At 45.1% G+C, this 72,089-nt stretch overlaps 1 protein-coding gene across 1 annotated transcript; it reads right to left on the reverse strand.

The window, feature by feature from the left end:
• Positions 1 to 42,544: 42,544 nt before the first annotated feature.
• PRR16 (proline rich 16) lies at positions 42,545 to 43,458 on the reverse strand. The gene has a single exon (XM_029586121.1). The coding sequence runs from the start codon at positions 43,409 to 43,411 to the stop codon at positions 42,707 to 42,709; it is 705 nt and encodes a 234-aa protein (XP_029441981.1). The 5' UTR covers positions 43,412 to 43,458; the 3' UTR covers positions 42,545 to 42,706.
• Positions 43,459 to 72,089: the final 28,631 nt, after the last annotated feature.

Genomic DNA, 72,089 nt, shown 5'->3' on the forward strand with positions numbered 1-72,089 from the left:
ACAGGGGCTACCGGTGCCATTGGTCAGCCCCTGTCACATGGTAGGAGCACAACATGGCGCTGATGGCCATGTGACAGGGGCTGACCAATGGCACCGGTAGCCCCTGTGACCTACTATGTCACAGGCTATCGGTGCCATAATGAAACTAGCGTCGAGGGTGTGAGAGTGCAGAGGATGGCTCCCAGACCTCCCGCTGGACCACCAGGGAGTTTTGGTAAGTCTTGGGGGGGGGGGGGGTCAGGAGGGTGCGGGGTTTATTTAAATTGATTTATTTAGGCGGCCGAATAATTCGGCAAAGATCCATGTATTCGTGGGGAATCGCGATACATTTCACTTCCCCACGAATACAATGAATATGGCAACATCCGTTGTGGATTGCCAATACGTGGGGACCGAATGCACACCCCTATTATCCATTATGATGCCTACATCTCTTTCTTGGGTAGTAGCACCTAATATGGAACCTAACATTGTGTAACTATAGCATGGGTTATTTTTCCCTACAAGCATCACCTTGCACTTGTCCACATTAAAATTCATCTGCCATTTTGATGCCCAATTTTCCAGCCTCACAAGGTCTTCCTACAATTTATCACAATCTGCTTGTGATTTAACTACTCAGAACAATTTTGTATGATCTGCAAATTTGATTACCTCACTTGTCGTATTTATTTCCAGATCATTTATAAATATATTGAAAAGTAAAGGTCCCAATACAGATCCCTGGGGCACTCCACTGCCCACACCCTTCCACTGAGAAAATTGTCCATTTAATCCTACTCTGTTTCCTGTCTTTTAGCCAGTTTGTAATCCACGAAAGGACATCGCCACCTATCCCATGACTTTTTATTTTTCCTAGATGCCTCTCATGAGGAACTTTGTCAAATGCCTTCTGAAAATCCAAGTACACTACATCTACAGGTTCACCTTTATCCACATGATTATTAACTCCTTCAAAAAAGTGAAGCAGATTTGTGAGGCAAGACTTGCCTTGGTGAAAGCCATGCTGACTTTGTTCCATTAAACCATGTCTTTCTATATGTTCTGTGATTTTGATGTTTAGAATACTTTCCACTATTTTTCCTGTCACTGAAGTTAGGCTAACTGGTCTGTAGTTTCCCAGATTGCCCCTGGAGCCCTTTTTAAATATGGGAGTTACATTAGCTATCCTCCAGTCTTCAGATACAATGGATGATTTTAATGATAAGTTACAAATTTTTACAAATAGGTCTGAAATTTCATTTTTTAGTTCCTTCAGAACTCTGGGATGTATTCCATCCAGTCCAGGTGATTTACAACTCTTCAGTTTGTCAAACAGGTCTACCACATCTTCTAGGTTCACTGTGATTTGGTTCAGTCCATCTGAATCATTACCCATGAAAACCTTCTCCAGTACAGGTACCTCCCCAACATCCTCTTCAGTAAATACCGAAGAAAAGAAATCATTTAATCTTTCCATGATGGCCTTATCTTTTCTAAATGCCCCTTTAACCCCTCGATTGCTCCATAAAGCTATCATTTATTCCATCCAGGAACTTTATCTCTCTAGCGTGTCCCGATGATATATTTACCCAGTCACTATTGGGGTAATTGAAGTCTCCATTATTTCCGCACTACCAATTTGGTTAGCTTCCCTAATTTCTCTTAACATTTCACTGTCAGTCACACCATCTTGACCAGGTGGACGGTAGTATACTCCTATCACTATAGTCTTCCCCAACACACAAGTGATTTCTACCCATAAAGATTCAATTGTGCATTTAGTCTCATGCAGGATGTTTATCCTGTTGGACTCTATGCCATCCCGGACATAGAGCGCCACACTGCCTCCCAGGTGCTCCTCTCTGTCATTGCGATATAATTTGTAACCCGGTATAGCACTGTCCCATAGGTTGTCCTCCTTCCACCATGTCTCTGAGATGCGAATTAAGTCTATGTCATCATTCACTGCTATACATTCTAATTCTCCCATTCTACTTCTTAGACTTCTGGCATTAGCATACAAACATTTCAAAAAGTGTTTTTTGTTTGTATTTTCATTCTGCTTTTTAATTGATAGGGATAAGTTAGAATGTTTTAGCTCAGGTGAGTTTTTAGTTACAGGCACTTGGACTACTTTTCTTATTATTGGAACCTCACTGTCGGGATGCCCTAATTCTAATGCATCATTAGTATCCTTTGAAGATCCCTCTCTCCGAACAGTGCACTGCTGAGTAACTGTCTGATTTCCCCTTTGTTGTAGTTTAAAAGCTGCTCTATCTCCTTTTTAAAGGTTAGCGCCAGCAGTCTAGTTCCATCCTGGTTAAAGTGAAGCCCATCCCTTCGGAAGAGGCTCCCCCTTCCCCAAAAGGTTCCCCAGTTCCTAGCAAAACTGAATCCCTCTTCCTTGCTCCATTGTCTCATCCGCACATTGAGATTCCGGAGCTCTGCCTGCCTCTGGTGACCTGCACGTGGAACAGGGAGCATTTCAGAGAATGCTACCCTGGAGGTTCTGGATTTAAATTTTCTACCTAAGAGCCTAAATTTGGCTTCCAGAACCTCCCTCCCACATTTTCCTATGTCGTTGGTGCCCACATGTCTAAACGCAGACTCTATGTCCGCCTTAGCTAACAATGTCCCTTTCCCAGCTGTTTTAACTAGTTCTAAAGCATAATCAAATGACGTATACCATACTGAACACTCATTCCTGGGAATGAAATCATTGACAGATGTGCCTTTCGGGTAAGACAAATTTAGAATAAGTCTGAATTTTCCCGGAACCTTTTCAGGTATAAACGCTAATGTGGATAAATGCATCTTGTTAAAAGGCGGCTCGTTATATGGTCCTACTACATGCCCAAGCTCTATCTCCTCCTGCAATTTTTTGTCCGCTCCCTCCCTCTACTTCGCTACCAACCTAGCATTTCTCGCTCTACCCCCTTCCCCAGGTTCCCCATATGGTATTTGAAACCCCTCTGTAAAACCTTTAACTAATAAAGTCGCTGCCTTTTTGTCTGGATATGCTCTTAACCCCCGCAGCAATTCCCCTATCACTACTGGTGACTCTGTTTTATCCAACCTCCTCTCAATGCTTACCCCCTCTGCGCGGGGTAACGCTCTGACTGGAGGGGTATTTGGTTGCTGGGTATGCTCCGTTACAAGCTGCACAGGCATGCCTGAACTGCAATCCAAGAACAAACAGGTAGCTTTATTAAATCACCAGCACACATCTGTTCCGCTCCCCGCTGGCTTACCTGCTGCCCCTCCTTTTGCCAAGCTCCCCATATTCCGAAAGGAGCTCGCTCGTCTACCCATACTACTCACCCCGCCTCTGCTACCTATGCTTTTTGGGCACCCATGCTCTTGTTAGTCATCTGGGTCAGCCACAAATTAATGTCTTGTGTGGCCCACGACATGTGCCTATTGCCTTCCATCTTATTGTGGAACCTCTCGTCGTAGTTGAGCTAAGCCCAACCATCGTAATCTCTAAAGGCTCCCAAAATACTGTCGGCGTAAGCCAACAATAGCCCATACTGATGAGGTTCAAAATGACCGACTACGCTGGACAAACATTGAAACCCTCTAACCCAATTTAAAATATTTTTGGCAACCTTGTGTCCTGACCCCCTATCCTTATATTTTTTCTTGCTCTTCTTCTTGTCCTTCCTCCTTCTAGTATTTAAAAATATTGACGTATTTTACGTTTCCTAATCCACCAGCAATTTAAAAATATTGGCGTATTTTACGTTTCCTAATCCGCCAGCACATTCTTCTAGGCACTTCCTCCCACAGTTCCGTTAAGGATGCTGGTGCTGGATGACCCATATTCTGCCTAGGGCCTGTGGTGTGACCTGGCCTCCTTTCCGATTCTGACTCGCTAGAAGACGAGGATGATTAATCTGTAGAACTACTGTCTGTCTCTGTACTAGATTTCTTGGCCTTCTTCTTTCTCTTTCCTTTGTCCTTCCTAAACTGCACACATGTTTATTCCAACTCACCCAATTCCGCACCATGATACAGAACTTCCAGCCCTGCCAATTCCTTGTTTCTCTGTGGCCAACTTCCCCTCTCTCGCCTCGCATCTGGGCATGAAAAGGCTTTGTTTCTCCATGCTTCGTTCTGCAAAGTGCCCGGGTACTCACCAATATCTGCTTCTGTGGGAACAGCAGAAAAGCCAGCAGAACCCATGCACCTGAACCCCATGTGACCTGACCTACCTTTTCCCCAGTAATTGGGTAATGTGATCCTCCCCAATGTCTCCCTTGCCCTGTCGCCTTTCCCCCACCCCAAATTTAACATAGCACCAGGTCAAACTTGATACTCCTCCTTCTCTTCTTCCATCCTGTCTTCCGCCCGCTCACCCCTCTGCCGCTCAAACTACACATTTCCTCCTACTGACCGCTGGTGTTAAACCTTGACTGCTCCTCACCTATCTCTCTCTCTGAGATTGAACATGCAGTGCGTCCACTCACTCGCCTACCTACTGCTACCTTTTGCTGCACACTTGCTATGATAACTTTATTCGACCCGCAGCTACTAAATGCAGCCTCCTTAGTAGACACCTGCCTCTTCTTACCCTTCTGAAGGGCCTTGCTGAGGCCTGTGCCTAATTGTGCCCCACGTCCAGTAAAAGGGAACTCTTCCTGCACCTGGAAGCTGACCCTCCTGCCTCAATCCTGAGCTCCAATGCCTTGTGCTGCCCAACTTCGAGCAGGGGCCTTTCTTAAACTCCTGCCCCTCAATGAAGGGGACCCTAGACTGCTGGCTCCCACCTCCCCGATCACCCTGTGCTTATCCCTTCCTGCTGGAGTCTCAGGGGCTGGCACAAGGGTTGGAAAATTTAGCATGTCCTCTGAAACATTCAATGAAATTTCTGGGACATCAATGCCCTCAGAACTATAATCTGGGAAGGGGAAGGGGTGGGGGTCTGCCTCCGGCCCACTCTCTCCCGATGCAGAAAAGGGGGAGAGTGGGGGGAGACTGGAGGAGAAGGGGGACCAACGGACTTGCCTGCGGGTTTTCTTCCATGGCGTCAGGGGGCCTCCCTAGCACCAATTTTCTACTCCCCGCACTCTGCTGACCGGCGCCTCCGGACTGGGTACACCTCTCCTTTCCTTTCTGGTTCATCACGAGGCACGGCGGTAGGCTTCGCGGATTCGAAGAAGGACTTGAAAAATGATATTATATATATATATATATATATATATATATATATATATATATATATATATATATATATATATATAGTTTTTGTTTTTGATGACACAAACCTGGGCGCAGCTCCTGAGGAGCAAAGGAAAAAATGCACTGCGGATAATAATTCTCACAGAAAATCTATTATTATTATATATATATATGTTGGGTTTTTTTAAAGAAGAACAACAAGGGAGCCGACTCAAGCAAAACCCCCGTGCAGCCCGCTCCTTTTTGCGACCTGGTCCGTCTGGCAGGCAAGCCCAACGACGTCAGCCGTTGCCTGTCTGCCCCACCAGCGGCGCAGCGATTCAAATCGCTGGCATTGTGCTACTGGCCCAGCTTTATCTCCTGTCTCTCCCCTCTCCCCTTCCACCCCCCCTGCGAACCTCACCACCACACGCCTTTCCCTCCGTTATTGCGTGCGGAGTGGGACGGGACAGTGCCACTGCTTATTTATATTGGTTACCTATACAGAAAAAGATACAATTTAAAGTTTTAACAATCACACACAATTAAAAATATTCAGATTCCTATTACTTTTCAGATAGCCTATAATGGCATGTTCCCATGCACTGTTTACGTTTTTCTGCTCAAAGTCCACTTGTTGTACCTTCAGATAGTCATATATGGCTATAAACTACTTTTAAACACAGTTTTTCTTTGTTTGTCCCAAATCTGTGAAACTCTATTTCCCAATACATAAGACAAGAATCAAATTATTTAAAACTTAGGAAACAACTGAAATCTTTTCTGTTTTGTCATGTTATGTAGATTGAATTTTTTTTGTTGTTGTTGTTTTTTTTATAATGTTTGTTTTGACATTTTGTATGTTTTATGATGTAATCCATGCTAGAAATTGTGTAATGCTAGAAATTATGATGTAATTCTGCTAGAAATTGTGGAACAAAATTGTAATTAATAAAATAAATAAAATAAATGCTGTTAATGCTTATTACAGCCATATCACAGTTTAGTAAATCTAGGCCTTAGATTGTAAGACCTTTGAGGATAGGGAAACACCTGCAGTACTTGATTGCAATCCACTTTGAAGTAGGTCATACCCATTACAGGCTAAGCAGTATCATGGGCAATCTCTACTTACCTCCCACCTGAAGTTCCAGTCTGTTGCAGGGGAAGGGAAGGGCCCTTCAGTCCTTCCATGAGGCAGCCAGCTGGCTCCACCTTTGAGCCACACACTGCTGGCCTTATGAGCTTACTTCTCTTAACTCTGCTGTAGCAGCAGCAGAGACATGGGGCACTGGAACCCCACCTTACTGCAAAGCATATTGCCACTGCTGTCCTGGGGTCCATCTCTTCCAAGGACCCTAAAGATAACATACCTTGCTCAATTTGCTTTAACATGCATGACATCTGCATAACTGAAACTGCATAATAACTTAGCACCAACACAGTTGGATTCAATAGAAAACGACATTTCACCATGTTCAACCTTTTCAGCTGTCTCTGGAAAGCTTCACAGTGTTCATCCAAGGGATGGTTAAAAGAAGATCTGTTTGTTATCTAGTGGAAAAATTGCTGCCATTATATGTTCCTTGATCAGCGCCTAAAATCTAATCAGATCCTCAAATCCACAGAAATTCGTCCAAGCCATCTTAAATAATTTGAAAGCTTTAGCTATAACTCACTTTTGGCTGGCCAACAGTTTATGAAGGTACTTGAATGTGAGTTGCTAAGTAAGATTTCTAGCAGGAAGCAGACTTGAATAATCTGATATTGTCATCCTTGTAGTGCTGTTCCTGTTTGCTGAGGTGAAAGTAGCAATACTCATTTTATGTTATCCAACTGTGTTTCCTGTTGACGTGGAGAGATCTGATTCCTGAAGAATTTATTGTAGAGTAATAAGTCCCCAGTTTTCTGTGGCAGCATAAGGGTAGAATTTTCAGAAAGATGAGAGGGTTGTGGAAGGCATAAGTGCACACTAGGGTGAGACAGATAGAAAGTCACCTGGATTCCCATGATTCCATGGCAACAGCCAGTTTTAGGGATGCACATTTGTTTTGAATTAATGTGCAAAACATAGGGGCAGATTTTCAAAGGGGTACGCGCGTACCCCTCGAAAACCTGCCCCAAGCTCCCCCTGCGCATGCGGGGCGGGCCACGGGCGTGGTTCTGGCCCAGGGGCATGGCCGAGGCCTCCAAAACTGCTCCCGGGCCGGGGAATTCTGCGCCGACTGGCTGGCCGGCACACGTGAGTTACGCCTGCCTCAGGCAGGCGTAACTTTTCGAACAAAGGTGAGGGGGTGGAAAGTTCCCTCCGAGGCTGCTCCGATTTCAGAGCGGCCTCGGAGTGAATATAGGAAGGCTGTGCAGCTCGGCGCGCGCAGGCTGCAATTTTGCGCAGCCTTGCGCACGCCGACCCCGGATTTTAAAAGATACTCGCGTAGCGCATATCTATTAAAATATGGCATACTTTTGTTTGCGCCGGTCGCGTGAACAAAAGTACGTGCGGGCGTAGTTTTTTAAAATCTACCCCATAATGAATAACACATTTTCAGTTCTTATGAATGATATCAACCAAAAATAGGCCTTGTATGGAAATACATGAATATTTTTTGTTATATTTGCATTCTATTCACTAAAACAACAAATGGGCCTCAGACAAGATTAGGCCTGATTTTGGGATATGGTCACTAAGGCCAAAGCTGAGGCTATGTCAGATGCCAGGGTCCTGCCAAGGCCAAATCCTATTGCTGAAGCCCAGACCTGGCCAAGGCTGGGACCTGTCACCACATCCATGACTAGGCCCAGACCCAGGCCTAATACCAGTGCTTGGCTGAGGCTGGGTCCCATGGCTGTTGCCTGGATATTCTGGCATCTTCATTCTTGATTCAATGACTAAACATGATGGCCTCATCCCAGAGGACATGATGCAGTAACATTTCAGCAGTGCCTTTCTCCATGATTTGTTGTATGGTCATACGAATGTATCAACTTACCAATAGATAATCATATAACAAAATGGTGTTGTCTGCTCTGGAGGAAGGCATTGCAGTAATGTATGTCATTGTAGCATATCCTCCAAGTGTAAGATTTCATTTTTAGTTACAAGATCAAGAAAAAAGATGGTCCTTGAACTTTGGGCCTAAGCCTTGGGCCTGGGCCTAGCCTGGGCTGAGGCCCAGATGATAGGACCCAGTCTTGGCCAGGTCCCCGTGTTGGGCCCAAGCCTTAGGGCCAAGGTCTGGGTCTTAGTGACTGATCCCAACCTTAGTGCCCACAAAACAAACCATTGAATCTAAATACAGTGGTCCCTTGACTTACGAACTCAATTGGTTCCAGAGGGCTGGTTGTAACTCAAGTTGGTTGTAAGTCAAGACTATTTTTTCCTTAGGAAATAATGGGAAAACCCATAATGTGTTCTGAACCTCCGAAAAGCACCCCTTACCTAACCATTTCTATAATAAAAAATGGTTGTATAAGGTCATTAATTACCAGAAGCACCAATACTTCCCTAGTATACTCACCAAAAAGTTATAAAATGTGCTTAGCCTACCAGAAACAACAATTCAAGTTTATTTTTCTATTTATTTATTTATATATTTATTTAAAAGTTAACATCTTTGGTTTGCAGGAAGGGAGGACTGAGGAGGATGAAATGGATGGTGGTTATTGTTTGGAAGGAGAGTCCCATTCCATTAGAACATCTGGAATATGGCTCTCTGGTGGTGGTGTTGGTGGGGGTGGGGGGGGGGGGGTCTATAGCCCACTAGGACCTGCTTCTGGCTCACTTGGTCTCAACCTTTTCACAACTAAAAACTGGTCTAAGGTTGTCTGTTTCTGTCTTTTCTTCAACACTGTTCTGTAGTATGACATGACATTATCATTAAACAAGTGAATGCAATGATTGGCTTTTCCTCTGTCTGAGTGGGTCTTCTCTACAACTGTTTGTAGCTCTGTCCATTTTTTCAGGATTTCCTTAATTCCAGAAGAGGAAATTTGCTGCATTATATGTTGCTCCTCCTCCTCCTCTTCAGAAAGCTCCTCAGCTGCCATTCTCTGTTGCTCAGCCAGAAGATGCTGAAGTTCCTCTGTAGACAATTCCTCTGAGTGTTCCTCTACCAGTTCCTCAACATCAGCACTGTCTACCTGCAAACCTATGGACTTTGCTATAGTGACAATGTCATTGACCACAGGGTCAGTTGCAGGCTCAGGCTCCTCTCCTTCGAAGTCTCACTCTTCTATAAATTTAGGCCACACTTTATTCCAGGCTGATCTCAATGTCCTTTGAGAGACATTGGCCCAGGATTTCTCTATTAACCCCACACATGAAAGTATGCTATAATGTTTCTTCCAGAATTATTTAAGGGTTAAATCCGTATCTTAAACCATCTGGAAGCACTTCTGGAACCGTTCCTTGGTGTATAGCTTCTTAAAGTTAGCTATGACCTGCTGGTCCATAGGCTGCAGTAGAGGAGTTATATTGGGTGGGAGGAACTCTACTATGAGCCATGGGAATTCTTCAGCCAACTCATCTTCCAAGTCTCGTGGGTAAGCAGGAGCATTGTCCATGATGAGGAGAGCCTTGAGTGGTAAGCTTTTGTCCTCCAGATATTTCTGTACAGTAGGACAGAAAACCTCCCTTATCCACTCAAGAAAAAGGACTCTTGTCACTCAGGCTTTTCTATTAGATCTCCACATGACCCCTAACCTATTCTTCATGACATTCTGTTTTCTGAACACTCTAGGGGTCTCAGAATGATAAATCAAGAGAGGCTTTATCTTGAGGTCACAACTCGCATTGGCACATAGCAATAAGGTTAGACTATCCTTCATTGGCTTGTGGCCTGGCACTTTCTTTTCTTCCTGGGTAATGTATGTTCTCTTGGGCATTTTCTTCCAGAATAGTCCAGTTTCATCACAGTTGAAAACTTGCTGACAGGAAAAATCATGTCTCTGTGTCATTGCTTTGAAGTGGGGTATGTAGTTTTCAGCAGCCTTTTTATCTGAACTGGCAGCTTCACCAAGCCTAGCTATGCTATGAACCCCAGTTCTTGCCTTAAAATTGTGAAACCAAACCACCCCTTACTGGCATGAAATATTTCACCATATTCACTTGGTAATGGCTTATCCTTTACGATATCTGCATTTATAGCCCTAGATTTTTCACAGATTAGACACTCAGATAGGCAATCACCTGCCATCTGCCTTTCATTTATCCACAATAGCAATAGGCTTTCTATCTCATCTATCACTGTTGATCATGACTTACTAATTTGAGTGACCTCTAGCCACACTAACTTCCTTGTACAAATCTTTTCTTTGTAAGATTGTCAAAATAGTGGATTTGTTGCATGCCCGACCCACGGAGGTCCGCAGGCCGGCCCCCCACCTACCTCTGCTTATCTGGCAGCAGCGGCAGAGTGCCTGAGACCTGGTTGGGCCTGCAGCCTCCGGCACGGCGTCCCCTCTGCAGGGGGGACGCCGCCAATGTCTGTTCAAACCCCGCCCCATAGGCGTACGTGCACACAAGTCCCGGACATTTAAAGGGCCCAGCGCAGGAAAGGAAGCCTCCACCTCTCAGGATGACGTCAGATGCTGCAGCTATATAACCCGGCTGGACGCCCTTCTCTCTTGCCTTGCAACAAGTTCACTCTCTGGTTAGAGCTATTAGTTGCTGTTTCGTCTACTGGCTTCCGACCCCGACTTCCGACTACTGGCGTCAGACTCTGGCTTACTTCCAGGAGGCCCCTCCTAAGTCCAAGCGGCTCGGGTCCTCATGGGCTCCTCCTGGGGGGACCTCGGGCTTCCAGTGGTGAAGATCCCTCTGGTCTCCTGTTCAGTGCTGCTTCCTGGCTTCGACATCCACTGTGGGCCTTCCCACGGTGAGTTTTCATCTGTCCCTGCCAGCTCAAGGGTCCACGAATCCAACAGTTTGCAAGGCCATGGATCCTGCGGACACGGCCAGCTTGAAATCCATCCCCGGAATTGCCCAGTGTTTGCAGCAACAGAAAATCTGTCCAGATTCCGTGATGAAGACCGTAGAGAGACTGGCCAATTGGATTGATCATACACCTGAATTGGTACCTCTTATGCCAGTTGCCATGGCCAATTCCGGACTGGCAACACCCATCCAGCTCCTGGCACCACCACAGTACTCGGGGGAAGTGAAGTACTGCCGCGGATTACTTAATCAGTGTCTCATCTGATTCAAACTCCTGCCTTCACAGTTTGACGGACCAGATTAAGACCAGTTATATCATTTCTTTGTTGGACGGGAAGCCTCTGGTCTGGGCTTCTCTGCTATGGGATCATAAAGATCCCCTCCTAGGGAATCTGGAACAGTTTGTCTCTGCCTTTCGACATATCTTTGAGCCCTCTCGCAGGCCCACTGCTGCCTCTGAATTACTTCAGCTATGCCAGGGCAACTGGCCCCTGGCCGAGTATGCGGTGGAATTCTAGACTCTAGCAGCTGAGCTGAACTGGAGGGATGACAGTCTCCATGGCATATTCCTGGAGGGTCTCTCCTCAAAACTCCAAGATGAGCTGGTGGCGAGGAACCTCCCGGATGACCTGAACAGCCTCATCGATTTGGCTGGTCGGGTGGACTGCCATATCCAACGCCAGTTCCGGGAAAGGAGGTCCGGTTGTAAACCCAGAAACTCTGGAACTACATTTTCTCGAACAGTTCCCTCCTCTTCTGCCTCTTCGGGGAATCAAGACAGAGCCTATGCAGTTGGGCCGGGGCCCAATCTCAGAGGAAGTGAGAAGAAGACATTGTGCTCAAGGTCTGTGCCTATATTGCGGTGGCAAGGGGCACTTCCTAGCCCGATGTGGTGAGCGGCTGGGAAATGCCAGTACCTAGGGTTCAATGGGGAGCTGACCCTAGGTAATACATGTTCTGCCTCCTCATGTACTGTACCGGTTACCCTCGTTTGCCCTGGGGGATACGTTTGATATGCTGGCTTTGGTCGACTCCAGAGCCGGAGGGAATTTCATTCTCACAGACATTGTTCAGCAGTTGCACATTGGGGTCCAACCCCGAATTCCTCCGATCCGGGTATTCTCGATTCATGGTACTCTCCTGCCAGGAGAGTACCATGAATCGAGAATGGAGCACCAAGCCCTTGGTCCTCCATACTGGTCTCCTGCATGTGGAAGAGATCTCCTTCTTTATCCTGGAGAATTCCATGCATCCTATCATCTTGGGTTTACCCTGGCTACAGAAAAATTCCCCAGTCATACAATGGGATACCCTTCAGATCACAGCTTGGGGTCTGTCTTGTTTTGGCTCCTGTCTGATGAGTATTCCTCATCCCAGTGTACCGCTCTTGACCACGCCCATGGCTCTCCCGCCACAGTACCAAGACTTTGAAGATGTATTCTCTAAGGAAAAGGCTGAACTTCTTCCGGAACACCGGCCCTTTGACTGTGCCATTAACCTGGTCCCAGGCATGATGCCTCCCAGGGGGTGGGTTTACCACTTGTCGCTTCCGGAAACTCTGGCCATGTCTTCATATATTCAAGAGAATTTGGACAGAGGTTTAATTCGGCCCTCTAACTCCCCTACCGGGGACGGGTTCTTCTTTGTGGCCAAGAAGGATGGGTCATTGCGTCCTTGCATCGATTACCGCGGTCTCAACACCATCACACGACGGGACAGGTACCCTTTGCCTTTGATTCCAGAGTTACTAGACCGGCTACAAGGAACGAAGGTCTTTACCAAGTTGGACCTCCTGGGTGCCTACAATTTGGTATGAATACGACCCGGCAACGAATGGAAGACTGCCTTCAATATGAGAGATGGGCATTACGAATATTTAGTCATGCCCTTTGGCATGTGCAACGTCCCTTTGGTCTTTCAAAACCTCATGTTTTCAGAGATATGTTGCATACCTCGGTTATAGTGTACCTCCATGACGTGTTGATATACTCTAAGGGTTTGCCCATGCACCGAGTACAAGTGAGGCAAGTACTACAGAAACTTCGGGACAATCATCTCTTTGCTAAGCTAGAGAAGTGCCAGTTTGAGCAGGAGTCCTTGCCATTCCTCGGATATATAGTTTTGTCCACAGGCTTCCATATGGACCCTGATAAATTGGCGGCCATTCGAGATTGGCCACAGCCGGTAGGGGTCAAAGCCCTACAATGCTTCCTGAGCTTTGCCAATTTCTATCGCCAGTTCATACCCCATTACTCCCAGATGGTAGCACCACTTACGGCCCTTACCAGGAAGGGTGCTGATGCAAAGAATTGGTTCCAGGTGGCAATAGATGCTTTCCAGAAGCTGAAGGAAGTCTCTCTCCTCAATGTCTGTCTCCACCATCCAAATCCGCAGCATCAGTTCATCATGGAAGTAGACGCCTCTGATGTGGCGGTAGGGGCAGTTCTGAGCCAATCAACGAAAGGCAAATCCCTACCATGTTCCTATTATTCCCGAAAATTCTCTCCGGTGGAGATAAATTATAGTATCGGCGATAAGGAGCTCCTGTCCATTAAACTCACGCTGGAGGAGTGGCGACAATGGCTGGAGGGGGCCCAATACCCCGTAATCGTCTTTACGGACCTCAAGAATCTGGAATCCTTGCGCTGAGCCCAACGCCTCAACTCTCGGCAAGCCCGATGGTCGCTCTTCTTTAGCCAGTTCAATTTCCTCCTCCGGTACAGGCCAGCCTCCAAGAACATTAGGGCAGATGCCCTCTCTCGCACAGCTGAAACAGAGGATAACCCGGATCCACCTCATTATATCCTCGATCCAGCCAAGGTCCTTCTTGCAGCTTCAGAGGTGGTTCCTATGGGTAAAACGGTCAAACCTGTGCACCTGCGCAAGGTGTTGTCTTGGGCTCATGACTCCTTGACCGCAGGGCATTTGGGGGTCACATGAACTTTGGATCTGCTGACCGAACATTACTGGTGGCCTCAGGTAAAGAGAGATGTTTGCTTCTATGTCAGCTCCTGCCTTACCTGTGCTCGACAAAAGACACTGACTGGTCGCCCATGGGTGCTCCTTCAACTGTTAGCTATCCCCACCGAACCATGGACCCATTTGTCCACCGTCTTCATCATGGACTTACCCAGTTCAGAAGGAAAAACGGTAATATGAGTTACAATTGATAGATTCTCGAAGATGGCCCACTTCGTCCCCCTTGCCAAGTTGCCCACAGCACCTGAGCTCGTGAACCTCTTTACGCACCACATCTTTCACCTTCACGGACTCCCCCTTCATATTGCTTTTGACCGGGGATCACAATTCACGGCGAAGTATTGGAAGGCACTCTGCAGGAAATTCGGGGTTCAACTGGATTTCATGACCGCCTTTCACCCTCAAGGTAATGGCCAAGTGGAACGCACAAATTGAACCATGAAGACCTTCTTCCGAGTTTTCATGGGAGACCTACAGAATGATTGGGTGGTCTTACTTCCGTGGGCAGAATTCTCCTACAATCACCATAGACACTCTGCTACCAGCAGGTCTCCCTTCCATATAGTTTATGGGAAACGTCTATGACCACCCCTGCCTTTGCCTTTGACAGTACTGTCCCCAGCCATACAACTCACAGCCCAACAGCTATGCAGCCTCTGGTGTGCTACCCGGGAAAACCTCCACGCAGCTGTCATGGCAAAGAAGTATGCTGAACGCCTTCGATGTCCAGCCCCCTCATTTCTCCTTGGGGAAAAGGTATGGTGGAGTACTAAACATCTTTGCCTGTGGCTTTCTTTGATGTGGCTGGCTCCATGGTACATCGGCCCATTCGCAATTTTGGACCAGGTGGGTGCTGTCACCTACTGCCTCCGTCTTCCATCAACGCTTAGGATACACATGTTCCAAGTGTCTTTGCTCAAGCCCTTGGTCTTATCTGCCTTCCATAAAAAGATCCCAGAGCTGAACACGCCTGAGGTTCAGGAGGACACCATCTACCAAGTGAAAGAGGTTCTAGATGTGCGATTCCACCTCAGACAATGGGAGTACCTCCTCTCCTGGGAGGGTTATGGCCCTGAGGAAAATTCCTGGGAGCCTGCCTCCAACATTTTGGATAAAGCTCTTCTTCAAAGGTTCCATCTACATCATCCTGCCAAACCGAAGCCCCCAGGAAGGGGGCATAGAAGGGGGTGTACTGTTGCATGCCCGACCTGCTTAGGTCCGCGAGCCGGCCCCCCACCTACCTCTGAGTATCTGGTGGCAGCGCCAGCAGGGATAAGGCCTGGTTGGGCCTGCAGCCTCCGGCATGGCGTCCCCTCTGCAGGGGATGCCGCGACATCTGTTCAAACCCCGCCCCCTAGGCGCGCGCGCACAAACATTTAAAGGGACCAGTGAGGGAAAGGAAGCCTCCACCTCTCAGGTGGACGTCAGACGCTGCAGGTATATAACCCAGCTGGACGCCCTTCTCCCTTGCCTTGCGACAAGGTTCACTCTCTGGTGAGATCTACTAGTTGCTGTTTCGTCTACTGGCTTCCGACCCCGGCTTCTGACTACTGGCTTCTGACTACTGGCTTCTGACTACTGGCTTCTGACTCCAGCTTACTTCCAGGAGGCCCCTCCTAAGTCCAAGCAGCTCTTCCTGGGGGTCCTCGGGCTTCCAGTGGTGAAGATCCCTCTGGTCTTCATTTGAGTGCTGCCTCCCTGCTTCGACATCCACTGTGGGCCTTTCCACGGTGAGTCTTCAACTGTCCCTGCTGGCTCAAGGGTCCATGAATCCAACAGGATTTTGACATGCTGTATATGAGAGCGAGATCGGTCACTCAAACACCACTCTCAAATTTCTGCACAATTTCCTTTTCGATAGTGATTGCTTTCTTTATCTTTGGGGCCAATTTTAACACTTCTTTGGTGTTCTGCAGGGAGAAGAAATAAAACAAAATAAGAAATCTAAACAGGTGTACAACCAAAAACAACACCAACCCTAGACACTCTTTGCCCCCTTCCCACCACTTATGAGAACATCTATGGCCCTCCAGAAACTCTTCTGTACCTTGCCAGCTGAGTGCTGTCCCCGATGCTGTCCCAATGCTGTTCCCTCATGCTGTCCCCAATGCTGTTTGCATTTCTGTGCCGTGTCTGCCCATGTGCAACAGTAGCCAGCCAATCTCTGTTGAAGTCCCGCCTTCCAAGACCAAAAAAATGCGATAGACAGTAACAACGGGCCAATTACAACCAATCCGTGAAAAAAACAAAAAACTGCACGCACGTGGCACAGGTTGTAACTCGAAATTTGGTCGTAACTCAAAATTTGATCGTAACCTGAAACCTTAAATGTTGGTCATAACCCGAGTTGGTCATAACTAGAGCCGTTCGTAACCTCAGGGCCCTCTGCACATCACTACCATTTTTGGTATCAGTTTCTACATATATAGATTTTCAAGAAACCAAGGATCCTTCCTATAGGAACATCTTCTATAAATGAAGCCAACATAGGGTTGTTAACTCACTCCAGGTCAAGTGAACAAGTTGATCTACTCTTGGTTATGTTCCATTTCATGCATGGAGTTGTAATTTTGTCTAAGGGAAGTCAATGGGACAATCAGAACTGCAATTCCATGCATGCAATGGAACAAAATCTGGACTGTTTGATTGACCTGGGGTGAGCTGACTAAGGATGCGCAAAGCTCAAACCTTTTGGTTCAGGCTTCATTTTCGACCCACCATGGGAAATACCATATTTCCCACGGTTTGGACCTTTATTTATTTATTTTATTTAACAGCTTTTAATATACCGGTGTTCGTGCGAGCACATCGCGCCGGTTTACAATAAAACTTGAGAAAGGATGAAAGTTACAAAAAACAGGGTGCGGGGGCTGGAGCAGGAGCGAAAAAGGGGGGGGGGGGAGAGAGAGGGGGGAAGGAAAAGGAATAGAGGATAGCAGCTGAGAAAGGTAAAGGAACGTAAACATTACTCACAAGTGACTAATGTAGGATAGAACATTGAACTTATAACATATATATATATAGTGCACACTAACTCGAAAACAAATTTTTCCCAAAATTTTGGGAAATATTTGTTCGGGATTCAGGGTCCCAGAACCAGGTAGAATTAGGCAATTTCATTGAAGGAATGCACATTCCTAGAGCTAATACCATTAAGCCCATTTATTTAGCCATGAATTTGATAAATTCAAATTAGAATACATTTTCATGGAAAAGTTTAGGTCAGTTTTCAAAGTTTAAGACATTCAATGCCAATCCTGCTTGATAACTTAGCCTGATAAACTTGTCTGGCTAATTGTTGCTAAATATCTACCTCTAAGGATCTAATCACATACGTTTAAAAGTTATGTGGCTAGATGAAACCCTTTCAAAACTGAATGGGGTTGAGCATCTAAATTTCAAGGCACAGAAAGTGAGTGGCCCCATAGGTGTCCCTGGTGATGGGTGAGAGGAGATTTAGATACCTAACTACAGTGCAGGAAAGGTAGGCCTAATTGTAGGCAGCTGAATTTTGTCCATCTAGATTTTGGCTGGCTATGTTGGGTGCCCACCCAGCACTACAAAATCACCGCTAAATGACTGATTTTCCTTCTAAAATCTTTTAAGGGTTGCTTTTCAAAGGAACTTCTATGGGTAGAACAGTGTTTTGTGTGCAGAAGTAACCTTTAAAAAATTACCTCCCCGATATCTGGGCAAACTTGTGTATGTTTACCTGGCCTGAGAAGAGGCAATCCTGGAGACATAGTTGGGACAGGATTTGGACATTCTAAAATGTTATCATAGGCATGTATATTTTCAGGAAAATTTTGTGCACACCAAATAGCAGGTATAACTTGTGCAGAGTACATTTGGTGGGATAATTTTCAAAGTGAATTTATGCACATAAGCCTGCTTTGAAAATTGGTGTACCTTATGCATGTATTTGTGGCATTTTATGTGGGATGTTTGAAAATGATCTTTATTGACATAATAGAAACAATTTGATTATGTCTTAGAAAAGAAGCCTAATTATACTGACTTTTCTTGCAGAGCAACCCTTCCATCTTTTAAATCATTTGCTTATCTTGTGTAATGCTTATGAGCCCTTGTGCTATGGCATGGTTAGCACAGTCTAGTAGGCAAACCTACTAGGCCCATGCTCTACAGCTGGCAAACATCCCCTGATCTGGGACAAGCTGGAGCTTCAACTATACCAGCCCCATTCCCCACAGAGTGAGTCCTTGGATTCCAGGGGATAACAGGTCTTAGGAGGGTCCCAAGTGTGGTCAGAGAGAGTACCAAAGAAAGGGCATGCAGCAATCAGATAGATACTGAGTACTGGCCTAGGGTCGGGGTAGACAGCAAGCAAGGCGTAATCAGTGGCCATAGCAGAGATTGATACTGGGCAAGCAAGACAAGGACTGAAGACAAGGAAGAGGTCAATCAGAAAGGCTGAACAAGGCAAGGCTTCCTGGGCAGACAAGGAACAGAAAGCAACACACACTGTAGAACACAGGAGGACCTGTTGCTGAGGAAAGGAAAGCAGGGGCCGGCGCAAGGCAATCTGCTGCCTGAGGCAAGGAAAAAAAAATGCCCCTCCCCCCAAGGTGTGCTGCAGGTCAAATTACAGAGAGCATGGGGGAGGTTACCCCACTCAGAGTCTAGCCTGTTGGTGATTTGAAATGCTGGGGAAAGGGGGATGCGAGGGTCACAGCTCCCAAAGGAGTGGCAGATAAGAGTGCTAGAGATTAGAGATGTGAATCGTGTGATCGATCGTCTTAACAATCGATTTCGGCTGGGAGGGGGAGGGAATCGGATCGTCACCGTTTGGGTTTTTTAAATATCGTGAAAATCGTGTAAATTGAAAACCGGCACACTAAAACATCCCTAAAACCCACCCCGACCCTTTAAAATAAATCCCCCACCCTCCCGAACCCCCCCAAAATGCCTTAAATTACCTGGGGTCCAGTGGTGGGGTCCCGGTGTGATCTTCCACTCTCGGGCACACTAAAGCAACCCTAAAACCCACCCGACCCTTTAAAATAAATCCCCCACCCTCCCAAACCCCCCCAAAATGCCTTAAATTACCTGGGGTCCAGAGGAAGGGTCCCAGTCTGATCTTTTACTCTCGGACCTCCGGTGCATTGTAGAAATGGCGCCGGCGCTACGTTTGACCTGTCATATAACAGGGCAACAGTAGCGCCGGCGCCATTTTGTTTTTTTGTCCCCCGACGTCAGGAGCGTAGGAGATCGCTCCCGGACCCCCGCTGGACCCCAGGGACTTTTGGCCAGCTTGGGGGGGCCTCCTGACCCCCACAAGACTTGCCAAAAGTCCAGCGGGGGTCCGGGAACGACTTCCTGCATGCGAATCGTTTTTCCGTACGGAAAATGGCGCCGGCCATACGGTGTATGGCCGGCGCCATTTTGTACGGAATAGGGAGGTCATAAACTATAAATAGGAACATGCAGACAAAACTGAACTGAAAACTGCAACAAAGCCTGACAAACAGTACAACAATGAAAAAAGAAAAGCATTACCATTCCTTATAAAACATAGAACAATAAAAACACAAAATATAAATTATAATATACCATACTAATAAAAAGAATATTTCAAAAGAGGTGATGAATAGAGCATCCAACAATCAAAAATTGAAAAAGTTTTAAAAAATTCCTGATAGCTATAAAATATTTTAAAACAGCAGACATGAAATGAAATACCCTCCAATAATTAAAAAAAACCCCAAAACATTAAAAACAATTATCCTGTTCTTCTTCATACCTAGGAACTATTGGTTCCAGTCACCCTGACATTGTTGTGAATTAGTCAGAAGTGCTGACCTGCACAAACTTTTTTACTCTTTCATATACAGACACTCTATAACATATATGTCCATTCTTATACACACTCTCTCATATGCTCACTCAGAAATGATCCCTGACACTCACACATGCTGACTCACTGACTTGTTCACACACATACAGTCGCTGCTCACACACGTTTCACACCCATACACATACATGCTCACCGACTTTCATATATGCTCTTTCTCATACTCACATACTGACTCATGCTCTCTCTCATCCTCACATACTCACTTGTTTAATGACACTCACGTGCTATCATGCTCACATACATGTTCACAGTTGTACATGCTCATTGAATCATGCATTCTCACAGCTCTCACTGGCACACACACTCACTTTCAGTCAAAAACACACATTCATTAACTCAGGTGTTTTCTCTATCTCTCCCTTCTCCCCTGAATAAATAAAAAAAAAGTTTTTACTTTTGTTTTACAGGGGGTCAGGGGGGACTCAGGCAGGGACCCAAGATCCAGACTGCGAAGAGGAGTCAGCGATGGTGTTGGGCCTGCCGCAAAGAAGTTGGCGTCGGTCCTGTCACAATGAGGATGACAGCAGGAGAGGCAGGGCGATGGCTGCTAGCAGCGGCAGTGGCAGTCTGACCACAAAGGGGCAGGCCACATCGGCAGTGACTCCAACCACAGGCCAGAGAGCAACCAAGCCAGCATCCCACCAGAGGAAGGTGGGAGGCCGCCGTAAATGGGCAGCCTGCATCAGTAGTGACTCCAAACGCAGGCCGGGGAGCAACCAAGCTGGCGTCCTGCTGGAGGAAGGTGAGAGGCCACTCATGGGCTTGTCCTGCAGCAGCACTCCGCTGCAAAGAGGCAGACCGCATTGTCAGCGGCTCCGACTGCTGGACAGGGAGCAACCAAGCCGGCGTCCCACTGACGGAAAGTGCGAGGCCACTCATGGGTTTGTCCTGCGGCAGCAATGTAACAATGGCCCAGTGGCTGAGAGCAGGGTTGGCCTTCTCACTGCCTTCTGTCGGCTGGCGGCAGAAGCTTGTTGCCAGAACTGCCCGTGATGAGCCTGAAGGCAGGATGAGGCAGCTGTAGATGAAGATATTTGAAGGGCAATTTGTCCCGCCTCAAAAGTTTGCCACCCGAAGTGGCCACCTTACCCTACCTCATTAGAGAACCACCCCTGAAAGCAGGGAAGCATGGCTGGGCCTTAAGAACCCAGCCACGCTGACATCATCATCCAGCACCCATCAGGTTTTCCTGCCACGGGGCCTTTAAGTCCAGTGCAGGGTCGCGCGTGCATATGCCCAAGGCTGGCGTAGGAGTACGGGGGAGCAGCTTCCTGATGGTGTTCTTGCCACTGACGAAGCAGTCAGGCATCGGATGGCCTGGTGGCATTCCAGGGTCAGTGTGCCCAGTTGCAGGACATCTCTGCGACCAGCCAAACATTTCATCTTGAACTCTGTTCTCTCAGAAAAGTAGGGGTGGTATAGTAATGGGAATATTGTTGTCAGTGATTAAATGGGTCAAATTTCTGAAACAACTTTGCTCGTGATAAAGAATGTGAAAAGTCTTGTGAAAATAAAATTCAGTACATTTTAGTGTATCAAATGCCTTATTTTCAAATGAACCTGAAAAGCATAGAAAGCTAGTGTGAGTGGTGTAGGATCACACAGCTGTGCAGAATGCAGAGCTTTAACTCCTGCATCATAGTTCAGGTAATAGATTACTTTTCAGAGTAATATAATGACATAGGAAATGATACCATAAAAAGACCAATTAGCTCATAGTGTCTGCCCGGGGGGAGGGTATTTTCAGAACACATGAAACTTATGGGTTGGCAAAGCACATAAACTATGCCAATGTTCAAAGCAAACTTCAACAATAATCCCCATGAGTATACACATTCTAATCCACACAAAGTCGCGTCTGTTTTTACAGGAAGGAACTTATGCTGGTTAAATTACGCATGCAGTTTTTAAAATCAGACGGATGTGTGTGAATTCCCAGCTCCACTTCTCCACCTCTGGAATGCCTAATTTTTACGCACATAAAAGTATGAACGAAATCTGGCTACTCGCATACTTTTATGTGTATAATCACCCTGCAATTCTGTAACAAACCATTTACCTGCTTTATCAGCGTAAATGGCTTTGAAAATTAACCCTGAAATGTCCACACTGCTAATTATATTACCTAACTTCCAGCCTTAGAAACTCGACCACTTGTAAGACACAGCTCCTTATCCATATCCTGTTTGATTCTCTGCCATCGTGGATATTTGTGCATATAAGTTCTATTGGAAACATGTTTCATGCCACTGTGCTGGACTGTATTGAGTTAACTAGTACTACTGTACTGATTTGAGCTACTAGAACGTCCTTACTGTTCTGTAAGAGGATAACTTTAAAACATGCGCAAGTGCTCCCATATATGCAACTATATGGATGCAAATGTGCGCACAGTATATAAAATACATGAATATCTGCCCAACAACAGATATACAGCATGTATTTTAAACATAGCCGAATAAGTTTTGATTTATCTGACTAAGTGGCAACAAATATTCAGCTAAATAGCGCTGTGGCGCCTTATGTGGAAAACTAGAGCTTTTTAAGACTTAGCTGGCTAAGTAAGATAGCTGGATAAGTAAAAGAAAAGTGCTACATAAATTGATAAGTAAGATAAATGGATACAATTTTAAAGACATATCAGGCTACCTTACTTATCCGGCTCTGTAGTGGTTTCTAGACATAGCCGGATAAGTAAAAAATTATCTGGATATGTGGCGGACATTTGCTGTGCACACATATTTGTGTCCCTGAGTTTAATCATTTACACGAGGAAATTTAACTCTCATATTTTCCTTAGCACTTGTCAGATTTTACGTGTGTAAATTATCAACTGTAATAACATGCACATGATGGAAAGCACCAGTTAAACTGATTAGTCCCCAGTTTGCACAGTCTTATCTCTAGGTCATCAAGACCCCCTGGTTCTTCATCCTGTACTCCCCCAGTTTAATAAGATGACTCACCCAGTCAGTATTTGCCTGTAAAGAATTATATTCTGACTTAACACCTGATAATTAGCAGGTGTATAAACAGGAAACAGCTGTACGCGCATCATGTTTGCAGGTTATAAAATACCAACTTATACGCATCAATGTTGTTACTGTACTGGAAACCCCCTGGCGTGAGTAGAGTTATTGGTTGCTTACTGCTCTGTTTTACCTAGTTAATAAAAGCAATGCTGTTTTACTTCTCTTACAAAGTGAAAACCTCCCTTTCTTATTTATTTTCCTTTAGAAGGCAATCTCTTATCTAACAAACTCAGGCTTAGGTTAATCATTTTGCTATTAATTTTGCATGAATACTATAGTGCTTATGATAAAAAAAAAAAAAAGGAGTGTGGTTAGGGTAGTTTTTAAGATACTACAACATGCATTAAGTTTCCTGCACCTGCAATATTTTCAAATTGCAAGCTGAGAAGTGCCCAGGCAGACATTACCATGTTTTGAGAGAGAGAGAGTGTGTGTGAGAGAGAGAGAGACACCCTTTAAAAGGCTTGCCTATAAGTAAACTATTTATACCACTGTAGGAGGGTCAACTATAACTCGAGGTGAGGTTTTGGTAGTGATCTAGGGTTTGGGGGTAGTTTTACATGCACAATCAGAGATACAGGCAGCACAATAAACATCAGTGAAGATTTGATGTGATTTGGAGTGAGGAAAGGTACACAAAGATGAGATTTGTACATTGTACTCTCGACCTAGTTTGATGCACTCTCTACCTATCAAGCTAGGTCAGGAGTACAAAGTACAATCTCATCTTTGTGTACCTTTCCTCACTCCAAATCACATCAAATCTTGACTGATGCGCACTGTGCTGTTCATTCCTCTAACTGTGCAAGTAAAACTTCCCCCCAAACCTAGATACCACCAAAACCTTACCTTGAGTTACTAGTTGCCCCTGCTACAGTGTAATAAAATTTGATTAATATGTGTGCTTCCACATGGCTCTCTCTCTCTCTCTGTTGGGTTAGTGGCATATTGTGGATGCTTGGTCGAAGTGGCGATGATTCCTCCCAAAAGGAGGGGCCCCATGGGGAACCACAACGATTGGCTAGACTCTAGTAAGCAGACACGGAGGAAAGAAAGCTTTATTATACTGCTGTTGAAGAGTTGAATCTTGCCCAAGGAATGAACAGTACTGTAGTCCAGCGATAACACAGTAAGCTCAGACAGTCTCTATAGTTGATGGTCTCACCCAGATGTAGCAAAGGTACAGTAGTGTTCCTCAGTGTGGGATAGGCCAAGCACCTGAAGGGTGGGATGAAGAGAACTGGAGCGTAGTGATACTCACAGAGTAGCAGTGCTGATAACTTCCTTTGGTAGTTGAATGAAGAGAGGGACCCGAGGTCCGAGATGCAGGATACCCTGAATGAAGTAGGCCCTCGAGGAGCGAGTACCTAGGAGTGTTGAGGGTTCCTGAAAGAAAGCAGACAGGACCCCCGAGGAGCGGGAGTCCTTAAGGTTAGGCAGATTACCCCGGAGGGTGAATAGAAGCGAGAGGGCCCTGAGGAACGGGTACCCAGAGCTTCCATAGGAGCGAGATACCCCGGAGGGTAGTGAGGAATCCAAGTGAGCAGCTTAGAAGCGGTGAGAGTAGCAAAACTGAAGTCCTTGCTAACTCGTTCAATTGGAGCGGAGAGGAGGTTTAAATACCTGGAGGTACTGACGTCATGCGGTTAGGCCGCCCACGAGGTTCCCGCCATGACGTATTAAAAAACGTAGGCAGCCTGCGCACACGTGCCCTAGGAGGCCTCAGGAAGAAGCATGGTGGACAGGGATGCCCATGCTGGCTCAGAGATGCCGAGGGTTTCAGCAAACAGCAGCGGAGGCAGCCATTCTTTCAATGGAGGAAGAAAAGGGTAAAAGAGAGGTGAGGCAGAGTGATCGCAGCCGTCTGCGACCGACGGACGCAACGCTCTCTTTCTCCACTTCTTTCCCTCTCCTGCTCAAAAAGAGATTTGTGATATTTAGCGCAAATCCTGGTTCAGGCATATCACATAGTATAACACCAGGAAAAAAGGTGCAGTTATTTCCAGCGATAACGTGTGTTACGCTATTACACTCAATGTTAAACACCCCTCATTTTCATAAACTCCTCCCCTTTGACTAAATTTTTAGAATTTGCATACACATCTTATGATGCATTATTTATCTCATGCGTTATGGTGTTATCACGTGCGTTAGGGCCCTCACCCCCGCGATAAGGCCCTAATGATATTTGATGAATGACCCTCTCAGTTATGCTAAAAATATCTAAAAAAAAAATGTTATAATCCCTGTCAAAGCAAAAAGAGATAAAAGCAAAGCTGATAAAGATATCCATTGTTAGGCCTGTCAGTCGCAGGCGGCTGCGACCTCTCATGCTCACCTCTTTTTTCCCAGCTCCTTCAAGTCTGGGAAGAATGGTGGACTCTGCTAATCCCCGCCGACCCCTCCGGCATTCCTGGGACAGAGTGGGCACTGCCGACCTCCATCTTGGACCTGGAATTACCTAGGCATGCACGCGCACACCCGCGCACAAGGGCCTCTTTTGAACATGTCATAGCGGGAACCTTGGGGGCGTCCCCTTCCGATGACGTCTACCCGGTAGTGTAATTAATCTGACCAGCCCTTGCCTTCTTCGAGTTAGCAAGGAGTTCTGTCTTGCTGAATCCACCTCATTCAAGGACTTCCTATTCCTGACTTTGGTCTTGGCACCTAACGCTCTTAGTACCCGCTCCTCGGGGGCTTCTCTGCATTCACGGCTCTCCACTCCTCGAAGGGCCTACCTGTCTGACCGCTACTAGACCTCCTTTTCAGGTCTCTCTCTCTCTCCAGGAATCATCTATTGTGAGTACCTCTATTGACTTCTGCTATACGAACTGTATTGAGGATTTCACACGGTTTACCCTGAGCCTTGGGCCACTAGCACCTTTCTTCAGTAAAAGCCATTCAGATTTCCTGCACTACAGAATATCAACACACCAACTACAGGAGCCACTTCTGGATTCCGGCATCTCTACCAGTTCTTCAACATCTACTGTACAGACATCCTCGGAATACCCCGGTCCGCGGGCCACTACCAGATCTGTATTCCTGAGGTGCCTACACTCGTCAGAGGGAATCCCTGGCATACCCCGCTCCGCGGGTCACTACCAGATCTTCTCTTCTGTGGCCTCACTCTGGGTATTCCCCATTGCTCAGGACTATACTATTGCATCTCCAATTCTGTGGACATTACTTTATCCTTCCTTCATAATAAAGTCTCTACTTCTAGCTGTGTCCCACGCCACTGAGACTGTGCCTGCTGATGGTGAGGCTCACAGGGCTCCTCCCTGTGGGCGGAGATACCTCTCGTCTCAGCCCAGGGTTCATTTTCTAGAAAAACATAACATTCAACCGACATCCTGAGCTACCAAAGAAGAAAACATACAAATAATAAAAGAAAAAGCCAGGCAAGCAAGCTAGACAGAGAAAACCAAATAAAGGATTTTTTTGAATTGCAGCGATAAGGAGCAGCCTGGATAAAAAAGATTTTCTGTGAACACCCTGAAGGAGAAAGTAACTAAATAAATGTCAGACAATGCTACAAATCAGGCATCTCAACTTTTAAAAGAGTTTGTGCTATACTATTTGCGCATGGAAGTAGATGCACAGAGACTTATACTAGGATATTATGAACTAGTATATGTGGGGCATTTTGAGACAGGGTTGAGAAGTACAGTATGTGTGCAGGTTGCTATTTTGTTAACCCTGGGGGAATTCTGCACTTCTGTGGAGCACAGAATTTTCTCAGAATTCCTCTCCCGTGCAGAATTTAGTTCTTGCGCAGAATTTAAGAGAAAGTCCCTGTGGGCCATGAACAAGCAGAGTCCGTCCCACTAACAGTGAAGATGAGGCCCAGGGCAGCAGCTGGCCACGAGTGGTGTCCATGCTGCTCATGGTGAAGATCAGGCCCAGGGCTGCAGCTGGCCTTGAATGGAGTCCCTCCCGCTCCTGGCGAAGATCAGACCCGAGGATCAGCTGGCTGCAAGCGGAGCAGCAAAGATCAGCAGGCCCAACAGCAGAGAAGGCCCAGCATAAGAGGCAAGAATGCTCGTGAGACTGTGTGAGAGAGGTAGTGTGCCTGTGAGGGTGCGTGTGTGTGTGTGTGTGTGAGAGAGTGAGTGAGAGATTGGAATCTTGTATGTGTGAGTGAAGTATTGTGTGTGTATGAGAGAGAGAGAGAGAGATGGGGAGCCTGTATGAGGGTGTGTGTGTGTGTGTGTGTGTGTGTGTGTGTGTGCAACAGAGAGAGGGCACCTTTATAGGGGAGGTGTATATGCAGGAGAGAGAAGCAGCCTGGATGATGGGGTGTTTGTGTGTGCGAGAGAGAGAGATAGGGAACTTGTGTGAGAGTGTGTGTGTGTGTATGTGCTTGAGAATGACAGAGGGAGCCTCTGTGAGGGTGTGTGTGCATGTGCAAGAGAGAAAGAGAAAGGAAGAGAACCTGTGATGAAGACGTGAGCGAGAGGTACAGAGAGAGCCTGTGTGAGAGTGTGTATGTGTGTGTGTATGTGTGTATGTGAGACAGAGGGAGCCTGTGTGAGTGTGTGTGTGTTTATGAGAGGGACAGAGGAAGCCTGTGTGAGGGCCTGAATGAGAAAGTGGTCAAACTATGGGAGTCGAGGGCTGCGGGGTAGAAATAGAATGGAAGGATGTGAGCATAGAGGGGGAGGGAAGAGATAGTGGAGAGTGGAAGAGTTGGGGCCTAAAAGGGCAGAGTGAAAGAGGCCAGGGGAGTAGGGAGAGAGGTGGAAGGAAAACTCTTACTGCATACTTCTAGGGGAATTCTGCTCAAAATATTTAAAACTCTGCATGTTTGAGTAATAACGGTTCTGTATTGCACTTTAAATTAATTACTTAAAGACTGTGATGTGTATTGTGTTATTTTAACTAATTTAAAGTATGCAGAATTTTGCAGAATTTTAAATTCTTGTGCAGCGAAATCCCCCCGGAATATTTTGTAAGAGGTATAAATACATACATTACTGAAGTTGTCCTAAAACGTTTTCTACTGCTAACTGACTCACACAATTGAAACTGGACTCTTTTGTCTGCAGTTTTTGCTTGGGAGCTCTGGGTGAACTGGTAGAGGTGCATGGCTAAAGTGCTAGAGAGTATGGGTTAACTGTAGTGATTACATGAACAATTATGTTTTTTCTGAATGGTATACTTGCTTACTTGAAAATATTGTATCACCATAAGTGATCTGTGGCTAGCCAAAGAATCGATTCAAGCTAGACTCTGGCTGTTTGCTCATAAACTTTTATTACTTGCAGAAAAACAAATAGAAATAGTGCTGCTTACTTTAGCAGTTTTCAAAAGCAAAATGCAGCAATGTAAATCATAGCAAATCCATATTAGCTTTTCCTTGGTTTCTGTCTCTTCCCTTGGGGCCCCCTTGCTCTCTCTGGCCCTAGCTTCTTACCCCCCTTCTAAGGTAAACACCCTCATTCAGAACAGAACGCTCTTCCTGTCTGTGGGTGAAGGTGGGCCAGGCTAAATACCTGGTCCTGGGCTTTTAAGGAGGGTCTGTCACACACTCTTTTACATAACCTCCCGCTCAGCTCATAGAAACATAGAAACATTACGGCAGAAAAAGACCATATGGTTTATCCAGTCTACCCATCCATCTAATTAATTTACCATTATAATTCTCATCATTTCCTTAAGAACATAAGAACATAAGAAATTGCCATGCTGGGTCAGACCAAGGGTCCATGAAGCCCAGCATCCTGTTTCCAACAGAGGCCAAACCAGGCCACAAGAACCTGGCAATTACCCAAACACTAAGAAGATCCCATGCTGCTGATGCAATTAATAGCAGTGGCTATTCCCTAAGTAAACTTGATTAATAGCCATTAATGGACTTCTCCAAGACCTTATCCAAAACTTTTTTGAACCCAGCTACACTAACTGCACTAACCACATCCTCTGGCAACAAATTCCAGAGCTTTATTGTGCGTTGAGTGAAAAAGAATTTTCTCCGATTAGTCTTAAATGTGCTACTTGCTAACTTCATGGAATGCCCCCTAGTCCTTCTATTATTCGAAAGTGTAAATAACCAAGTCACATCTACTCGTTCAAGACCTCTCATGATCTTAAAGACCTCTATCATATCCCCCTTCAGCCGTCTCTTCTCTAAGCTGGACAGCCCTAACCTCTTCAGCCTTTCCTCGTAGGTGAGCTGTTCCATCCCCTTTATCATTTTGGTTGCCCTTCTGTGTTCCCCCTGTATTTATCCCATACTTTCTTGAATTCAATATTGTTTTTGTCTCCACCACTTCCACTAGGAGGATATTTCACACATCCACCACCCTCTCTGTAAAGAAATATTTCCTAAGATTACTCCATTCAACCTCATCTCATTACCACTCATTCTAGAGATTCCTTTCCATTGAAAAAGGCTCACCTCCTGTGCATGGAAATCTTTGAAATATTTGAATGTCTCTACCATATCTCCCCTATCTTGCCTTTTCTCTAGGGTATACATGTTTAAATATTTAAGACTATCCCCATATGCTTTAGAACACAGACCATGGATCATTTTAGTAGATTATCTCTGGACTGAGTCACTAGAGACCTATACAGGGGCAATATCACCTCCCTTTTTCTGCTGACCATTCCTTTCCCTATGCAGCCAAGCATCTTTTTGGCTTTTATCCTCACTTTAGCCATTTGTTTGGCTACATTAAAATCATCAGATACAAAATCTGCTGTATACCATTAGCTTAGTGCATTGGCATTTAAATTATATTTTAGCATGTGCATGAAAAAACTGTGTGCTGGATGTCTTGAATATATACCTGGATCCCAAACAATACTAGAAGAAGTCAGACGCTAAGAACAAACATATTTATTGGTTATTGCAAAAGCAGGAAAGAATATCATTTTTGATCCCAAAATATAGAAGATTCTGACAAAAAGAGATCCAAAGTTTCTCAAGTCAAGAAAAGAAACTGAAATTCTAGACAATGGAGACAAATTGATAAAGTCACTTATTTCCCAAATGAAGAGAACATTGGACATTATCACATTGATGAGATGTTGAGAAATGACGATGAAATATCAATAATGAGACAGATTCATTTCATGAACTTCCTTCTATGGCAGAAATGTATGGTGAAATCTCATTAGAATATGACAAGCAGGAACTATATCATGTAATATATAAGTCATGGGCCCAAAAGATTAGTACATAAAGCAAAGGCAAAGTCTTATTGCAACAGTGTGCATCATAAAATAAAAGACCCAATGAGCCAAATTTTAAAAAGCCCGCACATAGCCGGGCCATGTGCATACCGCACGCATTTTACAAACAGCCCTGCCACGCGCGTATTCCCCGATACGCGATGAAGTGCTGGGGTGGGGGCTGACCAGGACAACAGCCATTAGGGGTTGGGGTCAGGGAGGAGAGAGGAAAAGGTAGGAAGGAAAGTTATGGGATAGGAAATGTCCTTAATTGGAGCAGACTGGGAAGGAAATGGGAAAAAGTGGGATCGCATCGCCATGCATATTTTAAAAAATCCCCACCCCCCTGCACACATGAGTGGGTCACCCGCTCGCACATGTGTGCACTGATACCAAATCAGGCATGCATGTATGCGCGTGCATTGGATTTTATAACACGCACATGTCAGCACGCGCATGTTATAAAATCAGCGCATCCATGTGCGCACGCCAGGCACTGTGCACACATGGACATGCATGCGTGTGTTTAAAAATCTACCCTGATGTGCATTGGCAAGACCAGCATCAAAAGTGGTTGAAGGCTAGTGCAGAAGAACTTTAATTACACAACAACTTGAGAACTAGTTTCATGAAAGGAGAACACAAAAGTTATTAAATCAACATGGGTATTTAAGTTACAGTTAAATTCTAAAGATGATGTGGAGTGATATAAAGCATGACTAATGGCAATTGGTTGTGATTAGCAACATGAAACATATTCACCAGTAATGAAAATGATAGCTCTTAGATTATTACTGTCTTTAACACATAAAGAAAATTTAATTATGCAACAATTTGATGTGAAACCAGTGTATGTTCATGGAAAACTACAAGAAGAAATCTAAATGGAGCAACCTCTTGAGACAGATGAAGAAGAAGAAAAGATGCCAAGAGTTTGCAAGCTTAAAGTGACAATAAAAGGATTAAAATAATCAGATCATGCATTAGACCAAATACTATGTGACAAGGGTCATCAGCAAATAGAATCAGATCAATGTGTTTATTTATTGCAAGAGAAGAATATGCTCTACTAGACATTTATGTTGTTACTGCCAGTAATAACAAGTGACAAGTTTCTACATGGAGTAAAGACTTTTCTAGATACCAAGATTGAACAAAAAGGTTTAGGAGAGTGAAGCTGAATCTTAGGCATTGATATAGAGAGAAAGGCAGACAAAAACAAAAAAATTTAGTCAAAAGAACTATGTTGAAGAAATCCTAAAAAATGTTTCTATGAGTGATGTTAAAGCAGTATCAAAGTCATAAGAATAAAAATTCTGAATTTAGAAGCACTAAAGAAGAGTGCCATAGTAAGTGGCATTCACACGAGTGAGAGAGTATTATAATTATGGTATGTTTCATGTCACTGTGCTGGATTGCTTTGAGTTAGCTTGTACTGAATTGTACATGCTTTCTGTTTCTATGAGAATTGAGTAGCTAGTTGCTTACAGTTCTTTTTTACTTTCAGGTGAAGCGCACTGTTAGCCCGTATTTGGATGCGCGTTTTCGACGTGCTAGCTTTACCCCTTATTCAGTAAGGGGTAATAGCGTGTCGAAAATGCGCATCCAACCCCCCGAAACTAATAGTGCCCGCAACATGCAAATGCATGTTGATGGTAGGGATGTGCAGAGCAAAAGTTTAAGTTCATATGTCCATATGTCCAAAGGGGGTCCCATTTGCGGTCAATATGGACATAAACAGAATTCAATGAGTTGAGTATATGTCCATATGTGCAAATAAAAATTTAAACCCCTCACCCTCCTTAATCCCCCCCCCCCAAGACCTACCACAACTCCCTGGTGGTCCAGCGGGGTCAGGACGCCATTTCTAACCAACTTTGCAAGGAGCACGTGACGGCGTCACGTCGGAGTGACGCGGCGTCACGTGATTCCCCACGGGTTCGCGCCGGAACGCTCGTTCGGCCCAAAAGGAACTTTTGGCCAGCTTGGGGGGGCCTCCTGACCCCCCCAAGCTGGCCAAAAGTTCCTTTTGGGCCGAACGAGGGTGCCGGAGGGAACTCGCGGGGAATCACGTGACGCCGCATCACTGCGACGTGGCGCCGACGTCACGTGATTCCCCATGGGGTCACTTCCGGGATCCTCGTTCGGCCCAAAAGGAACTTTTGGCCAGCTTGGGGGGGCCTCCTGACCCCCCCAAGCTGGCCAAAAGTTCCTTTTGGGCCGAACGAGCGTTCCGGCGCGAACCCGCGGGGAATCACGTGACGCCGCGTCACTCCGTCGTGGCGCCGACGTCACGTGCTCCTCGGAAAGGCTTTCAGAAATGGCGTCCTCACTCCTCGCTGGATCACCAGGGAGTTGTGGTAAGTCTTTGGGGGGGGGATTAAGGAAGGTGAGGGGTTTAAATTTTTATTTTGGATCAACAATCGCGATTTCCAACTTATTCAACATAGCTATGTCGAATAAGTTGGAAATCCGATCGTTTATGTCTTATCACTTTTTTAAGTTAAAAAAAAAAAAAAGTAGCGTTTTACATTTATGTTCAATACGAATGCACACCCCTAGTTGATGGCCCTATTAGTTATTCCCGCGCAATACAGAAAGTAAAATGTGCAGTCAAGCCGCACATTTTACTTTCAGAAATTAACGCCTGCCCAAAGGCTGGCGTTAATTTCTGCCGGCCGGGGAAGTGCACAGAAAAGCAGTAAAAACTACTTTTTTGTGCACCCTCCGACTTAATATCATGGCGATATTAAGTCGGAGGCCCCAAAAGTAAAAAAAAAGTAAAAATTAAAAAAAAAAATTAAAAATCGGCACGCGGCCAGGAAGACGGATGCTCAATTATGCCGGCATCCATTTTCTGAACCCGTGGCTGTCAGTGAGTTTGAGAACAGACGCCGGCAAAATTGAGCGTCGGCTGTCAAACCCGTTGACAGCCACCGCTCCTGTCAAAAAGGAGGTGCAAGGGACGTGCTAGTGTCCCTAGTGCTTCCTTTTACCGCGGGCCCTAATTTGCATAGGCCACCCTCCTGAATCGTGCGCCCAGGAGAGTGGCCTGAACGCTCTTCCACGTGTTTTTCTGAATCGGCTTGTTTGTTAATAAAATAAGTGCTATTTTACTGCTCTTGCAAAGAAAAAACCTACTTAGCTTCTCTGTACTATTTAGAAGGCATCCTCTTATTAAAATAAACCACATTGTGCCACAAATTTCTAACAAATCCCAAGGGGCAGATTTTCAAAGACCTATGCATGTAAATCCAGGAGGATTTACGTGCGTAGAGGGGTTACACGCGCCGGGCTTATTTTCAAAAGGCCCGGTAGCGCGAGTAAAGCCCCAGGATGTGTGTATGTCCTGGGGCTTTTCTGAATGGGCGGACATGGGGTGGGGAAGATGGTCCATGGGCATGGCAGGGAAGTCTGGGGTCTGGGCGGTCCGGGAAGCATGGCCAAGGACTCCGGCACAGGGGGATCGCGTGCCGGCAGTTGGCTGACTCTGGCAGGCGTAACTTCCAAAACAAAGGTACAGGGGGGTTCTTTAGGGCTGGGGGTGACATGGGGGGAAAGTGAGGGGAAGTTGGGGAGGGAATGGGGAGGGAATGGGGAACACCAGCGGGGCTCCCCGAGGGCTTGGCGCATGCAATTTGCACTAGTGTGCACCCCCTTGCATGCACCAACCCCTGAATTTATAACATGTGCGCGCAAATGTACACCCATGCGTATGTTTTAAAATCTGCCCCCAATATCCGCTACTCCTAATACACCGAGGGGGTCATTTTTGAAAGGAGGAGTCGGGGCGGAACCGGGGAGGACGCCGCAAAGACAGCGCGGATAGCGAAAGGTAAGTTTCCGTATCGCTGCCTATTTCGCGCCAAATAACTACACCTTTTATGGAGCAGTTATTCGGAGAGACGCCGGCAGTGATCGCAAAACGGAGGTGTGATCGCTGCTGGCTATCACAGGACCAGACCCCGCTTCAGCACCCCGGCCCCCGCTACCACCCGATTCATGATGCCACGTTAGGTTAGTAAATCTAGGCCCAAGTTTTGTAATAATCTAAATAACAACCAAAATAAGTGAGGCTGCTGCCCAAACATCTGGCCATCCTGAGTCATCATGTCCCTACAGAGCAGTACCCAGCCATCGTCAACTTGCTTGTACCAGCCTAGTTGGTTTCAGAGGAAATGCAGCCTAGTACATAAGAACATAAGAACATGCCATACTGGGTCAGACAAAGGGTCCATCAAGCCCAGCATCCTGTTTCCAACAGTGGTCAATCCAGGCCATAAGAACCTGGCAAGTACCCAAAAACTAAGTCTATTCTATGTTACCATTGCTAGTAATAGCAGTGGCTATTTTCTAAGCCAACTCAATTAATAGCAGGTAATGGACTTCTCCTCCAAGAACTTATCCAATCCTTTTTTAAACACAGCTATACTAACTGCACTAACCACATCCTCTGGCAACAAATTCCAGAGTTTAATTGTGCGTTGAGTGAAAAAGAACTTTCTCCGATTAGTTTTAAATGTGCCACATGCTAACTTCCTGGAGTGCCCCCTAGTCTTTCTATTATCCGAAAGAGTAAATAACTGATTCACATCTACCTGTTCTAGACCTCTCATGATTTTAAACACATCTATCATATCCCCCTCTCAGCCGTCTTTTCTCCAAGTTGAAAAGTCCTAACCTCTTTAGTCTTTCCTTATAGGGAGCTGTTCTATTCCCCTTATCATTTTGGTAGCCCTTCTCTGTACCTTCTCCATCGCAATTATATCTGTTTTGAGATTCAGCAACCAGAATTGTACACAGTATTCAAGGTGCAGTCTTACCATGGAGCGATACAAAGCCATTATGACATTTTCCGTTTTATTCACCATTCCCTTTCTAATAATTCCCAACAATCTGTTTGCTTTTTTGACTACCGCAGCACACTGAACCGACAATTTCAATATGTTTTCCACTATGACGCCTAGCTCTCTTTCTTGGGTTGTAGCACCTAATATGGAACCTAACATTGTGTAACTATAGCATGGGTTGTTTTTCCCTATATGCATCACCTTGTACTTGTTCACATTAAATTTCAACTGCCATTTTGATGCCCAATTTTCCAGTCTCACAAGGTCTTCCTGCAATTTATCACAATCTGCTTGTGATTTAGCTACTCAGAACAATTTTGTATCATCTGCAAATTTTATTATCTCACTCGTCGTATTTCTTTCCAGATCATTTATAAATATATTTAAAAGTAAGGGTCCCAATATAGATCCCTGAGGCACTCCACTGCCCACTTCCTTCCACTGAGAAAATTGTCCATTTAATCCTACTCTCTGTTTCCTGTCTTTTAGCCAGTTTGTAATCCACGAAAGGACATCGCCACCTATCCCATGACTTTTTATTTTTCCTAGAAGCCTCTCATGAGGAACTGTCAAATGCCTTCTGAAAATCCAAGTACACTACATCTACTGGTTCACCTTTATCCACATGTTTATTAACTCCTTCAAAAATGTGAAGCAGATTTGTGAGGTAAGACTTGCTTTGGGTAAAGCCATGCTGACTTTGTTCCATTAAACCATGTCTTTCTATATGTTCTGTGATTTTGATGTTTAGAACATATTCCACTATTTTTCCTGGCACTGAAGTCAGGCTAACTGGTCTGTAGTTTCCCAGATTGCCACTGGAGCCCTTTTTAAATATTGGGGTTACATTAGCTATCCTCCAGTCTTCAGGTACAATGGATGATTTTAATCATAGGTTACAAATTTTTACTAATAGGTCTAAAATTTCATATTTTATTTCCTTCAGAACTCTGGGGTGTATACCATCCGGTTCAGGTGATTTACTACTCTTCAGTTTGTCAATCAGGTCTTCCACATCTTCTAGGTTCACCGTGATTTAGTTCAGTCCATCTGAATCATTATCCATGAAAACCTTCTCCAGTATGGGTACCTCCCCAACATCCTCTTCAGTAAACACTGAAGCAAAGAAATGATTTAATCTTTCCGCGATGGCCTTATCTTCTCTAAGTGCCCCTTTAACTCCTCGATCATCTAAAGATCCAACTGACTCCCTCACAGGCTTTCTGCTTTGGATATATTTTAAAAAGTTTTTACTGTGAGTTTTTGCCTCTACGGCCAACTTCTTTTCAAAATCTCTCTTAGCCTGGCTTATCAATGTCTTACATTTAACTTGCCAACGTTTATGCATTATCCTATTTTCTTCTGTTGGATCCTTCTTCCCATTTTTGATTGAAGATCTTTTGGCTAAAATAGATTCTTTCACCTCCCCTTTTAACAATGCCAGTAATCGTTTTGCCTTCTTTCCACCTTTCTTAATGTGTGGAATACATCTCGCCTGTGCTTCTAGGATGGTATTTTTTAACAATGACCACACCTCTTGCACTCTTTTTACTTTTGTAGCTGCTCCTTTCAGTTTTTTTCTAACAATTGTTCTCATTTTATCAAAGTTTCCCTTTTGAAAGTTTAGCACGAAAGCCGTGGATTTGCTTACTGTCCCCCTTACAGTCAATAATTCAAATTTGATCATATTATGATCACTATTGCCAAGCGGCCCCACCACCGTTACCTCACTCGCCAAATCCTGTTCTCCACTGAGAATTAGATCTAAAATTGCTCCCTCTCTCATCGGTCACTAAACCAATTGCTCCATAAAGATATCATTTATTCCATCTAGGAACTTTATCTCTCTAGCATGTCCCGATGATACATTTACCCAGTCAATATTGGGGTAATTGAAGTCTAAATCACCCAAAAATGTGGAACCCAAATAACAAATGGTTAGCCTAAGAAGGTGTCAGCAAGCCTTGACGTTATGTGTCACTCTCAAGCAGACACTAACCGGTCTTATCTATCATTCACCTTCATCATAACTTTAATGCAAAAAAGTATTTTTTCTTTTTTCTTTTTCAAAAATTAATTAAAAATGTCCTCCATTATTATTATGAAAAATGACTCTTTCATGTATAAGGTGGTAAAGGAGCCCTACACGGGCCAGTGTTTCGCTTGAGTAAGCTTCTTCAGGGGCGTATGGAAACACTTCAAAGTAGAGCCATAAATCTAAGATAAAATCAATAAAGAAAAGACATTGCATACTTGTAGGAAGGTGAAAGAATTACTTATCTTATCTCGTAACACCACAGCTACCGTTTTAGACGGGACCAGACGTCTCAACCATCTTGGAAAAAAGGAAATGGAGGAACCCGAACCGAGGCTAGCGTCTCTTTAAATACGTCATTTGGATGACGTCAGCCATCAGCAATGAATGAATATCAGAACACCTGTCAAAATATACTGAATTCAAAAATGATCCGAAATTCAACCTAAAAATGAATATAAGTCCAGTTCACTATTCAAACCAAAGGGATGAACAGTTTTTAGACGATAGATCCACCGCTGTTCAGACTGTAGCAATATACGTTCTCGATTGCCTCCACGCCAATATACAGGGACATGATCGATCGCACAGAAGCGTAAATCATCAAATGAATGTCCTAATTCAGTGCAATGAGATACTAAAGGTTCCTTTACTCTAGCATTTCGAATATTGGAACGGTGCTCTATCATTCTAGTCTTAAGCAGACGTTTTGTTTTTCCAATGTACATTAGAGAGCACGGGCATTGAATTAGATAAATGACCATGGTGGATTCACAAGTGGTATGGTGTTTCAAAAATATTTGTAGCCAGAGGGAACAATCATTTGACCTGAAATTGTCAAGGAGGAAGAACATACAGAACAGGAACTGCAGGGCTTATGTGAGCCTGGTGACATATCCAAAGTATGTGATGTCATAGAAGTGTCAGATTTGACCAAAAAAATTTTTAAATTCATGGCGCGAGAAAATGTAATACGGGGCGGTGTATTGAAAATGACATTGGTTTGCAAAACATGCCAGTACTTGAGTATAGATTGACGAATCTTGGATGCCACTGAGGAATACGGTAGGATGCAGGTATGACGTGAAGAATCTTCTGCTGGTCGTGGCAAAAAAAGCCATTCGCGATGTGAATATTTTGCACGTAAATAGGCCTTTCTAATACTTGAACGAGGGTATCCCCGGGCTGAAAAACGGTCACGCAACATTTTTGATTGTACCTTGAAATCCTGCACATCAGTACAAAGTCGTCTGAGACGAATAAACTGACTAACTGGTAAGTTACGTTTAAAATTTCTCGGATGTGCACTGGAAAAGTGTAAATAGGTATTTGAACAAACTGGTTTCCGGAAAAGCGATCTAACAAATTTCCCATCAATGATTGTAATTCTTATATCTTATAAGAATTCTTATATCTTATAAGAATTACCATCATTCTTATATCTTATAAGAATTACCATCATTGATGGGAAATTTGTTAGATCGCTTTTCCGGAAACCAGTTTGTTCAAATACCTATTTACACTTTTCCAGTGCACATCCGAGAAATTTTAAACGTAACTTACCAGTTAGTCAGTTTATTCGTCTCAGACGACTTTGTACTGATGTGCAGGATTTCGAGGTACAATCAAAAATGTTGCGTGACCGTTTTTCAGCCCGGGGATACCCTCGTTCAAGTATTAGAAAGGCCTATTTACGTGCAAAATATTCGCATCGCGAATGGCTTTTTTTGCCACGACCAGCAGAAGATTCTTCACGTCATACCTGCATCCTACCGTATTCCTCAGTGGCATCCAAGATTCGTCAATCTATACTCAAGTACTGGCATGTTTTGCAAACCAATGTCATTTTCAATACACCGCCCCGTATTACATTTTCTCGCGCCATGAATTTAAAAAAATGTTTGGTCAAATCTGACACTTCTATGACATCACATACTTTGGATATGTCACCAGGCTCACATAAGCCCTGCAGTTCCTGTTCTGTATGTTCTTCCTCCTTGACAATTTCAGGTCAAATGATTGTTCCCTCTGGCTACAAAATATTTTTGAAACACCATACCACTTGTGAATCCACCATGGTCATTTATCTAATTCAATGCCCGTGCTCTCTAATGTACATTGGAAAAACAAAACGTCTGCTTAAGACTAGAATGATAGAGCACCGTTCCAATATTCGAAATGCTAGAGTAAAGGAACCTTTAGTATCTCATTGCACTGAATTAGGACATTCATTTGATGATTTACGCTTCTGTGCGATCGATCATGTCCCTGTATATTGGCGTGGAGGCAATCGAGAACGTATATTGCTACAGTCTGAACAGCGGTGGATCTATCGTCTAAAAACTGTTCATCCCTTTGGTTTGAATAGTGAACTGGACTTATATTCATTTTTAGGTTGAATTTCGGATCATTTTTGAATTCAGTATATTTTGACAGGTGTTCTGATATTCATTCATTGCTGATGGCTGACGTCATCCAAATGACGTATTTAAAGAGACGCTAGCCTCGGTTCGGGTTCCTCCATTTCCTTTTTTCCAAGATGGTTGAGACGTCTGGTCCCGTCTAAAACGGTAGCTGTGGTGTTACGAGATAAGATAAGTAATTCTTTCACCTTCCTACAAGTATGCAATGTCTTTTCTTTATTGATTTTATCTTAGATTTATGGCTCTACTTTGAAGTGTTTCCATACGCCCTGAAGAAGCTTACTCAAGCGAAACACTGGCCCGTGTAGGGCTACTTTACCACCTTATACATGAAAGAGTCATTTTTCATAATAATAATGGAGGACATTTTTAATTAATTTTTGAAAAAGAAAAAAGAAAAAATACTTTTTTGCATTAAAGTTATGATGAAGGTGAATGATAGATAAGACCGGTTAGTGTCTGCTTGAGAGTGACACATAACGTCAAGGCTTGCTGACACCTTCTTAGGCTAACAATTCATTTGTTATTTGGGTTCCACATTTTTGGGTGATTTAGATTATATGTTGTGGTTAACCGCCGACTCCTTTGTGTGAGTAGGGTAATTGAAGTCTCCCATTATTACCGCACTACCAATTTGGTTAGCTTCCCTAATTCCTCTTAGCATTTCACTGTCAGTCTCACCATCTTGACCAGGTGGACGGTAGTATACTCCTTTCACTATAGCCTTCCCTGACACACAAGAGATTTCTACCTATAAAGATTCAATTGTGCATTTAGTCTCATGCAGGATGTTTATCCTGTTGGACTCTATGCCATCCCGGACATTAAGCGCCACACCACCTCCCGGGTGCTCCTCTCTGTCATTGTGATATAATTTGTACCCCGGTATAGCACTGTCCCATTGGTTGTCCTCCTTCCACCAAGTCTCTTAGATGCCAATTAAGTCTATGTCATCATTCACTGCTAAAAATTCTAATTTGCCCATCTTACTTCTTAGACTTCTAGCATTAGCATACAAACATTTCAAAGTTTGTTTTTTGTTTGTATTTTCATTCTGCTTTTTAATTGATAGGGATGTTAGAATTTTTTAGCTCAGCTGAGTTTTTAGTTACAGGCACTTGGACTACTTTTCTTATTATTGGAACCTCACTGTCAGGATGCCCTAATTCTAATGCATCATTAGTATCCTTTGAAGATACCTCCCTCCGAACCATGCGCTGCTGAGCGACTGTCGGCTTTCCCCTTTGATCTAGTTTAAAAGCTGCTGTATCTCCTTTTTAAAGGTTAGCGCCAGCAGTCTGGTTCCACCCTGGTTAAGGTGGAGCCCATCCCTTCGGAAGACGCTCCCCTTTCCCCAAAAGGTTCCCCAGTTCCTAACAAAACTGAATCCCTCTTCCTTGCACCATCGTCTCATCCACGCATTGAGACTCCAGAGCTCTGCCTGCCTCTGGTGACCTGCGTGTGGAACAGGGAGCATTTCAGAGAATGCTATCCTGGAAGTTCTGGATTTAAGCTTTCTACCTAAGAGCCTAAATTTGGCTTCCAGAACCTCCCTCCCACATTTTCCTATGTCGTTGGTGCCCACATGTACCACAACAGCCGGCTCCTCCCCAGCACTGTCTAAAATCCTATTAGCCCAGATACCTCATGGCTTGTAGTATTGCTAGGATATGCTTACTTTATCTGCCACTTTTTTTCTCATCAACTTGTTGAACAGTGCCCAGTCTATCAGTCAGCCTGCACTGACCCAGATGGTTTCTATGGAGAAGCAGCCTACTGGTACTAATACAATTACCCCATATCATGCAGTATTGTTGCTGAAAATTTGTGCTTCTTTTATTCACCTTTTGTTTTCTCCTTCTCATCTCTCCTCTTGTCTCTGTTCTCCAATGAAAGATTACAAACTTCCAAGCCTATTTATACATTACCCTCTATACCTGTCACAAGTATGCTTCAACTTGGTCACAGCACTGGTTGGTTTCTACCACCTCTGTTGGTAGGTTATTCTTGGCAAAGTAGTATTTTCCCATGTTTCCCCTGAAGCTTCCTCCCTCCAGCTTCATAGCATGACCTCCTTGCCCTTCAAATTCCTTTTCTATGTAAAATTCCTCCTTCCTGTAATTTACTAAAGCCTGGCAAATATTTGAATGTTTCCATCAACAGTGAGGGTCATTTTGTAAAGCATTTTCATAAGTAAAACAGAAATGACCTTTTAAAAAGATTGCTCGCTCAATATGGAGGTAAACTTTCACATGAACAGAACATGTGCATGTAAGTTTATCCAGACTGAGTGGAGGCCTTCCATGAGGGAAGGAGGAGTAGGAGAGGGGTTTGCTCGCTCATTTAACAGAAAGATACATGCAATATTCCAATGTCTAACAGAAATAGATATTAAGATCTGGAGAGGAAACATCAACATGCCATTTGATTATATAAAAGTGTTACTAACATTTCCATCTGAAGAACATTTGGACAAACAGTAATCTCCAGTGGTAAATATTCTCTGATACTACAGATTGGTTTGACACTGCATAAACAAATAATTACCACTACAGGTAAAACATTATCAAGATGAGCTTTCAGACTAACTTTGACCACAGTTACGCAACATTTGTTCAGTAATAAAAGGTTTCTTCTGTATTTATTTATTTATTTATTTATTTATTTATTTATTTATTTAAGGGTTTTTTATATACCGGGGCACGTTAAAAACATCACCCCGGTTCACAATGTAACATAACATAGCAACAGGCTTTACAATAATTTAGAGTAGGAAGAAACATTGAGGCAACTAATTCAACTTGAGACAGGTGGTTACATATTCACATATTTTAACTATTCACAAGGTGACAGGTATATAGGCGGTTAGGGCAGGTAGTAGGATGATGGGGAGGGTGAGAGGGGAGGAGGATGAGGGGAGGGTTGGAGGAATGGGAATGGGAATGGATGGGAGGTCATGGTTGTTAAGTTCAATAGGGCGTGTTTTCATTCTAGATTCATTATTTAGGTTTGAAATTCCAATTTACAGTAGCTTCAAATGCACCATGATTTAAAAAAAGAACAAAATATATTTTATTTCACTTACCTTGTGATTATCACATTTTACTGATTGCAGGGTATATTTGGACTTTTTATTGCTTTAGTAGAAAGTGCTCAATATCTAAATCCTCATGTTCATGTAAAAAAACAAAACAAAACAAAAAAACAACTTCTCCCTCCAAGAAAAGAACAACAGTTTTTCAAGTGGCCTATATCACACTGTTGTAGTGGTTGACTTCCTCAGTATGGTTTTCTGGGGTTTTGGTGCAATTGGTGGAGGCACAGTTGCAGGTCTGAGAGTAGGAAAATTATTACTTGAACTTATTCCCAGCCCTCCGTTTTCTAGAGGGAAAGAAGGGGGAGGAGGAGCAGGTGGTAGGGGTGGACAGTGGTGAGGAAGCTTTCCTGGCGTGTGGACAAGCTCACTATGAAGGTGAATGTCCTTGTTCTTTATATCATATCGAACATCACAATCAGGGCAATAGCCATGGTACTGTACTTTTTCACTAAAACGTACACGTTCTCGTGTTGCAGTCTGATGACACCTGTCCTTTTCAGGCCTATGCATCAGAGGCTGAAATGAAACTTTGTCCAAATTATTTGCGGGCATACAAAATACATCTCCATTTGGAACCTTGTTTGCTCCTCCTGGTAAGCCTCCATTTCGAAGCAAAGTCCCATTCGTTTTTACAGGGTTTGATGAAGGGACTGATCTATGTAAATCTTCACACTTTACAGGAGTCAGCCGTGGAGGGGGAGGTGGTGGCTTGGGTTTCCTAAGTACTGTCAGAATGGCGGATGGATGAACTGGAGGCTTGATGAGTGGTGCATTGGCTCGCACTTTGATCTTGTCCAAGCTGGATGCAGTTGTGCTGCTGGAGCTGCTGTTGAGTGTATCTGTTTTAGAGCTGTCTGTCATCTCATCCTCCAGCTGCAGATCTGAAGTCAGTGTGTCAATCTGGTCCACCACCTGCATGGAAAATCACAATACATCAAGAGGACATCAAAGTCAAGGCTGAAGATTGATAAGAACTAAAGGAAAATAGACCCTGGCAAAACAGCAAGCTTCCATTAGAGGTATTTTTTAACTGTTCTCTATAATACAGGAACATTAGAACACTTTAATATGCAATAACCTTTAAAAGTCTGAATAAGCCCCTTATTTTCTTCTCTTTTGCTGTTCAAATCCACTTTAATTAAAAACTTCAAAATGGATAATCCCACTGCATGAAAGAAAATGACACTTTAGCCTGTCTCCACTACAATTCTGAAATCTAAGGATTTACCTACTATAATACTGCCAGACTCTTCAAGTAAACTATAAATCTTTCAGTAATACTGCTCAACTTCTTTTCACAGAGGTGTGATGAAAAACGTAATCTCAACACGTAATGGACATGTTCAGAATCCTCCTCTAGTATGTCAAATTCTTTTCTAGTTGACTTGTAGCAGGACTTCCATTTCTTATATTCCCTTTTAACAGATTCAGTATTTCAGGATTTAGTATTATTTCTTGTAAGGTCTTGATAATATCTAGTTATGTGCAGTCCAATCTGCAATATTCATTAATATGAATCATCTCTCCTGATGTTTCTGGAATATTTTATGAAAAACTGAATGCATGTTTCACTATATTTATGTACCGAGAGAAGCAAATCAAATAAAATTCGTACAAAACGTTTTAGCCTGCAACTAGATACAATGTTTACGTGCATGTTACAATGGAACTTAACAAACTATGCAATACATTTTACAGAGGGCACCCTCAAAAGCATAACCTCGGTACTGGACATTAACAAAGAAAAGGATGCTGGGAAATTTCTCATGCAAATCATTTCAAATTATGATATGTAGTGGTATTACTAGATGGTGTCATTCAGAGTCCAGTGGCCATGCTGGCAGGAGGACTCTGCAGTTGCTTCTACCAGTGATGAAAGAAGACACATTCGGAAAGGTAAGTGTCCATTTTGGTGAGCTGGATGACGGTTCTTGTAGTCTCTGGATTGAGCCATGCCATTGCTATGGAGGATGGGGTGTGGCATGGGTTGCCATATAGTGAATTATATGATGCTGGGATGTAAGAGGATATGTATATGCTTTGTGGGGCTAGGGAAAGACACCCCCCCACACACACACACACATACATACACACACAGTAACTGAGTTAAGTAGCATGAGGAATTTTGACTGGCAGCATGCACGCAGAAAACCTGATCCAAGGCACATGTTATACTTTTGTTGTCAATAAACCCATAGTAAGGAACATGCTTAAGGAACTATTTACTGTGTATATGTTAAAATCTCATTTGTAGTCTGTATGGTAATGAAGGCAAACAAATTTGACCACATAACACATGGTCTAAAAACTCTACATTAAATCCCAGCATTCTATCACATTAAATTCAAATCTTAGTCCTAGCCATATAAAACCCTCAAAGGCTTGATCCTGACCTACATTAGGGACAGGGCCAGAGGAAGAATTAGGCAGACTAGGCAGTCAACTAAGGTGCCGGAAGTGGGAGGGGTATTAGAATTGGAGATCAGGGTGGCAAATTTGAACAGAGTGGCAGTGACAGGAGACATGGGTGAGGTACGGATGTGGAAAATGCAGTGGCGGTTGGGAGAGGAAGAGAGAGAGAGAGATCATTACTGTCTAGAGTGGCTGCTTAGGGATCTCTCTGCCCCTGCACATCTATGTGCCCTCTGTGCTCACAAATAGGGATGTGAATCGTTTTTTGACGATTTAAAAAAATCGTCCGATATTTTTTAAATCGTCAAAAATCGTTAGAGTGTGTGATACAATAGAAATTTTCCCGATTTATCGTGAAAAATCGTTACTCCCGTTAGTGTCAACTAACGGGAGTTATTTGGGGGGAGGGCGGGAAAACTGGCATACCAAAACAACCCCTAAACCCACCCCAACCCTATAAAACTAATCCCTTACCTTCCCCCACCCTCCCGAACCCCCCCCCCCCAAAACTTTTTATGAGTACCTGGTGGTCCAGTGGGGGCACGGGGACCGATCTCCCGCTCTCGGGCCATCGATGCCATTTTGGCTGCCACTCAAAAATGGTGCCGATGGCCCGATAAAAAAAAAACCCACCCGACCCTTTAAAAATGACCCCTTAGCTTCCCCCACCCTCCCGATTCTCCCAAACATTTTAAAATTATCTGGTGGTCCAGTGGTGGTCCCGGGAGCAATCTCCCGTTCTCGGGCCGTTGACTGCCACTCATAAAGATGGTGCCGATGGCCCTTTGCCCTTACCATGTGATAGGGTATCCATGCCATTGGCCGGCCCCTGTCACATGGTAGGAGCACTATAATGAGGCTCTAAATCTGGTTGGGCCAAAGAGCTGTCCTAAATTTATGATAGCCGACTATATTCAATAGTTAAGCTCCATTATTGAATATACCTCCAAAGTTAGCTAACTTTGCTACCTGGACTATGTCTGAATATGGACCTCATACAGATTCGTATAGTCAAAACTACATATTTTTTATTTGAAAAATTACCTGTGAGTAAAAGGTACCCATGAATTTATACCAAGACAGCTAGTTTGATTATTTCCCACTTAGTACATAGACCCCAGATATAAGATAAACTGACACTGGAATCCTCACCGCAAAATAAAAGCAGCTGGTAAAGAGGAAAAAAAAATGCCTTTATTCAGTCCATAGCAGCTGAAAATGGAGAATGTGCATGCTGTCCCCAAACCAGTTTCACAAAGATATGTGCTTCTTCAAAGAGTCAAAGGAAAAGTAGGAGAGGGGACAGTACCTTAATGGCAGGAAAAGAGGATCTAGGAAAGGTAGAGGAGACTGAAACTGATGTTAAATTACCTGGAAATAAGAAATACAAGAAAGAAGTTCCATGTATCTATTTGAGAAGTACGCTTTAGAAAAGGTAATCAGTATGTCACATCCCAATCACAAAGCTATGATCACGTCTCTATTATATTTCACTTGCAATTAGATTTTCAGAGTTTCTCTAATTCCTGGTCAAAGGGAAAATCAATTTAAAAGCAATTGCTCTGTACCGCTCAGCAAATGTTATGAAGCAATTTTCAAACAGCCTGCATCACTGCAAACTATTCAGGTGGTTTTAACCTTTGTGCTTTGCACAAAATTTTAAAGCAAAACTACCCAGATGGTTGTTCTATGAAAACCAACAAGTGCACATGTTAAGTGCACATATTTTGAAGCTGCTGTTTATGTGAGTGATGTGGGGGGGAAAGGGGACGAGGAAGAGGGTAAAATAGCAGGTACCCATTTGAAATTCCATTTGGCATGTGCTGTTTCCTCCTCTGTTCTCAATACACTCAGAAGAACACCTCTTTTTCCCATGGCTAGCAGTGTGCGTATTGTCAAGCTGATGCAACACTGTGTGCTGGCTGCAGTGCATGGCTCAACACGTGATTGGACACGTGTTTTGGATGCGCATCTATAACTCCCAAAGCAAAGCGGGTGTTAGCGCATCCAAAAAGCACGTCCAACCGAGCACGTAGCTAATAGTGCTCATCACGTGCAAATTCATGTTGATGAAGCTATTAGCTATTTCCTGCAATGCAAAAAAAAAAAAATTAAAAATTAAAAATGTGTGCTCGACGTGCACATTTTTACCCTCAAAAATTAACGCCTGCCCCGGAGCAGGCGTTAATTCTTGAGAAGCCCAAAATGTTTACAGAGAAGCAGAAAATCCTTAAAAAAAAAATTAAAAAGTATGCCAGCAGTCGGGTTAGGAAAAAGGGACGCTCAATTAACAAGCGTCCATTTTCCTTACTTGCTGACAGCCACTACTCGTGGGCGCCCACTGCCGAGGAGGTGCTAGGGGTGCACAATTTCCCCTGGTGCCTCGTTTTTACTGTGGCAGCCCATTTAAATATTACATCAGGTGTCCCGGAGAGGTACATTGGTGCATGTTAGGAGAGCGGCGATTAATTATGAGCGCCCATTTTCCACGTGACAATATTGCTTCGGCCTGTTAGAAACTGCATGCATACCAGCAATTGCTCTGAGAAGGGCAGTTTTCAATCAAGCCATTTTGCCTGCATATATTGATATTAATCCACATAAATGGCTGTGAAAATTGCCCCTTCTCTCTGGTTTGCAAAAGAATGAACATTCATTGATGGCTGCAATCATAATATCAACAACAAAGAGAAAAGGAGTTGATTTTCTTTTACGCACACAGAACACAGTTTTATGCACGTGAAAAGTTCTTACAAAATAGAATGGGGCTCCGTGCATCTAAAGGTTCCCATGTACCCTAGTTCCACGCATACTTTTGTTCTAACAGAAGTAAAACCCTCCAAGGGGCAAAACTGGGGCAGAGCTGTAACTTGCACACACAGGGGTTTATTTTAAAAGGCCCACACACAAAAGTATTTGGGCCTAGCGCGAGAAACTCGTATTTTAACATGGGCCAGTTACATGCGTATATGTGAACAAACCAATCCGCAAAAAAGGGCAGGATCAGGGTAGATCAGGGAGTTCTAGGGCTTGGCCAGCGTTTATGCATGTAAATTCATATTTTAAATCTGGTGGCCGCAGCTGTTAGCTGCAAACATTTTCTTCTGCTCTTGATGAAGTGTAAGTCTGCATAAATCACAGCCTGGGTGAGGGATCTGAGTATACTGAGGGGAGTGCAGGCTGAATAACCAGAGGGGTCTGGATGACCTTGAGATAGACTGGGCAAACTGGAGGACTACTTGAAAAATGGGAATGTCCTTCACATGAGCATGTTTTAAAATTCACTTACCAGCACGTAAAATAGCCTACAAAGTCCTAAGGAAGATATGCAAAACTACATTTTCTCATATAACCACTTATACTTATGATGGGTGTATTTTAAATCTTGTAAACGCAATTGCTTGCATTCCTGTGTATATGTGTTTGTGCAGGCATACACACATATACAGGTGCCTGTGTGCTTGTTTTATAGTTACTGTCATAATGTTTTTATTTTTAAAAGTATCAGGTGAGTTTTCAAGGGAGTTTTGCATGGAAATATAATATTCTATTGTAGCAATTTTCAAAAGCCATTATACCCGCGTTAAGTGCACTTGATGTGGGTAAAACCTATGGAAAATTCAATGGCATATATTGTAACAATTTTCAAAAGCCCACTTACATGGATAAAGCACATTTACACATGTAAAACCCAGTTTTAAGCATGCAAATGCTTTTGAAAATCAGGCCCTATTTGTGTAAGTTTACTCACATAAGTGATATCCTCTAAAGAGGAGATAAAAATGTTCACGAATTAATCTATTCACATAGAAACATAGAAATGACAGCAGAAGAAGACCAAATGGCCCATCCAGTCTGCCCAGCAAGCTTCACACTTTTTTTTTCTTTTTTCACACTTATCTGTTTCTCTTGGCTCTTAGTAACCTTTTGGTTCTATTTCTCTTCTACCCCCGCCATTAATGTAGAGAGCAGTGTTGGAACTGCATCTGTTAAATATCTAACTTAATTAGTTAGGGGTAGTAACCGCCGCAATAAGCAAGCTACACCCATGCTTATTTATTTACCCAGACTTTGTAATTCAGTCCTTGTTGGTTGTTGTCTGTATATAGATCCACTTTTCTTCATTCCCCCTGCCGTTGAAGCAGAGAGCTATGCTGGATATGCGTGAAGTATTGGTCTTTCTCCCCTGCCATTGAAACAGAGAACTATGCTGGATATGCGTGAAGTATTGGTCTTTCTCCCCTGCCGTTGAAACAGAGAGCTATGCTGGATATGCGTGAAGTATCGGTCTTTCTACCCTGCTATTGAAGCAGAGCGCTATGCTGGATATGCGTGAAGTATCGGTCTTTCTCCCTTGCCATTGAAGCAGAGAGCTATGCTGGATATGCGTGAAGTATCAGTCTTTCTCCCCTGCCGTAGAAGCAGAGAGCTATGCTGGATATGCATTGAAAGTAAAGTATCAGGCTTATTTGGTTTGAGGTAGTAACAGCCATAACAAGCAAGCTACTTCCTGCTTTTTTGTGAATACAAATCTTTTTTTCCACATTTCCTCTTGCCGTAGAAGCTTAGAGCAATGTTGGAGTCACATTAACCATGTGTATGTTTATTGAATAAGGGTATTATCTCTAGGCAGTAGCTGTCATTCCCGAGAGCCACCCACTCTTCATTCACGTCCTCTAGACTTTATGGATCCACAGTGTTTATCCCATGCCCCTTTGAAGTCCTTCACAGTTCTGGTCTTCATCACTTCCTCAGGAAGGGCATTCCAGGCATCCACCACCCTCTCTGTGAAGAAATACTTCCTGACATTGGTTCTGAATCTTCCTCCCTGGAGCTTCAAATCATGACCTCTGGTTCTGTTGATTTTTTTCCGACAGAAAAGGTTTGTCGTCGTCTTTGGATCATTAAAACCTTTTAAGTATCTGAAAGTCTCTGCTCCTCCTTTCCTCCAGGGTGTACATATTTAGATTCTTCAATCTCTCCTCACAAGGCATTTGATGAAGACCCTCCACCTTTTTGGTCCCCCTTCTCTGGCCCACCTCCATCTTGTCTCTGTCTCTTTAGAGATACGGTCTCCAGAACTGAACACAGTACTCCAGGTGAGGCCTCACCAAGAACCTGTACAAGGGGATAATCACTTCCCTTTTCTTACTCGATATTCCTCTCTCTATGCAGCCCAGCATTCTTCTGGCTTTAGCTATCTCCTTGTCACATTATTTCGCCGACTTTAGATCATTAGACACCATCACCCCAAGGTCTCTCTCCTGCTCCATGCGCATCAGCCTTTCTCCCCCCATCGAATACAGTTCATTCGGATTTCTACTCCCCATATGCATGACTCTGCACTTCTTGGCATTGAATCTCAGCTGCCATATCTTCGACCACTCTTCCAGTTTCCTTAAATCCCGTTTCATTCTCTCCACTCCTTCCAGCGTGTCCACTTTGTTGCAGATCTTAGTGTCATCCGCAAAAAGACAAACCTTACCTTCTATCCCGTCCGCAATGTCGCTCACAAAGATATTGAACAGGACCGGTCCCAACACCAATCCTTGCGGTACACCACTTAAAACCGCTCTCTCTTCAGAGAGAGTTCCATTTACCATCACACATTGTCTTCTGTCCGTCAACCAGTTGCAATCCAGGCCACCACCTCGGCACTCGCTCCTAAGCTTCTCATTTTATTCACCAGTCTCCTATACGGGACTGTATCAAAAGCTTTGCTGAAATCCAAGTAGATGACATTGAGTGCTCTTCCTTGATCCAATTCCTTGGTTACCCAGTCAAAAAAGTCAATCAGATTTGTCTGACAGGATCTTCCCCTGGTGAATCCATGCTGCCTCTGGTCCAGCAATTCTCCTAATTGTAGATAGTTCACTATTCTCTCTTTCAACAGTGTCTCCATTACTTTTCCCACCACCGAAGTGAGGCTAACCAGTCTGTAGTTACCAGCCTCTTCTCTGTTCCCACTCTTGTGAAGCGGTACCACGACCGCTCTTCTCCAATCACTCGGCACCACTCCTGTTTCTAGGAATCTATTGAACAGGTCACAAAGTGGACCCGCCAGTACATCTCTGAGCTCCCTCAGTATCCTGGGATGAACATCATCAGGCCCCAATGCTTTGTCCACTTTCAGTTTCTCCAGCTCTTCCCATACATTCTCTACTGTAAATGGAGTTACATCTACTCCACTCCCCTCGTTTCTTGTTAACTAGTAACGGTCCTTTTCCAGGGTCCTCTTTAGTGAACACAGAACAGAAGTTTTTGTTTTATATTTCTGCCATTTCTTCATCTCTCTCCACTCATTGATCCTTTCCACCTTTCAATTTCACTATACCACTTTGAACTTTTCTCTTTCACTGATATATCTGAAAAATGTTTTGTCACCTCTCTTTACGTCCTTGGCAATCCTCTCTTCCGCTTGACTTTTTGCTGTCTTGATTAATTTCTTCATTTCCCTCAGTTCTACCAGATATTCTTCTTTGTGCTCCTCCCTTTGGGATCTTTTATATTTCTTGAACGCTGTTCTTTTGGCCTTTATTTTGTCAGCCACCTCCTTTGAGAACCAGATAGGTTTCATTTTTCTTTTGCTTTTCTTTACTGGACTAATTACTCAAGCATATTTAAAACAAATTTATATGTAGGTTTGCTTTGAAAATCATGGCTATATTCTATGGGCCAGATGTTCAAAGCATGTTTAGCATTAGATAACCAGATAAGTATGACTTATCAGGCTATGTAGCAGGCGCTGGATATCGGGTGATGTTCAGCAGCTGCTACATAGCCAGATAAGTTGTGGGCAGGCAATGGGCAGATTGGGATGGTGCTACTTAACTGGATAAGTTATCTGGCTAAGTAGCAATATTCATCCATAAACAGATATGACTTATCTGCCTAAGTAGCACTTGCTACAGGGATATTCAGCAGGATAGCCGTGCTGCTGAATATCCCATCCAAGTCAGTTGATGTGTCTGTCTATCCAGCTAACTTAGAAAAATGGATAGGTTTTCAATATCTACCCTAAGGTGTACAAGTTACTCTCAGATTTTACCCCTATTGCAGAGTTATAAAATTGTCTTCGCAAATACCAGTGAAAATCCATAATAGCAAATTTTAATGAAACAATAGAAGACCTAAAATTTAAAAACTATAATAGCATGCAAAATAACAAAGTGTAATAGAGTGGAAAGGTATCCTGTCACATATATACATGACAAAATATTTTTTTTCTTAGGAGCACATATTCTGTGATATTAAAAGAAGGAAAAAAGATGAAATATGAGCCTTCCAGAAATGGAAAAACCAATAATGTGAACATGTGAAACAAGAAATCAATGATGGTACATTAATTTAAACTTTTTATTTTGAATATAAATAATATAATATACAGAGTGTGTGTGAGTATATACAATAACCCCATCTGGACCATCTAAGCAGACATTATGGGGACTGATATTCAAAAAGCCACTATGGTAAAGTTAACTAGCTTATTTTAACAGGTTAACTTTGTCTGGATATTAAGCTGCAGCTAATCAGTTAAAGTTGTGACTGAATATCTGATTAAATCTACCCACACATAACATGCGAGGGTAGATTTAAGGCAGCCATTTGTGTGATCACACTTGCATGGATAAGTTAAGAAGGTTAACATTGAATATCTTACTAAATGGCTAAATTTGAAATCCCTGCCTCCGGATACTCCCGAACCCAGTCCCTTTTTGTCTCAGACTGTGGGATCAGAATGTCAGATTGGTGCAGTTTACTCACTCAGGTGTTGTCTTTATAAAACAATTTTATTAGAGCAAAGGGGCTCAAAACAAGGATCAAAAGCAAAGAAAGATAGCAATGCAGAAAACACAATGCAAAGTGAATCTAAAGATGCCTAATTAGGCTATGCATAGTACATTAAATAGAAATAGCCCCCATGGTAAACTTAAGGAAACCGTAAAAGTGCAAACACAAAGAAGAAAAAAAAAAAAGAAAGAAGAACAAGCAGCCTGCTAAGAGGATCCCAAGGTCACAATAACCAAGATCAGATGAAAACAAATACTTAGCATATACATGATTTTATTAGATTAATAAAAAAAGAAAAATAACCAATCAGTTAACTAAGTGCTTGTAAGGGATTATATAGGAAACTCCCTCAGAACACTTTAAAGGACCGGCCATTAATATCTGGGCAGGTCCTCCTGAAGAACAAAGCCCCGCAAGAGATTCTGGGCTGAGAGAGACTCCCCTCACTACAGGATGAGAAGCCAAGGCCTAGAAGGGTTAGAGAGGCACCAAGGAGAAGGCAGGAAGACGACTGATGTGCAAATGTGTTAACTGCTACAAGGACTGCAAAGGTGAGCAGTCTTTCTCTTTTTGTGCTCTATATTTTCATCTGTAAATAAACTTGGTGTGTAGGAACCAGCTGGAGTCTGCTTCTTTTTGTCCTCCTGACTGTTTCCCAAGCTGTGGCTACTCCTAGTTATCACATATGGTGGTAGCAGTGGGACCCTCCTGATCTTCACAGGAAGTACAGACAGGAACCCATAACCACAGATAAAAAAAACCCAGAGAATTTTCTTTTTTTTCCTGGAAACTGGCAGTTCCAATAGCCAAACCCAAAATACAACAGGCCAAAGGGGTGTAGCTTCGCTGCATTGACAGGGTCTGTTCAGTTAGTAATTGCCAGATGGACCAGAATGTTATTTTTTTTCTTTCTCTCTCCTTCCCCAGAGAGACACAAAGGCACACAGTTTGCAAAGCATAGTTTTGAGAGGCAAGAGACATGGAACAATTGTTAAAACTCCTCGTTGCTAGACAGTAACAACTACAAATTAACATTCATGGTCAAACTGGCCAGCAGTAGGTGCTACTAGAACAAATGATATAGCAGCAAAAGCTGCTAAATGAGATAATACTGTGTCGCACTCAGGCCTAGGCCGCAGCTCCTGCATTGACCCAATGGATGAATTTTTTGTTTTCAAAATGAAAATGGAAAACCAACAAAATTTAGTCTGATTTTCAATAGTTTGCTCTGAGAATGAAATTAAAAGAAATATGAAATTTCAGCTCATTTTCTATTTTGTTTCTCCTGAATGCCCATCCATAATATGCAGCATCAACTGCAGAAGGCACACCCACTAGCATTGGCATTAGGGGCAGGTGGGACTACTGGCCTGGGGACTCCTTCTGCCACTCCACGTAAAAGCCAGATAAAAGCAGTTGAAAAGGGAAAGACTTTTCCCTAGCTGATCCCATGGCCCCATTCCAGCAGTCAGATGGCAAGCCAGCAGGCCCCAGCACTTGTCCGAAGTGGCAAATCACCATAAAGGAAATGGGGGTGGTGCTCTGTACCACTGTCTTGGGGCAAGAATCAGGCAGCATTAGGGTGACCAACTGCCCGGGTTGGAACCGGACAGTCCGGTTTTCTAATCGCTTGTACAGTGTCGCGTTACAAGGGTAACCGGAATTATAAAACAATGTCAAGGCAGCAGGGCACCTTAGCCTACCTGATTGGCCTCTTGCTTGTTGCAGGAGCCAATCAGATTAACTATAGCTGTGGTAAGTGGTGGAGTGGTGCACCTATCAGCTGCCTGCTTTTTAGCTGGTGCAGCCACAGAAGAAATGAGAGGAAAGAGTCCAGATGCATGCTCAGGCTGAAAGCAAGACATTTCTTTGTTACTGTCTCACTCTCAGGCAGACTGAAAGCTGCAGCTCTCTGCAAAGTTGATCTAAAGTCTATGCCTTCCTCCCTCCATCAGGTCTCACTTTGGCTTCAGCTGCTTTAGCCTCATACCCCTCTGCACTGCTTTCCCCAACCCCCTCTCCCCATTATCACCTGTTTTCCATTCTCCATCCACTGCTGCTGGTGTCCTGGCTCCATCTCAAAGGCTTCACTGCAACCCTTCTGCCTCCTTCACCTGATGTCTTCAACCTCTCTATCCCCCCCCTCCCAATTCAGCCCCAACCCTGCATGTTTCTCACTATGGCCCCACCCTCTGTGAACCCTCACACCTTCTTGGGCTATCCCAACCATAGGGATGTGAATCGTTTTAGGACGATTAAAATTATCGTCCGATAATTTTAATATCGTCTTAAACCGTTATGGAACACAATACAATACAGATTCTAACGATTTATCGTTATAAATCGTTAGAATCGTGAGCCGGCACACTAAAACCCCCTAAAACCCACCCCCGACCCTTTAAATTAAATCCCCCACCCTCCCGAACCCCCCCCCCCCAATAACTTAAATAACCTGCGGGTCCAGCGGCGGTCCGGAACGGCAGCGGTCCGGAACGGGCTCCTGCTCCTGAATCTTGTCGTCTTCAGCCGGCGCCATTTTCCAAAATGGCGCCGAAAAATGGCGGCGGCCATAGACGAAAAAGATTGGACGGCAGGAGGTCCTTCCGGACCCCCGCTGGACTTTTGGCAAGTCTCGTGGGGGTCAGGAGGCCCCCCACAAGCTGGCCAAAAGTTCCTGGAGGTCCAGCGGGGGTCAGGGAGCGATTTCCCGCCGCGAATCGTTTTCGTACGGAAAATGGCGCCGGCAGGAGATCGACTGCAGGAAGTCGTTCAGCGAGGGTTCCGGCGCCTCGCTGAACGACCTCCTGCAGTCGATCTCCTGCCGGCGCCATTTTCCGTACGAAAACGATTCGCGGCGGGAAATCGCTCCCTGACCCCCGCTGGACCTCCAGGAACTTTTGGCCAGCTTGTGGGGGGCCTCCTGACCCCCACGAGACTTGCCAAAAGTCCAGCGGGGGTCCGGAAGGACCTCCTGCCGTCCAATCTTTTTCGTCTATGGCCGCCGCCATTTTTCGGCGCCATTTTGGAAAATGGCGCCGGCTGAAGACGACAAGATTCAGGAGCAGGAGCCCGTTCCGGACCGCTGCCGTTCCGGACCGCCGCTGGACCCGCAGGTTATTTAAGTTATTGGGGGGGGGTTCGGGAGGGTGGGGGATTTAATTTAAAGGGTCGGGGGGGGGTTTTAGGGGGTTTTAATGTGCCGGTTTTTCGATTTTTCGATTTTTCGATTTTTAACGATTTTTCACGATATTTTACCCCCCCAAACGGCAACAATACGATTCCCTCCCCCTCCCAGCCGAAATCGATCGTTAAGACGATCGAGGACATGATTCACATCCTTAATAGGGAACTGGAAATGAAATTATTACCACAGCTTTAAGCACCTATTCTTCCCATCTAACAAAGCATGCTGAGTTGAAGTGCACCTGCCGTGGAGAGAGGAAGAAGAGGAGGTGTGAAAATTAGCGGCATGGTATCAATCGCTTCTCACCACTGATCAAGGCTGCTGCAGTCTTCCTATCCACTACCTATGTAAGAGAGCAAGCCCACAAGCTGGGGAGGACAAAGAGGATATATGCTTTCTTTTGCCTTTTTTTTTTTGGGGGGGGGGGAGAGTACACTTGAGCCAACCTCTTACTCCCATCCCATGGTGAAATATATGCCATTTCTTAAACATTTCCAGAATGTAATTATTTAGGTAATCTTACCATGCAAAAAAGAGTGAAATAATTTAGATTTTGTAACTGTACTGTAATCCAATGTGGGGATATTGATTTCTGTTGTAATATTTCTAAATCCTATCAATAAAGCTTATTTTCACTAAAATAAAGTCTTTGAAGGTTATTCTTTCTCTATGGTAAACTTTCTTTCTATACAGTCAAATACCACATTCCCACATGACAGGCCATGTGAATTCCTAATCAAAATAATATACTTTCTTTTGATATAAATATCAAACTCTCTCGCCCTTGAAAAAAAAATCACTCTTACAAAACCATTTTATAAGACATAACTGTAGTTAGTCATCACACTGTAACTATAGCAAGTGGGATTGTTAATAAAATCAGGTTAGTGGATAAAAGACTTCTATTTCCTGGATGGTCAGCAATCGGTGGATATTGATTCAACGTGTGAAAGAAAACCCAAAAGTTTCTGCTTAGGTAATTTTAATGCTCAATTCCATGCTCACTTTCACAGGATGATTGATTGAACAGGTATGGTGGCGACAGTCATGAAAGAGGAGCCTCTTGTCTCCTTTCTTTATGATTTAGGTAGAATGGACTGAGATTGCGTCACTGTTCTAGCTAAGTAGAATTTATATGGTTTTGCACTGATGTCAACTAAAATTCAAGAAAAAGAAATATGAATTAGCCGTGTTACACAACCCAAAGTCCTTTAGAAATCAAAAGTCAGAAAAATAGCCTGGTTGCAATGAATAGCCTGGTTGCAATGAAGCCTGTTTTACCAGCAGACTGATTCCCCCAGTGATTGGTGAGATAAGTAAGAAAGACTGAGAGGGAGAGGGAAGGTACTAAAAGAACAAGTGATTTGCTCATGCATCGGAGATAGCATCAAACATGCATCCCAGGGAAAAACAAATAATTTTTCCATAGCACTTTGCAGGGTTATTTATACTAAGTAATTTTGGCCATGGCATCGGTGAATGCACTAAGCTGGTAGGATGAGCACAAGTTGATCCAGTGCTCTCAGAAATAACAGATTTGATTGGTTTGGGCATGCAAAGGGAGACTGCGGCATAATGTCATGCTGTTATCCAAATGGGCGTTTGTGTGATTACACAAAAACAGACAATTCTGCAACAGCTGCTGAACAAATTCTAAATTTCTTGTTGCATAAGCTTTTAAAGCTTTGTGTTACAATTAATAACTGGCAGTCCATTGCCTCTGTGGAATACAGTTTGGGCATCTGGGCCTTTCTGCTTCAATACAATAATGTAGATTAAAAGGATTGCACTGTTATATTTCATTAGGATCACTAAGTCCTCTAATGTCTCATTCAATCTAAAGCAGACAACTTTAGTTGATGTATGGCACAGCAAATTCTTCCTACAGAAAGAATGTACTGGGTTACATCACATTATAATTATGCTATCTATAAAAATGAATCATATTCCTATGTGAGCTGATAATGTGCAGGTAACCATGGTTACAGTTGTTCATTCTCATCTGTAACTCTCATGCAACAGTCTTCCATAAATATTAGACCATGGTGCCATTGTTTAGGAGAGGGAGAGGAATCAAGTCATGGGAAGCCTGGTGTCTTCACAAACTAGAGGTGCTCTCACACAATGAAGTTGTATCAAACTTGAATACAGAAGAAACAATGCTAGCAATGCAGCATAAAGTAAGATGCTCATACCTATCTCTTCAGAATCACTGCACCTGCATGCATACTCATCCCTAAAATCCACCATATTGGAATGGGGAAAACAATTTTTGATAGCGATTTATGTGGACAAAAAGCATTTTATGCAAGTTACTTTGGCTTTCTGAAACTGCCCTCCTTCAATGGAACTGAATGTCTGCATATACTTTTAGTCCCATCAAGAAGAGGCATTTCTCTGGGGGTATTTAACTTTGCAAATGGCAATACACATATATTGCCTTGTAAACTCTATGCACATTATTTTTCATGAAAACATTACCCATAGAAAAAGCAGGCACAAAAATTTGTGGGTCCTTTGTATCCATGGCAAGTTTCAAAGCAAACATATGCACAGATGTTTGTCTTGAAAATTGGTGCAATTAATACAGGTTAATGGTACGATTCAGCCCTGTCTGGGCAGTTTCTTCACCTCTCTTTTTCGCTCTCTTGCAGCCGGAGCTGCGCTGCTGCCAGCAACGTGGTCAGGAGGCTGCCGACATGTCTCAAGCAGCAGGAGCCACGCTGCTATTTTTATCCTGCAGCCCGGAGCCGCCGACACACTTCCTGCGTGGCAGGAGCCACTCTGAACCACCTGGCATGGCCTAGAGGCCGTTGACACCTTCCTTCGTGGCAGGAGCCGCTTGAGCATTGCTATGCGGCCAGAAGGCCGCGCCCCTGTGGCTAGGAGTGCTCCTTTTCGGCCTGGCATCCGCACCACGAGTTTTCACCAAAAGCCTTGTGGTGGTTGCAGCTTTTCTCAGGAAGGAAGGTGTCCATGTCTACCCCTACCTGGACGATTGGTTAATCAGGGCCCCAACCCAGCAAATTGCTTGGTCCTCCCTGACCCTAACAATTCAAACTCTGCTTTCTCTAGGGTTTCTTGTCAATTACGAGAAATCCTACTTAGTCCCATCTCAGACCTTATCCTTCATTGGGGCAGACTTGGACACCTTACAGGCAAAAGCCTTCCTTCCTCATCCACGAGTTCAAACCCTTGTGTCACTAGCTCGCCAGCTGCAGTCTTAACCTACAGCTACAGCTCGCCACTTCCTCATTCTACTGGGACACATGGCCTCCTCAGTTTATGTGACTCCCATGGCCCGTCTGGCCATGAGAGTCACACAATGGACTCTGAGATTGCAATGGACCCAAGCTGTTCAGCCTCTGTCCTCCATTGTTCGCATCACTGATGCACTCCGTCTGTCTCTTGACTGGTGGACAAATCAATTCAACCTCCTACAGGGCTTGCCTTTTCTTCCACCAGACCCTCAGGTAATCCTCACCACCAACGCTTCCAACATCGGTTGGGGAGCCCATGTAAACAATCTACAAACTCAAGGATTCTGGTCACTAGAGGAAGCCAAACACCAGATAAATTTCCTGGAGCTGCGAGCAATTCGCTATGCTCTCAGGACTTTTCAGGATAGCCTATCGAACCACGCAATCTTAATTCAGACGGACAACCAGGTGGCCATGTGGTACATAAACAAGCAGGGAGGCACAGGCTCCTTCCTTCTGTGTCAGGAAGCTGCGCAGATTTGGGCAGAAGCCCTCTCCCACTCCATGTACCTCAGGGCCACCTACCTGCCGGGAGTAGACAATGTATTGGCAGACCAGCTGAGCCGTGTCTTCCAACCACATGAGTGGTCACTCAATCCCTTGGTAGTGACCTCTCTGTTTCACAAATGGGGTTATCCCCACATAGACCTCTTTGCGTCCCCTCAGAACCACAAAGTAGACAATTACTGCTCTCTCATTCGGAGCCAGCACTCTCGGCCGAGGGATGCATTCTCCCTCACGTGGACAACCGGTCTGCTCTATGCATTCCCTCCACTTCCTCTTCTGTCGAAGACTCTCGTAAAGCTGTGTCAGGACAGGGGAACTATGATCCTGATAGCACCACACTGGCCACGCCAAGTGTGGTTTCCCATACTCCAGGATCTCTCCATCCGCAGGCACATTCCTCTGGGAAAGGACCCGCCTATGATCACTCAAAACGACGGATGCCTCCTCCATCCCAACCTCCAAGCCTTGTCCCTGATGGCATGGATGTTGAAAGGTTAGTCCTTCAGCCATTTAACCTTTCAGATTCAGTTTCTCGTGTCCTAATCGCTTCACGAAAGCCTTCCACAAGAAAATCTTATTCCTACAAATGGAAAAGGTATACATCATGGTGCACTTCTCAGTCCCTTGATCCTCTTTCCTGTCCAATCTCTAAATTCTTGGACTATCTCTGGCATCTATCAGAATCAGGTCTAAAGACCTCTTCCATTAGAATGCATGTCAGTGCGGTAGCCGCCTTCCATAAAGGTATCGGGGGTGTCCCTATTTCAGTACAACCCCTTGTTACATGTTTTCTTAAAGGATTGCTCCATTTGAAGCCACCTTTACGTCCTCCGGCCCCATCTTGGGACCTTAACCTGGTTCTTGGTCGCCTTATGAAACCACCTTTCGAACCTCTTTACTCCTGTGACTTAAAATATCTCACATGGAAAGTATTATTCCTTTTGGCTATCACTTCAGCTCACAGGGTTAGTGAATTACAGCCCTAGTTACCTATCCGCCTTACACTAAACTCCTGCAGGACCAGGCGGTACTCCGCACTCACCCTAAATTTTTACCTAAGGTAGTTTCGGAGTTTCATATTAATCAATCCATCATACTACCTATCTTCTTTCCCAGGCCCCACTCCAACTCCGGGGAACAGACTCTGCATACCCTAGACTGTAAACGGGCTCTAGCTTTCTATCTAGACCGTACAGTTGCCCACAGGAAGAGCACTCAATTATTTGTCTCTTTCCATCCTAACAAGTTAGGGTAACCTGTGGGTAAGCAGGCTCTTTCCTCCTGGTGGCGGATTGCATCTCCTTCTGCTATCAGCAAGCTGGCATTCCTTTTCAAGACCGTGTTAAAGCAGACTCTGTGAGGGCCATGGCGACTTCAGTAGCACACCTTCGATCGGTGCCGCTTCCTGACATCTGCAAGGCTGCAACCTGGAGTTCCCTCCATACATTTGCAGCCCACTATTGTTTGGACAAAGCTGGAAGACAGGATTCCATCTTCAGCCAATCTGTCTTGCATAACCTTTTTCCAACATGATGTACCAACACCCTTCCACCTTCCCGGTAGGGTGCGGATGCCATCTCCCAAATTCCACCCCAGTTGTTGTGCCTGTTGCACGCCATTGGGTACATTTGGTGCATGTTAGGACATCCTTAGCTCGGTACTCACCCATTTGTGAGGACAACCATCCTGCTTGTCCCTTGAGAAAGCAAATGTTGCTTACCTGATGTAACAGGTGTTCTCACAGGACAGCAGGATGTTAGTCCTCACGAAACCCGCCCGCCACCCCGCGGTGTTGGGTTCGTTTTTATTTTATTTTTTGGCACTGCCTGTAGCTTTGAAACAAGACTGAAGGGAGACCCCTGCTGGCTGCAGGGTTAGTGCCGTGCTGGGCATGCCCAGTAGGGGCCAGTCAAAGTTCCTGAAACTTTGACAGAAGTTTTCCGTGGTTGGGCTCCATCCTCGATGTCACCCCATTTGTGAGGACTAACATCCTGCTGTCCTGTGAGAACACCTGTTACATCAGGTAAGCAACATTTGCTTTATTACAGTGGAATAAGTGTCATCCCAGTCACCATGTATGGTAATGAACATTCTAATGAAGAATAATGAGTTGTGAGAATATTCTGCCTGTATATACTGTAATAACTGATGTGATATTCAGTGCAGGAAATTTAAAACAGAAAAGATTTGACCTGTGGTGGGTGGAGCTAAGTACAGATTACATGGGAGAAAAAAGACCACACTAAAGAGAATAGCTTCTTCTACAAATATGAAACCTCTTAAGGAGCTTTGGGCACAATGACAAACTAAAAAGTATCAAATCACCTGGAGCAGATGGTATACAGACCAGAGTTCTGAAAGAACTAAAAAATGAAATTGCAGCCCTATTACTATTAATTTGTAACCTATCATTAAAATTGTCTATTAAATCTGAAGATTTAAGGGTGGCCAATATAACGCTGATCTGTAAAAATGGCTCCAGGGGTGATCTGGAAAATTATAGACTGGTGAGCCTGACTTCAGTGCCACAAAAAATCATAGACACTATTCTAAATAACAAAGTCACATATATAGAGAAAGACATGGTTTAATGGGACACAGCCAGCATGGATTTACCCAAGGGAAGTCTTACCTTACCAATCTGCTACATTTTTTGAAGGGGTTAATAAACATGAAAAATATTCAGATATAAGGGAAAAAGCACAGGAATACTTCTACAGCAAGTCCAAAAGCAAAGCATGTCAAGCAGCATTGTCTGAATTATCAGGAAGGCTCCTCACCCTGTAAAAATGTTGCTAGCAGTAAATTGTTATGGGTTTGACAGTTGCATGGTTTTGATTGTAAATATTACTACTTTTATCATAAGGCTTGGAGGGAACTGCACAGAGCAGCAGTTTCTACCCTTAAAAGAAACAGGTGGGTAATCTGCATGGAGCAATAGATACCATTTTAAGAAGCATGCTGGGCAGTCTGGATGGACTATTTGGTCCTTTTCTGCCGTCAGTACTATGTTACTATGTATGTAATGGTAAGTTAGTGGATTATGGGGCAGATTTTAAAACATATGCGTGGGCGTAGATTTGTTCACGCAACCCGGCGCAAACAAATCTATGTCCGATTTTATAACATGTGTGTGCTGCCATGTGCATGTTATAAAATCTAGGCTTGGCGTGCTGAAGGGGGTGCACATGTGCACCTTATTTATTATTTCTTTTTTATATATACCAACATTTGATCTGAGATATCACCATGGTTTACATTCAGGTACTGTAGGTATTTCCCTATCCCCAGAGGGCTTACAATCTAAGTTTTGTACCTGAGGCAATGGAGGGTAAAGTGACTTGCCCAAGGTCACAGGGAGTGACAGCAGGACTTGAACCCTGGTCTCCTGGGTCATAGCCCACTGCTCTAACCACTAAGATATTCTGCCTCCCCCTTGCATGCGCCGAGCCCGAGGGGAGCCCCGATGGCTGTCCCCATTCCCTCCAAGAATTGGAGCGGCCTTGGAGGGACCTTTTTTTCCGGGCCCCCCCCTCCCTTCCCCTATCTAACCAATCCCCAGCCCTACCTAAATCCCCCCCTACCTTATTTTATTTCTTACGCCTGCCTCCGGCGCACGAACCCCCGACACGGCCAGAACAGAGGAGGACTAGGGACACGCACCCAGACTGACGTCACGCCACCGTTCCTGCCCCCATATCACTCCCTGACCCCGGACCCACCCCCAGACCACCGTCACGTCCCCCAGACCTGCCCCCGGACTGCACACTTTCGAAAGCCCTGGGATTTACGCGTGTCCTGGGGCTTGCGCGTGTGCCGAGCCTATGCAAAAAAGGCTTGGCGCGCGCAGGGGCATATTTTCTCAGGTTACGCGCGTATGTTATGTGCGTAGAGTTTGAAAATCTGCCCCATAGTGTATTTAGATTTTTAGAAGACATTTGACAAAGTCTCTCACGAGAGACTTCTGAGAAAATAAAAAAGCCTTGGGATAGGAGGGAATTGTAAACTGGTTAAAAGATAGGAAGCAGATAGGACTAAATGGCCATTTTCTCTGTGGAAGAAGGTAAACAGTGGAGTGCCTCAGGGATCTGTACTGGGACTAGTGCTTTTTAACATATTTATCAATGATCTGGAAAAGGTAACAACAAGTGAGGTGATCAAATTTGTAGACATCACAAAATCATTTCAAGTTGTTAAATAACAAGAGGATTGCAATAAATTGCATAAGGACCTTGTGAGACTGGGAATGTAAATGTCAGATTTAATTTAATGTGGACAAGTGCAAAGTGATGCACATGGAGAAAAGTAATCCAAACTGTAGTTAAACAATGTTAGGTTCCATATTATGAGGCATCGTCAAGAACACTAATTTAAAATCCTCAGCCCAAGGTGCATCTGTGGTTAAAAAAGAAAATAAAATTTTAGGAATTATTAGGAAAGCAATGGGGAATAAAGTGGAAAATATCATAATATCCCTGTATCGCTCTATGGTAAGACTGTACCTTGACTACTGTGTATAATTCTGGCTGCCATATCTCAAAACAAATATAATGGAACTGGAAAAGGTACAGAGAAAAGTGAAAAAAATGATAAAGGGGATGGAAAGTCTTATGAGGAAAGGCAAAATAGGGTTAGGGATTTTCATCTTGGAGAAAAGACGGCTGATGGGGGGTTATGATAGAGATCTATAAAATCAAGATTGAGTTGAACAGTTAAATGCAAATTGGTTTACTCTTTCAAAAAATACAGACTATGAGACACTCTATAATGTTTCTAAGAAGCAAGTTTAAAACAAATCAGAGAAAATATTTTTTTCACTCAACACACAATTAAGCTCTAGAAAACATTGCCAAAGGATCTGGTAAAGACAGTTAGTGTAGCCGGGCTTAGAAAAGGTTTGAACAAGTCCCTGGAGGAAAAATCCATAAACCAATTTTTAACTAGGTAGACTTGGAGAAAGCCATTACTTATCCTTGGGAATTAGCAGCATAAGATCTGCTAATTGGATTCTGCCAGGTACTTGTGACCTGGATTGGCCACTGTTGAAAATAGGATACTGGGCTTGATTGTTGCGCGTCCCGGCCGCGTTGGCACCGCGGTCGGCCCTTCTCACCTCATGCTTCCATCTACCAGCTCCGGGCACCCCTCTCTTGTGATTGCAGCCATTTCACGGCGTCCTCAAGTTCCCAGTTCGCCATTGTCCTCAGAGGCCTCATGGCGGAGCTCCCATTAGGGCTCCACAGCATCGGTGTTCTCAGCCACGCCCCTAGGCGCGGCCCTTTAAAGGGCCCAGGGTGGGAAAACCCACGGGGGCGCCTCCCGATGATGTCACTTAGATGCACTATTTAAGTCGAGGCCCTTTCCCCAGTACCTCGCCTTGGCAATCGGGTCAACACCATTGGTATAGTGAGTTTGCCTTCGTATTCCAGCATCTCCTGTTCCAGCGTCTCCATGCTGTGTCCTCCGTTCCCAGTGGCTCCGTGTGCTCCTGTATCCTTCCCAGGTAGTACCTTTCTGGACTGACCTTTGGTACTGACCTCTGCATGCCTGACCATTCTCTTGCCTGCCGCCTGGAAGTGACCACTGCCTGCCTGACCATTCTACTGTCTGCCGCCTGCAACTGACCCTCGCTTGCCTTGACTATGCCCGGGCTGATTCTGGTTTTGACCCCTACTTTGGCTGACCTCTCCTGGACTGATACTCTGGCTTTGACCCTTATGCTTCACTCGGACACTCTCTTCTGGCCTCCAGTTACCATTGGACCTACCTGCTTGGAAACCAACCGCGGCTTCCACTTGGCTAGACCTACAGGCGCTGCCTGCCTTGCCCGGAGGACCTCCCTGAACTGTTACCTTCCTGAGGTCTCCAGAGCTTCCGGTTGAAGTCTAGCTCATCCACTGTGCATCAGCTGCGCACCCTTGCTCATGGTGGGCACACCTCTCTGCTACCTCTCTGGGAGACCACCGGAGGCCCACCTAAGTCCAGGCGATCCGGGTACCCAAGGGCTCAACCTGCGGAAACCCAGGACTGTTATTGGTGAAGCTCCAGCTAGCCTCTGTCTCCTTGTGTGCTCCGCCTTCTGGTGCCAGACGCTCTCTGGGTCCGTCCAGAGGGCCGTACCAATCCTGCACCAAACCAAGGGTCTACCTCCAGTGCAATAGGTTGCCAAGGCCGTGGACTCGGCGGAGTCTCCTGCCTTGCAGGCCATCCCTGGTCTGGCTAATCGTGTCCGAGAACAACAACAAGTCCTGGAAACATTGGCCTCCTCTGTGGAAAGACTACGCTCTCAATTGGAGGAGTCTTTCATGACCAATTCAGAGAGTCTTGCCCAAAGTTCATCTTCACGGGCACCGCAGGCCCTCCCAGTTCCACCCCATTTTAATTGTGATCCGCGCCTTTGTCAAGGCTTCATAAACCTATGCTATATGCAGTTCTCACTGCAGCCCTCGCTGTTTCCTGATGAAGCAACTAAGATCACATTTGTCACATTTGTCTGGCATGGGCTTCCCCACATTGGGAGCATTCTGACGCCATCCTTCGGCAGCTCCCTCAGTTCATCTCTGTCTTCCGACATACCTTCGAGGACCCAGGCCAACAAGTGGTCGCTGGCTACCACCTACTCCACCACCATCAAGGATCGCACCTGCTCGCTGAATATACTGTGGAGTTCAGAACACTAGCTACTGAGCTTGGTTGGCAATAAGACTGCTTAAGGGCACTCTACCTCGAGAGACTGTCTCCGGCTCTTAAGGACGAACTGGCCACTCGTGAGATCCCTATATCTCTGGAAGACTTGATCGCCCTGTTCGGTAGAATTGATTACCGTCTCCGACAACGTGATCAGAAAGTGAGAACACTCCGAGCTCCTGCCCCACGACCATCATGTGCAGCGAGTATTCCATTAAAGGCATTACTGGCTCCTCAGCCACCTGAGGAGCCCATGCAAATCAATCACAGGCACTTGACTCCAGAGGAATGTCTCCGGTGCAGGAAAGCAGGCCTCTGCTTATATTGCGGAAGTTCTGGACACCTTCTTCAAACTTGCCCCGTACGTCCAGGAAACTCCAAAGCCTGAGCCTGGCGGGGGTCCCAAGCTTGGGTGCTACTGTTTCCAGCCCTCAACCATTGCTCCCTATCTCCCTCCTAGGGGAGACACGTTCTTTTGCCACCACCGCCCTCATAAGCACTGTGGCGAGTGCAAATTTTATCATGGAAGATATCATCAAAATTCTCCAGATACAGGCCCAACCACCAGAAGTACCACTCTGCATTGCTTCGATCCAGGGGGTTCATCTCCCCAGCCGTATCACCCACCATACCGCGACCATTCTCCTCACCATTGGAACCCTCCATGACAAGGAAATATCTCTCCTTATCCTGAAACGGTCCACACACCCTGTAGTCCTTGGACTTCCCTGGCTCCAGTTACATGCACCCCACTTTGACTGGCAATCCTTGCAACTAATTCAGTGGGGCCCTCAATGTCGAAACCGCTGTCTACGACAAGTGTCTCCATCCGTGAACTTGCTCAACACTACTACCCTTCCTGGATTACCTGCTCAATATTCGGATTTCAAGGACGTATTCTCCAAAGTAAACGCTGATATCCTGCCACTGATATCCTACCCCCCCCCCCCCCATCTACCCTCCCTCCCTCTCCCCCTCTCCTCCCTGACCTCTTGAAAGGCCCTACCTTTTTCTTTTTTCTTTGTTTTAGAACCTATGCCAGCTCCTGAGCTGGCGAAAGTTGCGCACGCTGGCAGGCTGCTGGCACGCGATCCCCCGGCACAGCATCAAATGGCTGCTGTACCAGCTGCCTCCAGCTCCGCCCCCCCCCCCGGACTACCCCTTTTCTTCGACCTGGCTGTTGTGTGCGTAACAAGGGTTACATGCGCAGTCGGGCCCCTTTTAAAGTGTGAGCGGCACCCACAAGGCCTGGCTGCATGCATTGCCCCATTTTTTACGCGTGCCAGCTATTTAAAATCGGGCCATAAGTATACTTGTCATTAGCATAGTACATAGTGCAATATCAGCCATCTTTTTCACACAATTATTTTGTTAAGTTGTCTGTGGTAACCCTCCAAAATTTTAGCACATTTAAGAACATCTGACCTCAAAAGTCCCAATGAATTCATTTTTTTTTCTGGCATATACTGTATAATATTTAAGTATGAATAGAAAAAATAATCATTGTCATTTTTCTAATATGGAGTTAAAAGATACCAGCACATGATAGTTAAGTTCAATCCCATTACTGCTACAGTTTTAGGCATAATTATTTGTCAAGTTACATATGTATAAACGTTTATCACCACATAATTCAACAGCACATGTAACTTAGTTATACTTAATTGAAAACTAGAAAAAGAACATTAAATAAAAGTTTATAAAAGATTTTATCATGGGAGCCAAATACAAAAAAATGGCTGCAGTTCCATAATTTGTTAATGTGAAAGCCTGCATCACTACGAAGGAGAAGGAAAAGGTAGATAAATGTTGAATTACTGTAATAAAGACGTGTACATATAACAGATAGCATTTATTTATGTTCTGTCTATATAAAAATAAACTATTAACAAAATATTGCTGAAAACAGAGTGCTAAAGAAAAATAGAATTCAAATCAATAAATCAAGTAAAAGGAAGAGGGGAAGTTGACAAATATGCATACTGCCTGTTATGTTTTGTTTTTTATATTTCTCTGTCATCTGTTTTGTACTTGCCTTGAGTTAAGGGGAAGGAGTTTTACTATTAGAAATGTGCAAATGTTGTGAAGGTGGACCCTTCAGGCGAGACAAGATTGACGCTACCTGCAGTGAGGAGCCCTGCAGGTCCTCGTCACTGGGAGGCGGAACTGATCGAAGCGGTGAACCAACAGGACCTTCACCAATACCAGCCCTAATTCCCCGCAGGTTGAGCCCTTTGGTGCTGGGGCCAGCTAGAATTAGGTGCAGGACTCCGATGGTGAAGACTCCCATGAAGGAAGAGACCAGGCTGCCGAGATGGATCCACAATGTCCATGTTACGCTTGGGCTCCGGTCAGGAGTCGTGAACACCACCCAGCAGGGTGGCTCCAGGTGGAGAGAGACAGGAAGCTAGAAACAGTGTCAGGTTCCAGGCTGGGTCAGGGCAGGCAGCAAGTATCAGAGTCTGGGTTCAGGCTGGGTTAGGGCAGGCGGCAAGTAGCAGTGTCTAAGTACAGGCTGGGTCAGGGCAGGCGGCAGTCAGCAGTGTCTGGGTCCAGGCTGGGTCAGGGCACAGTAAGCAGGGCAAGGCAGGTCAGAAGGCCCGTAGGCCACACACACACACACACACAGAAGGCCCGTAGGCCACACACCAATAGCGGGGCAAGGCAGGTCAGAAGGCCCATAGGCACACACACACAGAAGGCCCGTAGGCCACACACCATAAGCGGGGCAAGGCAGGTCAGAAGGCCCGTAGGCCACACACACACAGACAGAAGGGCCCGTAGGCCACACACCGTAAGCAGAGCAGGCAGGTCAGAAGGCCCGTAGGCCACACATACACAGAAGGCCCGTAGGCCACACACCGTAGTCAGGGCAAGCAGGTCAGAAGGCCCGTAGGCCACACACCGTAAGCAGAGCAGGCAGGTCAGAAGGCCCGTAGGCCAGGTAAGAAAAGCGAGGAAGAAGGCCCGAAGGCCGCGCAGGGCAAGGCAAGGAAAGGCCCGAAGGCCGCGCAGGGCTAGAGCAGGGAGCCCAGGTGAGCTCGATGCCGAAGCCCCGAGGCAACTGTCAGGCAGGGTTATAAGGGCACACCCAGAGCATAGAGTGGACATAGGAGATGGACTGAGCCTGTCAGGAGAGCCAGCACTAGAGGGACCCCTGGTGGTGAGGCAGTAGCACAGCAGCCACAGCCGTAACAGTACCCCCCCCCTCAAGGCCTCCCCCTCCTCCTGGATCCCATCTGTGCAGGAGGTAATCAAGAATAACGGGAGACCACTCCGGGGGTGATGCGGCAGGTTCAACTCCTTCCCGAGCAGTAAGGCAGTCCATAACCCCACCTGGGGTGATAAGGCAGACACAACCCCAACCTGGGGCAGCAAAATAGTCCATAACCCCTCCTGGAACAAGGCGGCAGGGTTAGACCCCTCCTGGGGTAGCAGAGGCGGTGCAGATTTCCATAACCCCTCCTGGTGTGACAAGGGGAACACAAACCCCACCTGGGGCAGAGAAATAGTCCGTAACCCTTCTTGAGGCGATAGTAGGACCGGTCCGGACCCTTCCAAGGTCGGCAGCAAGACCGGTACAGACCCCTCCCGGGGCGGCAGCTGGGCCGATACGGACCCCTCCCTGGCGGCAGCTGGGCCGGTACAGCAGGCTCAGATAGTTGAGTAACAAAGTCAGTTGGCAGGACCGATTCGGACCCCTCCGGGGGCGTCAGCAGTTCCGGTATGGACCCCTCCAGGGGTGGCAGCAGGGCCGGTTCAGACCCCTCCAAGGGCGGCAGCAGGACCGGTATGGACCCCTCCAGGGGTGGCAGCAGGACCAGTTCAGCAGACTCCGATGGCTGACTCAGGAAGTCTGTTAGTAGGACCGGTTCGGACCCCTCCGAGGACGGCAACAGGGCCGGTTCAGCAGGCTCCGTTAGAAAGTCTGTCAGTAGGACCGGTTCGGACCCCTCCAGGGGCGGCAGCAGGGCCGGTTCGGACCCCTCCGGGGATGACAGCAGGGCCGGTTCAGCAGGCTCAGATGGCAGCAGCAGGGCCGGTTCAGCAGGCTCAGATGGCTGAGTTAGAAAGTCTGTCAGCAGGACCGGTGCGGACCCCTCCGAAGACGGCAGCAGGGCCGGTTCGGCAGGCTCAGATGGCAGCAGCAGGGCCGGTTCAGCAGGCTCAGATGGCTGAGTTAGAACGTCTGTCAGTAGGACCGGTTCGGACCCCTCCAGAGGCGGCAGCAGGGCCGGTTCGGACCCCTCCGGGGATGACAGCAGGGCCGGTTCAGCAAGCTCAGATGGCTGAGTTAGAAAGTCTGTCAGCAGGAACGGTGCGGACCCCTCCGAAGACGGCAGCAGGGCCGGTTCGGCAGGCTCAGATGGCAGCAGCAGGGCCGGTTCAGCAGGCTCAGATGGCTGAGTTAGAAAGTCTGTCAGCAGGACCGGTGCGGACCCCTCCGAAGACGGCAGCAGGGCCGGTTCGGCAGGCTCAGATGGCAGCAGCAGGGCCGGTTCAGCAGGCTCAGGCTCTTCTCGGGGTAGTGCAGCAGGTTCAGATGGCAGAGTAGCATGGTTAGAAGTAGTGTGCATGGAAGACACAGATTGTACTGCCGTGGGCTTGATACCTCGAGCCAAAGTCTGATGCTCCTGATTTTGTTTCTGGAGGAGCAGTTTAGAGAAGGCACAGGCAGTTCTAGGACGTCTAGGGAAGGTGCTCGTTAGTGTCCACTTGGCAGCTGTGGGAAGCTGAGCCCTGCTAGAGTTAATCAGCTCTCTCCGTTGTAGAGAAACCTGTTCCCGAGGCTCTAGCACTGGTCTCACAGAAGCCTTCTTGGCCAGGTAAGTCCTGGGTTTTTCTATCCACAAACTGCCAGCAAAAATGTCTGTTTTAGTTGAGCCAGAAACAGAATACTGGTTAGGAGAGCTGATAGCTTTTTCTAATGGCACAGCTGGTCCTAGAGCAGAACAACGGGGGCAGGGTTTGCCTGGTGGTAACAAACACGGAAGACAGGAGCATTTCCACCACCCTGGTTTAGGAGCCAGACAGTTCAAACATTCCTGATAGACAGAGACATTTTTCTTGTTGCAATTATTGCATGACCAGTGTTCCTGACCAATAAGTTCACAGGCTAGACAGTTCTGATAGCTTGGATAATTCAAAGTCTGACAGGAATTGCAGGTATAAAACTTTAAAGAAGGAGGCATCTTGAATAGTAAAAAAGTTGACTCACCGGCAGGACACAGACCTATCTCTTCCCCTGGAAATTTGATGGCTTCGGCATACTGTTACGCTTGGGCTCCGGTCAGGAGTCGTGAACACCACCCAGCAGGGTGGCTCCAGGTGGAGAGAGACAGGAAGCTAGAAACAGTGTCAGGTTCCAGGCTGGGTCAGGGCAGGCAGCAAGTATCAGAGTCTGGGTTCAGGCTGGGTTAGGGCAGGCGGCAAGTAGCAGTGTCTAAGTACAGGCTGGGTCAGGGCAGGCGGCAGTCAGTAGTGTCTGGGTCCAGGCTGGGTCAGGGCACAGTAAGCAGGGCAAGGCAGGTCAGAAGGCCCGTAGGCCACACACACACACACACACAGAAGGCCCGTAGGCCACACACCAATAGCGGGGCAAGGCAGGTCAGAAGGCCCATAGGCCACACACACACACACACACAGAAGGCCCGTAGGCCACACACCAATAGCGGGGCAAGGCAGGTCAGAAGGCCCA

The sequence above is a fragment of the Rhinatrema bivittatum genome, chromosome 1, assembly GCF_901001135.1.
Source record: "Rhinatrema bivittatum chromosome 1, aRhiBiv1.1, whole genome shotgun sequence".
Classification (NCBI taxonomy): Eukaryota; Metazoa; Chordata; class Amphibia; order Gymnophiona; family Rhinatrematidae; genus Rhinatrema; species Rhinatrema bivittatum.

Bases quoted from the DNA above. Each gene is read 5' to 3' on its own strand.
- PRR16 (XM_029586121.1), bottom strand. From the start codon at position 43,411: ATGACAGACAGCTCTAAAACAGATACACTCAACAGCAGCTCCAGCAGC.